The 52,568-nt window shown below is 48.0% G+C and overlaps 2 protein-coding genes across 2 annotated transcripts; one reads left to right on the top strand and one right to left on the bottom strand.

Moving 5' to 3' along the window:
* Window positions 1–22,028: 22,028 nt before the first annotated feature.
* MRPL45 (mitochondrial ribosomal protein L45) lies at window positions 22,029–32,204 on the top strand. The gene is made up of 8 exons (XM_028089937.2): window positions 22,029–22,221; window positions 23,123–23,300; window positions 24,123–24,240; window positions 27,156–27,254; window positions 29,236–29,284; window positions 30,754–30,903; window positions 31,354–31,527; window positions 31,724–32,204. The coding sequence occupies exons 1-8, from the start codon at window positions 22,087–22,089 to the stop codon at window positions 31,808–31,810; spliced, it is 990 nt and encodes a 329-aa protein (XP_027945738.1). The 5' UTR covers window positions 22,029–22,086; the 3' UTR covers window positions 31,811–32,204.
* Window positions 32,205–34,740: 2,536 nt separating this feature from the next.
* Window positions 34,741–51,591, bottom strand: GPR179 (G protein-coupled receptor 179). Its single transcript, XM_028089882.2, has 11 exons — window positions 50,530–51,591; window positions 49,154–49,262; window positions 46,933–47,020; window positions 46,282–46,517; window positions 45,414–45,482; window positions 44,946–45,055; window positions 44,369–44,604; window positions 44,022–44,160; window positions 43,246–43,351; window positions 42,569–42,715; window positions 34,741–41,180 (listed from the first exon to the last, which is right to left on the bottom strand). The coding sequence occupies exons 1-11, from the start codon at window positions 51,321–51,323 to the stop codon at window positions 36,042–36,044; spliced, it is 7,173 nt and encodes a 2,390-aa protein (XP_027945683.2). The 5' UTR covers window positions 51,324–51,591; the 3' UTR covers window positions 34,741–36,041.
* Window positions 51,592–52,568: the final 977 nt, after the last annotated feature.

Here is a 52,568-nt window from a genome sequence, read left to right as displayed (position 1 = left end):
CCTCACTCAATACCTGATGCCATGCCTACCAAAGAGATTAATAATCTCAACCTCTGTCCAACCCTAAATTAAGGGTGGTGTGAAGAAAAGAGACCCAAGACGTTAAGGCCTGCCAGTCTGGTGGAATCACATCTTGTGGAGTGAGACTTTAGAGAGTGATTTGCCTTGGAGTTTTAGCCACATATCTTAAATGAGTGAGGATGAGAAAAAATCTTCTGCTAACAGCCTCCCTACAGAATTTCATAGGAACCAAGATTAATAAACTCTTAAAAAGCATAGGGAGAGCTAGAAGTTGGCTTGTGGCCTGCTTATGCACAGGACTGAACTGAAAGTCATCTTGTCCCCAGTAAATGAGTAATGCCAGAGAGACAGTAAGGCATGCATCTAAGCCCCTTTCATTTTCAGATATTCTGTATTTTCTGGGAAAATAGTCTCAGTGTGGTGACTAGCCTATGGTGCCTTTTTTTTTCCCAAATAAAATCTATATGGTGACATCTCTGTATTGTGAATTGACTCAGGAAGAAGCCAAAGAGACAAAAAGCAATTCAAACTGCTCATATTCTTTCATCCTGGGAAGCCATACCAGCAGATTTCTAGATATGATCTATTTTAGCTCAAAGTGCAATCACACTGTATAAAATATACATTCACTGAGAATAAGACATAGCACAGATACCCTAGGGACCTGACATCAGGAATTAGGGCAGGCCAAAAAAAAAAAAAAAAGACAAAACTCTTTAGCTCTTTAGGCAACAAGGCACAATTCCAACATTCAAGAAAGATTTATGTTTTTCCTGCCCCAAACATACATTAACTATGAAGCAGAGACCACAGTTCTAGGAACTCTGCATCAAGAAACCCTGAACTCTTGATGTGCCCTCTCCCGATATGTCTTAGTGACAGGAGATGCCAAAATATGACATCTTTGTTTAGCCCTATGTACTTTTGCTAAAGTGATTCATGACTGTTGTATGTCAATTTAAGAGGACATCACTATATAGAGGGGTGGTAACAGGATCAAAGGAAATGAGAATGTGCAGGGCAGAAAAACAAGTCACTATCTCACAGAAAGTACTGTTCTTACTGTCTGAGGAGGTAAATCACTTTCTTTAATTTATAAGCCCCTTTTAATTTTTTCCAGGAATTGGAATACTGTGGGTTCTAGCCAGGTTAGATTCAGACTTGAAGTTTACAAATTACTTTCCTGAAAGCAGGCACAAGTTTCATTCTCCTAAACAGGGAAATAAAGTGGTAAAATCTGTAAGACCTTTGTTTTCCATGATTTCTCCCCCTTCATGGTAAAGGGACAGACAAACCCAGTAAACCAGGTTATGAACACTAAGATTCGAACCTAAATTTTAAGGATAGGCAAAGTAAGTTGGAGATGAGTTCCTTTTTGTTCTGTTCTTTTTTTTATTATTTGTAGATGGGGCTTCAAATAAAAGGGGATCAGAAACTGGCACAGGACGGAGATAGGTGCAGTAATATTTGCCCAAGGTTAACTGCAAAGCAGTGAATTTAAAGCCACGATGAGAAGCATCTCTGTCAGTCCTGTCTCCTTGCCAAATATCCTCACCGTCGTGTCAGAGGACAAGTGTTGAAATATGAGGGAGATCACATGTCCTAGATTTTACAGGACAGTCCTGATTTCACGTATTCTCTGCTGTTGTTATAGTCATGTAACTGTCCTAGAAATTCCAATATTCTGGCATTTGAGTTTAAAGAAAATGAAAGAATTGTGTGTCTGGGAGTCAAAGAGAAGAGGGCACATGATAGCTGGTGTCAAGCCCGGGGTAACAGGAAGGAGACGGAAAGATCTGATTGCTAGAAGAACCAGGCAGCTCAAATGAGGGTAACAGAATCCTGTGCTGCAGAGCATCAGCTGATGCTGAAAAGAATACTCTCTCCATGAGCGTTTAAAACAGACTCAGCAATATTGCTGTTTTCAACCCACCTCTGGAGTACTAGTACTCTAGCTTCCATCGGAAGCAGGCTTCCACCTTGGAAACATAATATATGAGACCTCTCTGACATAGTATAAGTCTTATAAAGCAAAACAGTGTAGGCAATCCTTTAGTGAAAGGGGTGCAAACATAACTTCCTTATTTTCACACAGCAATTTTGAAGGCTTCAAATTGCTTTACAAAGTCAGGTCTGTTCGTTCCTCACTAGGAAAAGCAAACCTAGCAAGAAAAATGAGTTCTCTGGGTTTACACATCTATATGGTTAATCCTAGGCTCTTAGCCCCTACACAAACAAACCTTAGAGACCCAATATCAAGTGTACGCTGTATTTGGTACAACTAATTCATTACCATTTTCAATAATTGGAAATACATTTAAAGTCTTTTCACAGTATTTTTCAGTGTGACAGAGAGAGTAGAAATCCAGGAGCACAAGAAGGGTTCAGTTTTTCTCCTTTCCCCGTAACTACTGTTAAACTTGTAATTCCGTGTAGTAACCCCAAAGGCACATTTGCCTCAGCCAGGTTGGGCCTCTTTTTTTTTTTTTTTTTAAGATTTTATTTATTTATTTGAGAGAGAGAGCATGAGGAGGCGCAGAGGGAGAGAGACAAGCAGATTCCTCACTGAGCAGGGAGCCCAACAAGGGGCTCAGTCCCAGAATCTTGGGATCATGACCTGAGCTGGTCAGATGCTCAACTAAGTGAGCCACCCAGGCGCCCCTAGGTTGGGCCTCTTGTTCTGCAGAGCAGTGGCGCTGCCCAGGGCTAGGGTTGCCAGATAAAGTGTAGGATGCCTAGTTAAATTTGATTTTCAGATAATGCATAGTTTTTTTAGTATAAATCTGTCTCGGATATTTCATGAGACATGCTCATACTAAAAATATGCAATATTTGAAGGGAATGCTTATACTAAAAACTATTCATTGTTTCATCTGAAAGTCAAATTTAATGGAACATCCTGTATTTTTATTTGCTAAATCTGGCAACCCCACCAAGCAGTCTACTTTCCGATTTTGAAGATGGCAGCCCATGGCTTTTGAACTGTTTGATTTTATAAAAAGGAATTTTAAAATAGCTTTGTGTGTTTGCAAAAATCTTTTTTCTTGAGAGTCGACTGGCATTCTGTCATGTTTAGTTTTTTAGGCTATGAAACCCCCAAAAGGACTGTCTGTCTCCCTTCTAATTTCCGTGTACCCTAAGGTATTGACCTTTGTGAAAACAGCATAGTTCATACCAATTGGCTCCATTAAAATCAACTTGTCTCTTCAAACATTTCAAATACTTTAAATACTTTTTCTGAGATTAAATACCCATGTTCAAAATAGGGTGGGAACTGTGCCATATTTTATAAGAGAAATTGCTTTGAGAGTGATGTTGGCAGGATTGTGTGGATTAGCAGCCAAACGCTGATCTACCGCACTGGGAAACCGGTGATGGTTTTTGAATTCTTTCTGTCACCACTGTTACTATCTTGATAGACTTTTAGTGTTTCCACTCACCTGCAAATGATGCAGGCAGACATTATAGATCTGGTTCTGCCACTGCTGTAGCTATCAAAGCTTAACCATTTTAATGGGGGAGTGAAGAATAAATATTCACAAGATTTTAATCAAGGAATATCCCAAGAGACTCTCACATTTTACCATAACCCAGGAAAAGGAAATCTTTTCTATAATTATTAATAATTTAGTTCCTTAGAAAAATCATCTCCGCTTGTTTATTAAACATTTATTGAGTGAGTGGGTGCTACTCTTGGTGCATATAAGCTTTTACTGAAGTATAATTTACATACACTAAAATGGGCAAATCTTAAACTTGCAGGTCAGTGCCTACTGACATTTGTAACCACTATGTAACCACCGCTCAAAATAAGATACAGGAGCTTTTCATCACCCAAGAAAGTTTCCTCATGGCCCTTTTCGGTCAATCCCCACCCCTACCCCCACTTCACCCAAGCAACTACTTTCTGTTTTCTATCACCGTAGATTTGTTTTGCCTATTATCCTTCACATCAGTGGAACCAGTCAGTATGTGTTTGGGGTGTGTGTGTGTGTGTGTGTGTGTGTGTGAGTGTGCACACACTTGTGGCTTCTTGTATACAATCTAATGTTTTTGATCTACACATGTTGTATGTATCAATGGTTCATTCCTTTATATTTCTGAGTAGTATTATAGGACTATAATTTATTTCTCCATTCTCTTATTGACCGACATTGGATTATTTCCAATTTGGGGCTATTATAACTAAGATTACCTATGAGCATTCTTGTACCATTTTTTTGGCTATATGTCTTCATTCTCTTGGGTACATACTTAAGAATGGAATTGCTGGGTCATAAGTTAGATGTGTATTTGACCTAAGAAGCTGCCAAACAATTCTCCAACATGATTGTACCATTTTATGCTCCCACCACCATTGTATGAGAGCACCAGGTTTTCCACATCTTCACCAACATTTGGTGTTGTCAGTCTTCAAAGCCCTTCTAGTTGATGTGAAATGGCATCTCCTTATGGTTTTAATTTGCATTTTCCTGATGATTACTGATGTTGAGCATTGTCATAGGTTGGGTTCCCTTGCAAGCAGACTCTGAGAGGGAGATTAGTCAGCAGGAGGTTTTTTTCAGGAGTGCACTTGGGCTCAACCCTTGTGGCATGGAAGACAAAAGCATGATTAGGAAGAGGAAGAGCTGAGCTGTGATGTAGTCTCAGAGGCTTCAGCTAACCCTACAGAGAGCACTGAAACTGGGATGACCCTTCAAAAATGTTTCAAGTTTGGGCAAGTGGCCGGGGCGATTAGTCATTGGATGCATGCCACTGTGTAAAGAAGGAGTGACCTTAGGCAGATCGGGGCTCTTCAACTGAGGCAATCAAGCATTGAGGTGGACTGATAGTTGAGGGCCGTCTTTTGGCAGTCTCTTTAACAGCTGAGGAATAAGTCCTTCATTCTCAAAGGAAAATCTGGGTGCTATATCATAGCATTTACCACAAGCACCCTTTCATGGCTTATTGGCCATTTATGTTTCTTTTTTTGTGAGGTGTCTATTTACGTCTTTTGCCCATTTTTTAGTTGGGTAGTTCATCTTTTTGTTGTTGATTCATAGGCATTCCTTATATTATCTGGGTATGAATCCTTGGTCAAGTATATATATTATGAATATTTTTTCCCAGTCTCTCATTCATCTACTGATTTACTTTTTTTAAAAAAGCTTTTATTTATCTATTTGAGAGAGAGAGAAAGAGCACGAGTGTGGGTTGGGGGGCAGAGGGAGAAGCAAACTCCCTGCTGAGCAGGGAGCCTGACACAGGGCTCAGTCCCAGGATCTGGAGATCTTGACCTGAGCTGAAGGCAGACACTCAATCGACAGCCACCCAGGTGCCCCATCTACTCATTTTCTTAATGGTATCTTTTGATGAGTAAACATTTTTAATTTTGATGAAGTCCAATTTTTCAATTTTTTTCTTTTATGGTTAGTGCTTTCAGTGTTCTGCCAAGAAATCTTTGCCTCTCTCAAGGTTGCAAAGATATTTTTCTGTATTTTTTCTAGAAACTGTGGTTCTTGTGCTATTCACTTTCAAAAACAAAGTTTAGGGCGCCTGGGTGGCTCAGTTGGTTAAGCGACTGCCTTCGGCTCAGGTCATGATCCTGGAGTCCCAGGATCGAGTCCCACATCGGGCTCCCTGCTCAGCAGGGAGTCTGCTTCTCCCTCTGATCTTCCTCTCTCTCATGCTCTCTACCATTCTCTCTCTCTCTCTCAATAAATAAATAAAAATCTTTAAAAAAAAAAACAACAAAGTTTATTGTTAAGGAGTTTCTGCATATAAGAGTATTTCTTGATCAATATAGTGAATTCAGAAATTTTAGATGAGCATTAAGAAGACAAAAATGGGGGCACCTGGCTGGCTCAGTTGGTAGAGCTTGTGACTCTTGATCTCAGGGTCTTAAGTTTGAGCCCCCACATTGGATGTAGAGATTACTTAAAAATAAAATCTTTTTTCTTAAAGATTTTATTTATTTATTTATTTATTTATTTATTTATTTATTTATGAGAGAGAGTGAACAAGCACAAGTGGTGGGAGGGAGAGGAAGAGGGAAAGAATCCCAAGCAGACTCCATGTGGAACGTGGAGCCCGATGCGGGTCTCGATCTCACAACCCTGAGACCATTACTTGAGCCAAAACCAAGAGTCAGCTGCTTAACCAACTGAGCCATCCAGGTGCCCCCAAAATCAATAAATCTTAAAAAAAAAAGACAAAATGAAACCAGATTACACTGATAAGACATAGCACTTCTCAAAAATCCTCTTTTCTCTCTCCTTTCTCTTAATACCTTATGCAGAGGTTGATTGTTTGAAACTTCTCTCAGCCGGCCCCTTTCCTCCTGCTTCTCCCTTCCCTTCCTTCCTTTTCCCATTATCTCTTCCTCCCCACCCCCAAAATGTTCTGAAAGGATTCCTGTCATATTTCTGTAAATATCTACCTTTTTCAATGTCAATTAAATTAAAGCTGTATCTAATTTTCTCCAGGACCCTCATTTTACTCATCTAACAGCAAAACATTCTTCTTGCCATGTAGGAGAGAGGAAAGTTGTGAAAACTCATCCCTACTATATTTTTCCTTACCTATAAAGCACCCCTATGAGCAAACATAGATAGATATATCTCCCCCACCCCAATGTGATTGTTTCTTTAGGCTAAATGTCTAGAGTAAAACCCTGAATCAAAGAGCATGAACGTTTGAAAAAGATTTTGTTTTTATTTTATTTTAAGTTTATTTATTTTTTGTGGTAATCTCTACACCCAACATGGGGCTTGACTCATGACCCCAAGATCAAGAGTCACATGCTCTCCCGACAGAGCCAGCCATGTGTCCCCAGAGCATGAACATTTTTTTAAAGATTTTATTTATTTATTTGTTTGTTTGAGAGAGAGAGAGTGAGAGAGTGGGGGGAGGGGCAGAGGGAGAGGGAGAGACTTGCAAGCAGACTCCATGCTGAGCGTGGAGCCCAATGCTGGGCTCCATCCCCACCAGGAGATCAAGACTTGAGTGGAAACCAAGAGTTGGACACTTAATGACTGAGCCAGCTGGGCGCCCCGAGGATGAACATTTTTAAGGCTCTTAATACACATTGCCCAAATGACCTCCAGAAATGTACTGATTTATACTCCTTTCAGCAATATATGAGAATATCTGCTTCCACAGCCCAGAGTGTTATTAGCTCTGTTTTCTTTTCATCTGTGCCACTTTGGTAGGTGAAAATGGTAGGTACTTCCTCACTCTTTATTTTGCATTTCTTTGAAATGCAGTTCAGGAAAGAATTTTTTTTTTCCTATTGGCCATTTTTATTGCTTTGGTGAATTGCTGTGCACTTATACTCTGTATTCTTTCACTTACACCCCCAAGTATCACATGAAGCAGATGTTACTATTCTCATTTTGGAAAACTGAGAAATGCGTGGATTAACTGACTTGCCTGGGATCTCAGTGGCTGGTGACTGGCAGAACCAGGGCAAGAACCCGAGTCGGCTTGACTTTGAACGGGCCCTCTTTTCTCCTCAGCTTCTTGTGATCTTTTTCTGTAAACTCTAGGGCTGATAGAATTCAACCCAAAGAATGGCTGGCACAAGAAAAGACTAGAGCTCGAGTTCCCATTTCGCCCTTCCCTAACACATGGTGCATAACTTGGCCCACTGAAGAGCACACGAGTTTCCATCACCTGTTTCATTTAAATATTAAAAACTTACTAACAGACATTATTTTCTCTCTTTTTTTTTAAGATTTTATTTACTTATTTATTTGAGAGAGCGAGAATGAGAGAGAGAGAGAGAGAGAGCACATGAGAGGGGGGAGGGTCAGAGGGAGAAGCAGACTCCCTGCTGAGCAGTGAGCCTGATGCAGGACTCGATCCCGGAACTCCAGGATCATGACCTGAGCCAAAGGCAGTCGCTTAACCAACTGAGCCACCCAGGCGCCCGTGACATTATTTTCTCTTGACGGTCATCAGAATCTTCTGGTTTTCCAGCAGTGCCACCCAAATTCTGTATCTGTCTCTAGGGCCTCTTAATGCCTTAGTTTCTTCATTTGTAAAATTAAGTGTTGGACTAGATCATCTTTAAAGTTCTTTCTAGGGAGGCCTGCGTGGCTCAGTCGGTTGGGCGTCTGCCTTCGGCTCCAGTCATGATCCCGGAATCTTGGGGTCAAGCCTCGCATCGGGCTCCCTGTTCATCTGAGAGTCTGCTTGTCTCTCTCCCTCTGCCCTGCTCATGGTCTCTCTCTCTCAGTCTCTCTCTCTCAAATAAACAAATAAAATTTTAAAGTTCTTTCTAGTTCTTTTTTTTCAAGATTTTATTTTTAAGTCATCTCTACGCCCAACGTGGGATGAACTCACAACCCCAAGATCAAGAGTTGCACTCTCCACCCACTGAGCCAACCAGGTGCCCCAAGTTCTTTCTAGTTCTTAAATTATATTTTTCTACTAATTTTCTGTAGAAAAAGTTAGTAATGCTCCCATCTATCAGCTTTAGTTAATGAGGGCTGTATCTAACAGTTTGTGAAGTCTAGGAAATTCCCCTTAATAATAGCATATAATGCAAGCATTGAGAAAACTTTGAAAGTTTCTTTCTGTGAACTATGATATACTCAATATCTAAATCCAAGTCAGGCGTGGGCGGATCAATGTCTAACATTGGATGTTTGTGTTTTATGTTTATATTATGATGTTCAAAATGCAAGTATAACTTTATATAATTTTAATATTTGTCAACTTGCTTTTATGAAAGTAAATCCTAGGGTGCCCGGGTGGCTCAGTTGGTTGGGCGACTGCCTTCAGCTCAGGTCATGATCCCGGAGTCCCGGGATTGAGTCCCGCATTGGGCTCCCTGCTCGGCAAGGAGCCTGGTTCTCCCTCTGACCCTCTCCCCTCTCATGTACTCTCTCTCTCTCATTCTCGCTCTCTCAAATAAATAAATCTTAAAAAAAAAAGAAAGTAAATCCTAAATTACTAAACAAAAAAGAAAAAAAAAGAATGCTTTTTCCTTTCTGACCTGCCTTGTTCTTCTCACTGTCCTTTCCTTTCCCCTTGATATGTTGCGTTATTTTCCAGAGGATGTTTCTCTCTCTCTTTGTCTCTCTGTTCCCTGGATTTGGATATTCGCCCCCCCACCCCAGTTTTGTTTCCATGGTCACATTCTGTGTTTCTACTTTTACCCTCTACCATTCCCTAGACCCTTTACCGTTCTCCTTGCTTTACTGTTCTTTACTATTCTCTATGTTCCTCTCTGTGGAAGCTACAAGATAGCCAGAAGGCCTGGGAACATAGCTAAAGCTTACTTTTAACAGCTTGAAACCCCTTGATTACTTCTTCTGGGGTATGTAGGTTTATTCAGTGAAAATGAAAGTCAAAGTCAAATTACAAAAGACAAGACGCCACAGACTCATTTCAGGCATTGATAGAAACTCAATTAGAGGGGCGCCTGGGTGGATCAGTCGTTAAGCGTCTGCCTTCAGCTCAGGTCATGATCCTGGGCTCCTGGGATCGAGCCCCGCATCGGGCTCCCTGCTCAGCAGGAAGCCTGCTTCTCCCTCTCCCACTCCCCCTGCTTGTGTTCCCTCTCTCGCTGTGTCTCTCTCTGTCAAATAAATAAAATCTTTAAAAAAAAATAAAAAAATAAAAAAAGAGCAAGATTAGAATTTCTTAATAAAAAAAAAGAAACTCAATTAGCACTGCGTGCACTGTGGACTGGCCAACACATTGAACTAAGCATTCCTAATGAGGGGCATTCTATTGACCATATGATGTAACGTGATTGAACATAGCATGTATTGTAATATCTGTAAGCCTTTTATTATGTATATTCGCCTATGTTTCCAGGTTTTATGGCTACTTGTAGTTCATCAATGGATGTTTTTTCCTTGCCCTTCATTATCCATATTTCTTCCTAAGTATGTTCTTCATTAGAACTGGCCCTTGTGGGGTGCCTGGGTGGCTCAGTCGTTAACTTGGGTCATGATCCCAGCGTCCTGGGATCAAGCCCCTCATTGGGCTCCCTGCTCCACGGGAAGCCTGCTTCTCCCTCTCCCACTCCCCCTGCTTGTGTTCCCTCTCTCGTCTGTCAAATAAATAAAATCTTAAAAAAAAAAAAGAACTGGCCCTTGTTTTAATGATTTAACTTTGCAAACAGAACCAAATGGTTAAGTGGAGTCTATTGAGAACCAGAAGTTGTAGAACAGTTCAGTTCTATTTTGGCCCTTCTGTGTGTCTGTCAAGGGCCAGAATTTCTGTCCCAATTAAGAGGAGGAAGTTACTCAAGAGAGGCCCCTTAGCCACACTCAGCATCCATTTAAAAAACTAGCATATTAGCCATGGCCTTTTTACTTATCTGAAACAGTCTGAGAAATTATTAAAAACAATAAAATATGTCTCTACAGAGTACTACTTCCTGAGGCCTTTAAATGTTTATCTGTCATTCTTTTCTTTCCTTTTTCACAATATTATTGAGAGACAAGAATTTATTATTCCCACAGCACAAAAGAGAAACTGGACGTACAGACAGGTTTTGAATTTCCAAAGCTTTCAGTCCGTTGGGCCAGATCTGAAACCAGAAACTGGGTCTCTCTGCTGGCTGAGTCTCTCGTCCCGAGCTTTTTATCTTCCTACAAGAAGCCGTCTGATTCGTGTAGAGGATGTGGCTTGCTTATTCATTGCTCTTGGGAAATGAACCTCTCTTCCTTCCCACCTTTTACCTCTTAAAAAAAAAAAAGCCAATAATACCCTCACTTTATTAAATAAGCAGGAGAAAAAATATAAAGAATCTATAGCGGCCTGCCATCTGGAATGGCTCAGGTGATAGCCAGACACCTAGAGACAGGGAAACGGAGATTTCACTGCAGTCACTGGAGATTTCAGTGATTCTTCCCACCACCAGCCGTCATCACAATTTCCAGAAAAACTGCCAAGAAAAAGCAGGAATTTGCATTTCATAGAACCCCCTCCCCCGTGCTGTTATGGACCTTGGAACTTTTCCCAACTGCCCTTTGCCCTCATGCCTTCATCCACCGCCGCCCCCCCCACCACCATTCCAGATAAACAGGCAAAGTATTTGACCTCACCTGCGTGTGAAGAACTCAGTACTCATGGAGGTGCCTCCCTCCTGCCAGAGATCCTTACGGAGACCCAGTTATTATTTCTTTCCCTAATCTAGGATATTTTCTTAAAATCAAAACTCCCAGGGACGAGCACCTTTGTCCCTACTGTATCTTTTTCCTCTTGTCCTCTCTCACTCCAAGCAATACACTCAGGTCCTTAGTACTGAGGTACTTATCACACTGTAGTAACTGGCAATGGAAGGGCTTATCGTCACCTCTAAATTATGTGACTCATTTATGTTGTACCCAAACACAGCACAGTGCCTGGCTCATTGCTGGGACTCAGTGAATGATTGTTGAATGGAACTTGCCTAAATTGGCCTTAGGCATCTCCTGAATATCACACTGTGCCGAGTTCCAGGGAAAATGAGACTCACTAAGCCAACTGCTCCCTTCCTGTCTGGAGAAACCCCACCCATAGAGCAGAACAGGGGCGGCCACACCTCTACAAAGGGAAAGAGCTTTCCTGATGTCCCCTTCTGCCGGCGATCCCACCCCCATACTTTTTCCTCTGCTGCAGGCTAAGTAAGGCAGTCCTCAAACTTGTTTTTTCCAGGCACTCCTGTGGGACAGAGCTGCTAATAGAACAGGCTGTGGGCTAGATAGGGATCAGGGTAAATACCGGAGCCTGAATTGTATCACGGGCATTGCTAAGAAAGGTCAGAATTTGATGAGGACCTAAGTAGGACTAATCTCCCAAGAGAGGTATCTAACTGTATGCAGGGGTTAAGAGCATGATCTCTATAGAGGTCTACCATCTAGGTTCAAACATTTTTTGCACTTTTTAAATGGTGTGACCTTAGAAAAGCTACTTAACTTCTCTATACCTCAATTTTCTCACCCATGAAGTAGGGATCATAATGGTACCTGCATCATAAGGTTGTTGAAAGGATTAAACAGGTTACTACATGTTAGTGCTCAGTATTGTTATGACTAAGGAGAATGGCTTTGGATGGTAACAAGTTTACCCTGTGAGGTTTGTGTGTGCAAATGCAGGGCTGGGCAGAGTTAAGTAGTGGAGTCTGGAGATAGCAGAATTACTTTGCACAAACAAATGAGAAGAACTTGGAGTTCAGGGTAGGGGAGCAGTCACAAGAGAGCGTAAGGAGGAGAAATGAGGGAGAAGGGAAAAATTAAAGGCAATTTCAAATTTTCACTAGTAGAATAGCAAGGTATCTTTTAAGAACAGTCATATTTAATTTGAAATTCCTGATGTTGCTGAGATCGAAACCACCACTAAAGTAAAATGGTGCAACTCCTTGGAGAGCCATTTGGTGCTATCAAAATTAAAATGTACATATCTTTTGATTCCAGGAATCTATCTTACCTTAGTACTTGCAAACAGATTCATGGCCTCTTTGTTTGTAATACCAAAAGCTTGGGAACCACCTAGGCCCCATCAACATAGTATATCTACACAATGGAATATTAGGTAGTTACTACGAAGATCGAGGCAAGGTTATAATACTATTCATGGAATAATACCCAAACTAAAAAAGACAGTTCTATTACAGGCAGAGGGGAAGCACCAAGGAGCCAATGGGAGGAGCCATGCCCAAGTCCAAGCTAGAGTCTATATTCTAGAGGAATATAGAGACTTTGTGTTTGGAGTGGCTGGTGGGGGTGATGAGGATTGGGAATAACAATACCTTGCGATGGTGGAATCACAAAGCCTCCCACAAGAGTTTCAAGAGTTTTGTGTAGGCAAGATCCCCAGGACAGCAGCTGGCAAATTAGCAAGAGGGAAGGTCTTTGATGATTCCTTTAACAAACAGCTGCTACATATGGTACTTGTGATTATCCATATAGAACTTTGTAGTTGTGTGGTGCCTGGGTGGGTTTGTTTTGCTTAATGGGCCAGGGGCAGATCAGGGAAAGGTAGTAAAGGAGCAGGAAGATGGGGCTAAGAAAATGAGGCAAGGGAGTTGTGGGTAGATAATCAGTTATGTAGATTTTTAACTAGCCTTTCAACTGGACTCAAAGGATATTGATGAAAAGATTGGTATCAACAAAGAGAGGCCTCACTGTCCCATTAAACATTTTTAAAAATCAATAACTTGCCTGATGATCTAGCTGGGAAAGATAATTAATAGAATGGATGATAGCAGTGATTTAAAGTCATCTTGACAGATTGGAACGAAGAACCAAAATCAACAAGATGAAATTTGACAGGGATCAAGTGAAGACTTACATTTAGGTTTAAAAAAAAAAAAAATCCAATTGTACAGGAAGTAGTGGTACTGGCTCGGCAGCATTTTATGTGAAAAAGGTTTAGGACTCACCAAACCCAATGCAGTCACAGCTTCATGGAAAAACACAATGTTCAATCAAGAGAGGTAACAGTCTCACCGTGTTTTGAATTGGCCGGTTCTGGGAACCCCATATTGAAAAAGACATCAATGAACTAGTATAAGCCCATTGAGAGAACAGATTGGAGAAGGATCCAGTAATTTTACCAGGGGAGGAAGAATTAGTGGAGTTGAGAGATATTAGATATGTGGATAAATAATAGCTGTCCTCAAATAGCTTACTTTGTCAAGTATAAAGCTAACAATAGGAAATTGACAATGTTCAATCATTTTAATCTGTAAAAATGGCAATTTCATGTGAATCAACCTAAGTAGAACAGGATGTAGTCTCATTTTATAATGTAGCAGAGAGCCAATGAGAGTCATTGGGTGAAAAGGAGAAGCAGATATAACATCAATATAGGAAGGCATTTGTCAGATGCTTGCGAGCAGAATGAGCTGCCTTGCCCTAGGTTTCCTGTCACTGAGAGAGCCCAGGTAGAGCTGGGAGACAGTCTACTGGGGACATGCAGAATTTTCTGTATTTAGTGGGAGACTTTTCCATGATCCAGCCTGAGTCTCCAACTTCTGCAGCTAGACACCACGGTATAGGGACAACGCACCAGATTCCTGAGTGCCCTGGCCATTCTGCATTCTGAGTCATCCACAGGGGAGAGCACAAAATTGGAGGGGGAGGCACATCAAAAACAAAGAATAAAAGGAAAATTCTGAGGCGGGACAGCCAGGACAGATAAGTACATGTGAAAGATACAAGAACGGGGAGGAAAATAAATCCTGGCTAAGGGTTAGGAAGGTGTGGTGCTGCTGGGCCAGGATTTTAGGCTTGCAGATCTGATATTCTTTTCAGAGTTTGGGGTTATAGCCCTGTAGCTTTCTTCTTCCCTCCCTATGGCTCACTCTCCCTTCCTCCCCTGTAGGCAGCCCTTATGGAAACTCTGAAACTCTTTTTCTCTTTTCTTCCAGATGGGGAGCTCTGGCAGAATGTTCTGGCCTGTGTGCAATGACTCCGTTCTGTCTGCCAAGGGATAGAGCTAAAATCTGCTTTCTTGGAAACCAGCTAATGTCTTTAGGAAGCATGACCTTAGTTAGGGAGAGATTGGGATCTTTGAATAAAGGGGAGGGTAAGAAAATAATGTTTAGCGTCCACTGGCACAGTGATTCACAAGTTTATTAGGATCTGAATACCAAAAAATGATTTAAAAATGGAATCTTCGGTCTTGAGATGTAACCTCACAAAGAAGACTATGTTGGTCTTCTCTGAATCTTAGATAACTCTAAAAGGGTTTTCAGCAATCTGTGGAGGAGGCAACAAATCTAGCTCACATTTCCACAGGACAGATATTGAAAGGGACACGTATGAAGCCCAGAAGCACATTACAATCCATTTCTTATTGAATCCTCAGGAATTTGGGGGTTATAAGAACTTTTGTAAAGTCCAGAAAGCCCAGAACATTGCTATAGGCCATTGGTAACCAGGCTGAGGGAAAGAGAATGGAATTTGGGGTGGGGTTAGGAAACCTGACTTCAGTCACTAGATAGGCCCCTGACTCACTATGTGATAATGACCAGTCACTTCCTGGCTCAGCGTTCCAGTCCCCTTCTCCCCAGCCCCTGTCGCTGTCCGAATAAAATAAAAGAATGCTTTTCTTCTTTCTTGAGAAAGCGAAGCATGATTGTTTCTATAAAAGCAATCTGGAAAATAGCCAATCCCTTAGTGTAACAACGTGAGATGATCTTTTTCATTTTATAAGCAGTGTAACCTCCTGGGTGGTACATAAAGCCATGAAGACCCTAAACCTCTTCTTTGTTTCTCGGATCCTCAGATGGGGATGAAATAAGTGGGTGGTCTGCTTTCTTCTTCTGTCTCTTCTGCTTTCTGGGATGACACGGTCCTGTTGCTAAGGAAGGCTTCTGGAGAGAGATTTGGGAGATAACTGGGTAACACCCAACTAGGTCAGGGAATGAGTCAGGGCTCAAGGACTCGATACCAACCTCTCCCACTCCTGCCAGGAAAGCTCTGGGGTGAGACAGATGAGAGAGTTGCTGAGGGGCGGGCCTTAGGCCGTCTGCCCTGAGGCCTCTGGCTTGCGGTTTCACCCTGGTTTGCCCTGTAGCTGTAACGTGTCTGCTGACACGCAAGCCCTGACAGGCCTTCCCTCCCCCTTTCCCAGACTTCTGCTCCGGCCCAGAAACAGATGGCACGTTCCACCCTAGAAGTGACTATGGGAGAAAAGAGAAGAAAAGGGAAGAACGGAACCAGGTGGAGAAGTGATGCTTCAGAAAACACAGGGCAAAATCAAGAGACTTTTGTCTCAGAGGTAAGCAGGAAGCAGAAACTAAACTCACCTCCACGGAAAGCGGGATAAGAAGGGGGCAGAAGGGTACTGTGGCTGGGCTGACACGGGGGTGGGGGGTGTAGGAAGAACAGGACTGAGGGCTAAACCTGAGGAGGATCCAGCAGCACCCTCCTGGAAACCCGCAAGCCTCCAAGCAAAATGGCAAACAGTGACATTTCTCGTTTGGAGGTACTCAGCTCTGACAAATCCATCTCTCTTTCTTCAACGCCATTTCCAGTTTGTGGCAACTCTTAGGACTCTCCTCCAGGGCGAGAGCAGTTTTAGTCACCTACTGTCTACCGGTCACATTTCCCTATATGAGTTCACTCAGGGCTCACAGCAGCCCGACGAGGTCAGTTCTATGATCCCCATTTCACAGATGGGTACACTGAGTTTGGAAGTAGTGGGTCCAGGTCTGTATCAGTTGCCAGAGCCCTCATGGATTCTGCTACCCCAAGCTGCCTTTGATTTGAAGTCAAATCAAATCAAAATGATGCCAAAGGAGTAGAGACTTCTTAAGCCTTCCAAGGAGCAGGCAGGAGCAGACCAGGAAAGGAACAATGAGCAGAGATCTCTAAATCTCTCAAAGGAGGTGTTTGAAAATCCTGGAAAGGTTAGTATCGCTAGGCCTCCCCGCTGCCTGAGATCCCAGTGCAGCCTTGGTACCCTCTAGTGGAAGTTTTCTGCATTCACGCAGCTTCCCTGGCTTCAACCCCAAACTGCTGGGAGGAAAGCCCTCATTCAGTTCCTGGAGAGCGTCCCAGAAGAATGGTCAGTGGGAAGATACATGTTTCTCTGTCAGGGTCCATGGGGGGCAGAGGAAAGACTACAGGCTGGAGGGGAGGGGTACTGAGCAGTCGGTTCACAAGGGGCTCTAAAGGGAGTCCTCGCTGGTATATAAATGAACTCAGGCCTTTACATTATTAATAGGAACTCAGTATACATCACATGGGACTTTGGCTTTTACGGCTCTAGAAGGATACTTTTTTTTTAATGGGCAAAATTAGTGATCAGAGGGGCGCCTGGGTGGCTCAGTCATTAAGTGTCTGCCTTCGGCTCGGGTCATGATCCCAGGGTCCTGGGATGGAGCTCCACATCAGGCTCCTTGCTCCGTGGGAAGCCTGTTCTCCCTCTCCCACTCCCCCTGCTTGTGTTCCTTCTCTCTCTGTGTCTCTCTCTCTGTCAAATAAATAAAATCTTAAAAAAAAAACATTAGTGATCAGAGACACAAAGTGACTTGCCTGAGGCCACAGGGGAAGTCAATGTCAGCAACATGGGACTACATCCTTGTCTCCTGCCTCCCAACCCAGAGCTCTTTTTCCTCTATCACGCTCCCCTATTTGTGGGTTGATTGATTTTAGCCATAAGTCGGTGTGCATATAAGGATGTGAGGTTGTATGTATAACCAGGGAATTGCTTTTGCCCACAATTTATTTCCTGCCTGCAATCTGTACACTTCGCATTCTTTTGTTCAACACATTTATAGAATGCCAGTTATTGCCAAACATTACCCTAGGCACTGCTTTTCAAGTTTATGGACCTTTTCGCAGGGTGCCCCAGCATAAGAGAATAGGCTCCCATCCTCCAGAACCCCATGCTTACAGCCCTCCAGGCAGCCCTCCTGGAGCGTCTTCCCCGGGTTTCCAATGCTAAGGTGTTAGATTTATTTCTGTCTCCCTCCTCCTGCAGAGGTAATCCCTGAGAATGGAAGTGGGTTAGAAACAGATTACTCTGATCCAAGGGCTTTGCCCTCTCCTCCCTGAATGTGGCACAGGGGAGGAGACGGGCAAGTCACAAATAGCCTGAAATTCCCTTTTAGGATTATTGCTTGATTTCGCCAGCTGGGGTGAAAGGGGAGCAAGATGAGGCAAGGGATTACTTCTAGACCGAGCTTGAAGAGCAGGCTACGTGTGCTTCTTTTTCTGGCTGAGCCCAATGAGCAATATCTCTTCCTCAATATACCTTTAGAAATAAGGAGTCTGAGGCAGGCAGAATAAGGTAATGGAAATGGCCTTTGTCCTCAGCAGCAGGGATGAGTGGAAGGATGGATGAGAAAGAACAGCTCCAGAAGAAAGGTAGGCAGCACGGAAATAAAGGGTCACTTGTGGGCAGAAATTACCTGCATTTCGGTGATCTTAGCCTTAACAGAGGTGAAAACTGCTGCTGAGGTCAAGAGAGCTAACACACAGGGCTTCCCCTGAGGATTTCCAGTTCATATCCAGGTTAAGGGACTTATGGTTTCATATTCTTGCTTTAGGTACACTGCACTGGGATGGACTCTGGGGGTACGGATGTTACCTGTGTCCAGAACAAAGAGTGGTTACACTTACCAGGACTCTGCTAGGCTCTGTGTGTACCTTCAGGACTATCATGAGGCTTGGGAGCAGTGGCCATAACTAACCAGAGTGGGAACTCATTTAATGAGTTATTAACAATTCTATGATTTAGGTATTTATTTATTCTATTATTATTTTTTTAAATTTTTTGTTATGTTAATCACCATATATTACATTATTAGTTTTTTTTTAAAGATTTATTTATTATTTATTTTGAGAGAGAGAGAGAGAGAGAGAGAGAGCACATGAGAGGAGGGAGGGCCAGAGGGAGAAGCAGGTTCCTCGCTGAGCGGGGAGCCCGATGCGGGACTCGATCCCAGGACTCCAGGATCATGACCTGAGCCGAAGGCAGTCGCTTAACCAACTGAGCCACCCAGGCGCCCACATTATTAGTTTTTGATGTAGTGTTCCATGATTCATTGTTTGTTCATAACACCCAGTGCTCCATGCAGAATGTGCCCTCTTTAATACCCATCACCAGGCTAACCCATCCCCCTACCCTCCTCCCCTCTAGAACCCTCAGTTTGTTTTTCAGAGTCCATCATCTCTCCTGGTTCGTCTCCCCCTCCGACTTACTCCCCTTCATTCTTCCTCTCCTGTTATCTTCTTCTTTTTCTTTTTTTTTAAATATGTTGCGTTATTTGTTTCAGAAGTACAGATCTGTGATTCAATATTATTATTATTTTTAAAGGTTTTATTTATTTGACAGAGAGAGAGAGAGAGAGAGAGAGAGCGCATGAGGTGGAGGAGGGGTAGACAGAGAAGCAGGCTTCCCTCTGAGCAGGGAGCCCGATGTGGGGCTCTGTCCCAGGACCCTGGGATCATGACCTGAGCCGAAGGCAGATGCTTAACCGACTGAGTCACCCAGGCACCCCTGTGATTTAGGTATTTAATTATTCCCTTTCTATACGTAAGAAAAAAGGGTGGAGCTAAGTTGTAAATTCAGGCACTATAGTGTTCTTAAGTACTATGTGAAAGCTATAGACGGTTAACTCTTGGAGTGACAGAGAAGATTTGCTAACAATTGTTAGCTAAAGATCAGTTGGGAACATAGTAAGTCAGAATTCTTGGTTTCTTCTGTCACCTTATCTTGAACAACTCACTTATTTTGCTTGTCATGCTTTCACTCAAGAGAGGGAAGTACAATATAAACACATGGCAAGCCCATTACTTGCTCCAATCCAAGTATCACATTGTTTACTGTAATCAATAAATATTATAATCAGAATCTTCCAGTTCTCCAGAAGGATTTTCTTCATTCAAATCAACTGTGCGTCTCCTAGAATGTAGGTCACCAGGCACAATTTCAGAAGTTCCAATCTCTGATGTCATCTGCCACTGGGAGGAGAAAAAAAATGCAAGTACATGTCCCACTGCTCAAGGGATATCCCATTCTCTTTGGCTCCATTGAGAAATTTCAATAGGAAAACAAGGGATTCCAGGAACCCCCTGTGTTTGAAGAAACAGGAAATCAACTTTGCTCTCTGCCTTATCATATTCCATCTGGGATTCTACTCATCCATCTATTGAATTAAATAAATATTTGAGTGTCTACTATGTCCAAGACTGTTTTTTGCAAGGCTGAGCTCCCAACTACCTTACTCCTTCCTCTAATTGCTCTTATTTTGCCTTTTCAGAAATGCAAACTACTAGGGTTGCAGGATTCAAAAATATCCTTTTGGTGTTTGGTGTTATTTCTCCAACAGCTCCCAGTTTTCCAGGGACTTAATGAGGTAGGAAGATAATATGAATTTTCCAAATGAGCAGCTATTTTAAAAAACCCGCTTATGATTCATCTCAGAATGAATTAACTGATATCAACTTCCCTTATTATTTCATCCAGGGTGATATAGAACAAGTTTGCATTCCCTGAGAAGCTGATCACAGGGGCCCCTGGCTGGCTCAGTCAGTGGAGCATGCGACTCTTGATCCCAGGGTTGTTAAGTTTGAGTCCTACGTTGGGTGTAGAGATTACTTTTTTTTTTTTTAAGATTTATTTATTTGACAGAGACACAGCGAGAGAGGGAACACAAGCAGGGAGAGTGGGAAAGGGAGAAGCAGGCTTCCCGCTGAGCAGGGAGGCCGATGTGGGGCTCGTTCCCAGGACCCTGGGACCATGACCTGAGCCGAAGGCAGACGCTTAACGACTGAGCCACCCAGGTACCCCTACTTTTTTTTTTAAGATTTTATTTATTTATTTGAGAGAGCACGCGCGCACGAGCAGGGGGAGCCGCAGGCAGAGGGAGAGGGAGAAGCAGGCTCCCCGCTGAACAGATGAACCCAACAACTGGGGCTGCATCCCAGGACCCTGGTATCATGACCTGAGCCGAAGGCAGACGCTTGCTTAACCAAATGAGCCACCCAGGTACGCCAGATGTAGACATTACTCAAAAATAAAATCTTAAAAAAAAAAAAAGAAAAAGAGAAAAGGAAAAAGGAAAAAGAAAGAAAAGTAAAATCTTAAAAAAAAAGAAACCGATCAGAGGGCAGACAGAAGTGATCTGGGATGTATTGGCTACCATGTAAAGCTAATATAAAACTCAACGATGGAGGAGATAATCTCGGATAGAGTATCTCAGTATTCTGTATTAATAACCACTCATCATGGAACGGAATTTCCTCACTTCAGTAGGGACACCAGTAAAAAAAAATTCACATTTTATTTTCTGGGGCATAGAGTCTGTTAAGAAATAATGAGCTATCTCTCATTTAAATGCTTAATAATATACATTCTTTTAACACATACATATAGCACCTAATTTCATGTCCCTATTTATGTGTCATGCTATAGGTTCAGTGCCGTGGCTAGAACTGTGGGGCTATTCTTACCCTTGAATAATTTACAGTATAATTGAGAAGCTGAGATTTAAGGCAATACAAGTGATCCTGAAACCCAAAAGTAATCTCTCTCCTTTGATAGTCGGGAGCATTTTATCTGGACTTTTGTTAACAGTTCTATTCCAGCCTGTAAACTCTTGTATGTGCATACCACAAGCTCTTAACTCACTGCAAAATAGGTAAGTGCTCAATAAACACTAATTGGCAGAATAAGATAAGAACCTACAGGTAAGTGTGGAAAGTGTTTGTCATTCAGCAATGATGACAGCATTGGATTTTCCAGGATGATCCCAACATCATAAATCCTTTAACAACCGAACGTGAAGCAGTCCAGCATAGTAATTAGAGCATGGTTTCTGGATTCAGTCAGCTTGGATTTGAATCCCAGTTCTGACAGTAATTAGCCGTTTGACCTTAAATAAATCACATGCTTGATTTCTCTGTGACCCAACCTCGTAGGTAAGAGTATTACTCTTGTTTGCGGTGAGGAGTGATTGAGTTAATATATGCAAAATGCTTAGAAAATTGCTTGGCACATAGTAAACATTTCTAAAGTATAAGCTATTATTTGTTACGATTAAACCCGTGCCTCTTTCCCAAAAGGACAAACAAGAAATGTTTTTGTTAGTCCATGTGTCTTTTGCTTCAAAAACACAGTATTATGTTTGTCCAATAAACACAGTAGGCATTAATCTCTTTAATTTGACAGTAAGAATTTTCTTCACACGGTTCAGATTGGGAAAAGTAGCAATGTTTAAGGTTACATAGCATATTGAGGTCAGATACAGATCCAGAAACCAGTCATTTTCGTTCTGTAATCAAAGTAGATCAAAGTAGGCACTGAAGAAAAACACTTGTCTCCGAAGGGCAGTACCTCTTCATTCTTTGGGGAATGCAAGCAAGGTGCAGCAACATCCCTATCTTGACAAGAACGCAGCAACTCCTTGCGGCCAGAAAGCCTCGAGCGCAGGCGCAGCTTGCGCTCCAGTGCTCTCTGGCGCGTGACAGCCGTGCGCTCCACCCCACCCCCAACGCCGCTAAATGCGCACGCGCGCAGTCCGTTCTCTATCCACCCCCACAACGCGCACGTGCGCGTTCGCGCCGCTCACACTTCGGCGGAGGGCGCGCGCCCCGGAAAATTCCACACCCGGGGAAGCTCCACCCTATGCGCCCTCTCTCGTGCCCTCGGCTCTTAAAGCCTAGTCCCCATCCCAGCGGCCTTTGCGGGACTAAAATGGCAGCCCCCGTGCCGCGGGGGTTGTTTTGTTTATCCAAAGCTCTAGGATGGTGGTCTCGTCAGGTGGGTAGGGGCCGGGTGGGTAGGATTCTAGGGGCTGGAGGAGGCCACAGAGTAGAGGGGAATACTCGCTTTGCAGCTGTCCTTGGTGGGCTTGGACGATACAAGTCGCACCTACTTACGGAAGAGTTTGAGGTAGACGGGACCCCGCTACTAAGCTAAGTGGCGGCGTGGGGAGAGCCCCGTAAAGACCACGAGGACGAGCAAATTCTCGGGGATGAAGTTTCTCCAGTGTGGTTTGGGTCTGTCTGGCGGGTTGGTATTAAAGGGGAAAGAAGTCATGGTTTGGAAGCTGGGCTCGCTTCCCCTTGGTTCTTAGCATGTTCTAAATTGAACAGTTGGAAAGGAGGGAGTTTTATACCGTCACTGTACTGACTGAGTAAAACTCACGGTCAGAGAGAAAAGAGGTCTGGCTCTTAAAGACGTTATTGATCTTTTGGGAGCTAGAATGACAGAATAAAGTTTAGTTAGGCTCCCAACAGAATGAGCAGGTTGTAATCCGAGTAAATATAAGGAAGATGCCAAGAAGAGGACTTTTCTTATGCTTTAATGATAGCATTGCTCTCTTTTCAGTGTTGGGTTGATGTTTAAGTTTCCCATGGGACTGAAGGTTCTTTGAAAGCAGAAGCCTTGCTTTAATCAACTCTGCATCCCTGGGACTTGGCATAGTCGTGTACTATGGAACGTACCAGAGGAAAGCCTTTAGTAAATGTTGAGTGGTGTTAGTAAAGGTTGCTTACAGGCTTCTAGTTAAGACACCCATGAGTGTTTCCCCACTGATACGTGGCTTTATAATTGTTCCTAAGTCATTCTTTGGATGTGCCCTTTCTGTCTTTGCTTAGAGTTTCTTCAAGGTAGATTTCTTTCCAGGTCCCCTTTATCCTAACCTTTTCCTGTCTTACAGCCAGTCCTGGTGACTCAGTCCACAGTTGTAGTTCCAGTGAGAACTAAGAAACGTTTCACACCTCCTACTTACAAACCCAAATACAAATCAGAAAAGGAGTTTATAGAATTTGCCCGGAAAGCAGGTCTGGTCATTCCTCCAGAACGTTTGGAACGTCCCCTACATCTGGCCTGTACAGGTGAGGCATGGTATTTCTGAGACCCTGACTGAATTTCCTCCTTTCAGAGATATTCTGGAAAATGGAATGATTTAAACCATGATTGACTGTATTTAACTAACTACAAAATCAGCTCAGCCCCAATAATGATTTACTTTGTGTTTACTATATTTAAAAGTTTTTTATTTTTATTAAAAGATTTTATTTATTAATTTAATTTACAGGGAGAGACAGCGAGAGAGGGAACACAAGCAGGGGTGGTGGGCGAGGAAGAAGCAGGTTTCCTGCCAAGCAGGGAGCCTGATGAGGGGCTCTATCCCAGGACCCTGGAACCATGACCTGAGCTGAAGGCAGTCGATTAACCAACTAAGCCACCCAGGCGCCCCTTATTTATTTATTTTAAATATAGAGAGCATGCATGCGCACATGAGTGGGAGGAGGGGCTTAAGGAAAGAATCTCAAGCAGACTCCCCACTGAGCTTGGAGCCCTACTTGTGGCTGGATCCCACAGTCCTGAACTGAAATTAAGACTCAGATGCTTAACTGACTAAGCCACCCAGGCGCCCCTCATGAGGTCATCTTTGATCTTGTTTACACACCTGTTCTTAGAAGGCAAGGGTGAAATTTCTCCATTTTGTACAAGAAGAAATTGAGGCTCTGAGAGAAGACTTAAATTATCTTATTCTGTTTATTTCTAATGTAACAGAGTTCCCTGTACGTGGAAGTCTACTTTATTAGTCCACTTTATACCATGGTACCTCTCAATTTTATATGACCTCAAGATGACTAGATGACTTTTTCCTCAATCTTTCAATGCCTACTTGTTTTCTTCTTTCACTACAGCTGGTATCTTTGACACCTACGTTCCTCCAGAAGGTGATGCTCGCTTGTCATCTCTTGCAAAGGAAGGATTGGCACAGAGAAGTGAGCGATTGAAGAAGAAGGTGGCATCACAATTGTCGTAGGTATCTGGGACAACTGGGAATCAAGAGAACACAAATTTCTTGTTGCTATTTTATTCCAGAGAGGCCGTCTTAGGTGAATTGGGTTGGACATAACTCCTTTGATAACTTGACAGTATATTTTTCTCTGTAATAGAGTTTAGTTAATGTAGAAGAATATGGGCTTTTTGATTCTTCGCCTCTCAGCCTTCATTGGTATTTTTGTCACATCAGAGAGGTGACTTAGAAGTTTGTAGAACACTTTCTTGATCACATATTTTAAAATTTTAAATAATAATAAAAGCATATTTATATGGGAAATACCTTAGAGTTTGAACTACGGAGAATAAAAAGCCAAAAAGGGTAAAAAAGACAGACCTGTTTTACGGAGCTAACTAGGTCTTAACTAAGGAGCAGAAACCAAAACCTTCTTAGTCTCTCTTTTAGTTGAAAGGATGGAAACATTTAGTATTTGTCACTCAGAGGTTCTTTGGGATTGTTTATAGTTTTCTGTGCAGAAGCATATTGAGTCTTTATTAATTCTTCATGTAGCCATAATTTATTTCTCTAAATACAGATCTTATCATAACACCTTTCCATTAAACCTCTTCTGTGGCTATTACTTGAAGAATAAAATCCAGACTTCAGTGGTATTCACAGCTTTTTGTAAATCTGGCTCTTGTCTTCCTTTCCACTGTCATCTTCTTCTTTTTTTTTTTTTTTAATGTTTTATTTATTCATGAGAGAGAGAGAGGCAGAGGCAGAGGCAGAGGGAGAAGCAGGCTTCCCACAGAGCAGGGAGCCCAATATGGGACTCGATCCCAGGACCCTGGCATCATGCCCTGAGCCAAAGGCAGACGCTTAACCATCTGAGCCACCCAGGCGCCCCTCCACTGTCATCTTCTTAGTCCACTTTTCTCATCCTAAATCAGCATTTCCAAACTAATTGCCAGTTCCTTGGCAGTGTTGTGCTGTGATTCTCTGTCTTTGTACATTCTTTCCTTTGCCTTGAAAATGTCTTTTTCCTCCTCCTTTACCTGATAACTCCAGTTCATTTCTCAAGAACCAGTTGTGCATCATGTCTGCTTTTAAGCCTTCCCTGACTCTTTCTGGAGCTGCCTTTACTGTAATTGTAACTGTGCACCTACACTTACTATTTCTTTTTTTTTTTTTAAGATTTTATTTATTTATTTGACAGAGAGAGACACAGCGAGAGAGGGAACACAAGCAGAGGGAGTGGGAGAGAGAGAAGCAGACTTCCCGCTGAGCAGGGAGCTCAATGTGGGGCTCGATCTCAGGACCCTGAAATCATGACCCGAGCCGAAGGCAGATGCTTAACGACTGAGCCACCCAGGCGCCCCTATGCTTACTATTTTTGATAACTGATTTCCTCTCATGTATTTCTCTCCGGGATTGTGAGCTCTTTGGTGGTAGGGTCCATGATGATGATGAACAAAAGCACATATGGTTTTATCATGGACTTATCATATACGGGAGGAAAACAGCCATTAAATACTTATTGCACACAATTAAATAATTACAGGTATGGTGAAGTATGAGTGCTTTGGGATCACATGACAGGGAAAGATAACTTGGTCTGGGAGTTCAGGGAAAGCTTCCCTGAGGAAATGACATTTAAAGCTGGAACCTAAAGGATTGCTTACAGTTAGCTAGGTAGAGGGGTGTCGTGAGGAATAGCATTCTAGGAAGACAACAGCACAAGGAAGGCTCTGAGATGGAAAGAATGCAGAGGGGGTGTCAGATTTTGTCACATGCTTTTTCTGTGTCTATTGAGATGATCATGTGATCATTGTCCTTTATTCTATTGATATATTGTGTTACATTAATGGATTTTTGAATGTTAAGCCAACCTTGCATTCCTGGGATAAATTTCATTTGGTTACGGTATTTCTCATTCTCCAATATATTTAACTCTTTGATTAGATCAGCATTCCCTGGTTACATTATTATAACTATGAAAAAATACTGTCAACAGCTGAGTCGTGCAGTACATTATCATGACTTTTCCTGCGTATTTTTTTTTTTTCTGGAGTTAAGTTGTGGTTTTTTTTTCCTCATTTGCTTACAGAACTTCTAGTTGTATAAATTTCTTCTCAGCACATTGAAAACATTAAGTATTTATTTCATCTTCAAGAAGAAATTCCTCTTGACCTTTCTTACTTGTTTCTGTCTGGACTGATTGCTCTTTAGGCCCACTGAACATCTTGGGATCTACTTCTGTCATCCTCCTGATAACTCCTTTTGTCTCGCTCTGCTGTTGTGTTCCCTGTTTCCTGGATTTTATGTCTGTCTTTCATGGTTTATGCTGTTATCTTGGTGGAGCAGCTTCCTGAGAAAGGGTGCATAGTAGATACATGAGATCATTCAAGTCTAAGAAATACTCTTTTACTCTCCCACTTCATTTATAATTTGCCCAGGTGTACAATTCTGAGCTAAAAATAATTTCCTTAATTAATAGCACTGCTCCATTGTTTTTCTAACTTCTAATGTTGCTAGAGTTAGAAGCCTGATGTCATTCTGATTCTTGAGCCTTTGTGTAAAACCTGTGTTTTATTCCTTAGTGCTTATAGGATGTTCTCTTTGATGCCAGAATTCTGAAATTTCACTATAAGAAGCCTTGGTCTTTCATTAGAATGATTGATGTGTGAGTTAGAAGGTTGAATTTACAGGACTTGGAACATTCAGAAAACAATTATTGAATAAGTGGACAGACATTAATGACAGTTAACGTAAGCTGTGAGTTATGGATATTATATGAAGTTTTTAGAAATGATTCTTGGGGTACCTGGCTGGGCTACTTGGTAGAGCATGCGACTCTTGATCTCCGGGTCGTGAGTTCAAGCCTCACGTTGGGCATAGAGCTTATTTAAAAAGTGAAAAAAGAAAGAAATGATTCTCATACTTAATTTTACAGAATCCGGAAGATAAGAGAACATGATCCGAATTTTAAAATAAAGGACTTCCCTGAAAAAGCTAAGGATATTTTTATTGAAGCTCATCTTTGTCTGAACAAGTAAGTGAATTCTATCTCATACCTGTTACGTTTTCGGCAGCTGTTACTCTAGGCAGATTTTTTTTTTCCTTTGGTTAAGAGTTCTAGAGTGACCTAGATAAGTCTAGGTGTGTGTTTGAGCCAGCCAGGCAGCCCCAGGTTCAGTTTTTAATGTTAATTTCTTATCTTAGGAATTCTGACGTCATATAGGTATCATAAATTCTGTGTCCACGTCTGAGTATAATGTGGGCTTAGGACTTTAATTTTTTTAGTCCCCCCCAACAGCCCTAGACAGAGAGAAGCTTTATCTCTCTACTATTTTTGTAGTCTTCCTTTGTTGCAGGTGCAGGACTTGAAGGTCACAGCTTTGTGCAGGGATCTCAATTCCAACTCCCTGCTCTTTGAGGGTTCAAGGATTTAGGAAGAGTGTTCCTAGCCATCAGATCCTATTTCTAGATCCGTTTAATCATCCCATATGCTGTCATGATGTCAGGTTGTGTTCTTTCTATTCTGGTTTTAGTTCTCTTTCCTTTTAGCATCTAGGAAATTTACCTTTCTTGTGAACTAGAGCATTTTAAAATGTATGTGTGTCTGTGTGTATTATATCCCGTCCAACATTTCTAGATGTTTATAGTGGGCGTAGTTTCACATGAGCTCAGTGCATTATGTTGCCAGAAATGGATGTCTTCCTTTTAATTTTTAAGTGTGAGTTCTATTGTAGATGGTAAGTGAATTCCTAGACAAGGGAACTTATTTCTGCTGAAGATCTCTAGGCTAGGACAGTGAGGAGGAAGAGTTCATTGAGAGGTGCCAGGCCTGGTGGTGGTTGTAGCTGTCATCAACACTCAGGTTAGTCCAGTCTGGTCTAGTCTAGAGCTACAGTGGGGGAAATGGCTTGGGGAAAATGACCTTTTCTGTTAGGAGTAGAGGTGCAAGGGAAGCACATGGACAGAATTAATCCCTTATCCACTCTGGGATTAGGGACAAGATTATTTGAAGGAACAAAGATTGAAACTTTCCAGGAGTTGTTAAACTGTGGGGAAAAGTCATGAATGTGTATGTGAAAGACACTAATTCATGCCTGATCTCAGGTTTATTTGAAACCCCTCAGCTAGGAACCTTCTAAAATCCTGTATGTTCAGGAGCTGGGGTTTGCTGTTTGTTTTCTTACTATTCCTACATAGGATCAGCCTGACTAAGTCACTCTGGTAGCAGCAAGGATTGGGGGAGGTGGGGGGTGGGGTGGAAGGAAAGGACCAGAAAAGAGAGCTGCTTATTTTTTGGCTAGGTTCACAGACAGTGTAAGATGTGGGACACCTGTGGGGTGCCTGGGTGGCTCAGTCGTTGAGCGTCTGCCTTCGGCTCAGGTCATGGTCCCAGGGTCCTGGGATCAAGCCCTGCATCGGGCTCCCTGCTCGGTGGGAAGCCTGCTTCTCCCTCTCCCACTCCCCCTGCTTGTGCTCCCTCTTTAGCTGTGTCTCTCTCTGTCAAATAAATAAATAAAATCTTTAAAAAAAAAAAAAAGATGTGGGACACCTAGCGGCTCAGTCGGTAGAGCATGCGACTCTTAATCTCAGGGTTGTGAGTTTGAGCCCCATGTTGGGTATAGAGATTATTAAAAAAAAAAAAAAAAGTGTAAAGTGCAAGGCCAATCCAGTTGGTATTGATGATATGTCTGAGGTAAGAGGAGATGAGATGAGGTTTTTGATTTTTTGTGTTGGATTTGTGAGGGTCTCTTGCCCTTCTTAAGGATGTATGGTAATTTCTGAGAAATTTGTTTCTGCTCTTGAGTTTCAAACATAATTTCACTCTGCAGTTAGATCTCAGCGTCTTTTAACCATGTTCATCTTTATGTGCTCAGGACTTCAGCATATTACTTGGCTTATTGTAGGCATGCAGAAAATGTTTGTAAGAAGAATTGTCCATTTTGAGGGCCATTTTCCACTTTCGGAAGGGGTATCATAAAGCAGGAGCCAGTGATCTATATCTTTTTCTTTTTTAGCTCAGACCATGACCGGCTTCATACCTTGGTAACTGAAAACTGTTTTCCGGTAGGTCCTCAACCTCCTTAGAACTGTGGGATGCCTGAATGGGCAGATTCCAGACATCACCTCTGGTTTCTTAAGAAGGATCAGTTTTGCAAGTACAGGAAGTTTAAGGCAAAAGCTGAGGTTCCTTTGTTTTTGGCTGAAAGGTCCTGACTTGACACGGACTTTGGTACGGGCCCTGCGTACAAGGAAGGAGAAAGTCCCACAGTAGGCAGCACTGAAACCTCAGGCTCTGGGGGCTGAGGTCAGGGTGCGGGCTGTATTAGGCAGCCCTCTGTGCACCTACAGTATGATAAAGGATCTAGCGAGCATTCAGGAGGCTTACATAGTGTGTTAACCAAGGTGCTAGGTACTTGGGGAGATGCCCCAATATGGGGACTTTGTGGTTCAAGAATAAGAACTTTAGGGATGCCTGGGTGGCTCAGTCAGTTAAGTATCTGCCTTCGGCTCAGGTCATGATCCCAGGGTCCTGGGATTGAGCCCCACATCGCGCTCCTTGCTCAGCGGGGAGCCTGCTTCTCCCTCTCCCGCTGCCTGCCGCTCCCCCTGCTTGTGTGCGTGTGTGCTCTCTTGCTGTCTCTGACAAATAAGTTAAAAAAAAAAAAAAAAGAATAAGAACTTTAGTTTCGGGGCACCTGGGTGGCTCAGTCGTTAAGCGTCTGCCTTCGGCTCAGGTCATGATCCCAGGGTCCTGGGATCGAGCCCCACATCAGGCTCCATGCTCCAAGCATGCAAGCCTGCTTCTCCCTCTCCCACTCCCCCTGCTTGTGTTCCTGCTCTCACTCTCTGTCAAATAAATAAATAAAATCTTAAAAAAAAAAACAAAAACTTTAGTTTCTATCAGCTCAGCCTCATCTCCCTGTGGTCACATATAACTGATCTGGTCCTCGCAGGCTAGCCTTTCTATCCCTGTAAAATCCCATTCTTCAGTGCTAGCCGGCGAGGGGGGATAAGACAACATATATGCAGTCAACAGATATACATGCAATAACTAGCAGGTTATGAAAGTATAAGGGAGGGGCGCCCGGCCGGCGTTGTTGGCAGAGCATGCAACTCTTGATCTCAGGTTGTAAGTTCAAGCCCCATGTTGGGTGCAGAGATTACTTAAAAAAAAAAAAAATCTTTAAAAAATAAAAAATATATTTAAAAAAGTATGAGGAGGGAGTAATGGTGTATTAGATAAGCTGACATTTTGGAGTGTGGTTTTCACTGATTTGGAGAAGGTTCCTTAAGAAGGTAGGTGGGTCTTGAGTTACTGATTTGGATGGAAAGGGTCATTTCGAGGTGGGCTTAAGCAATAGTTTGATCAAAACTCTGGAAAGAGAAATGGCAGGCACAGGAAAGCATTTGGTGGGATATGTTGTGTGATGTGGCTGTAGTATCACTGGAGGTGAGAACAGGTGTGGAAGGATGCACCAGCTTTCCTAAAGGGAAGGAAAACCCCAGTTGACCTTGTTCTCCTCTGCCTTCAGGACATGGTCTGGGACATCACCTATAAGACCGTCCGCTGGAGCTTCATAGAATCTTTAGAGCCACCACAGGTGGTTCAGGTTCGCTGTTCGAGTCTCCTGAACCAGGGCAACATATACGGCCAGGTCACTGTCCGCATGCACACCCGGCAGGTAGAGGCACCAGTCTGCTTTCCTCCTCGCTTTTCTTCACTCTCAGGTCAGGTACCTACCTCTGGAGTCCTGGGGACAGCTTCCCAAGACTGGGCTCTAAGGAAAGGTGGTTCACCATGGTCTTCTTCGCTCGGTCAGTGTGCCCTACCCAGTGCTAGATGTTAGCTCTGCTAAGACAGGTGTGAGGATGCTCTCTCCCACCCTTCCTGATCCTCCCTCTCCCACCTCTCCAGCTCTAGTCAAAAACCCTCCAAGAGAAAAGTGTCAGTAGTTGATCACTTAGTCTAGATCAGAATTCGGAAATAATTTGTCCTACTCATTAAAAGTTTTTGTTACGGTTGTTTTAAAAATGGTTGTGTGGCATAAAAAATAAAAACAAAGAAAAATAGAAACAAAACAAGAAAACCAACTCTGAATACTAACAGGCCAGATTTGCTTTCATCCTTGCAGACTCTGGCCATCTATGACCGGTTTGGCCGGCTGATGTACGGACAGGAAGATGTGCCCAGGGATGTCCTGGAGTATGTTGTGTTTGAAAAGCACCTGGTAAATCCCTACGGGAGCTGGAGAATGCATGGCAAGATCATTCCCCCATGGGCACCCCCTAAGCAGACCATCCTTAAGGTAAGTGTGATTTAGGAGAGCTGGGGCAGTGCTTATGCCATTTTAAGCCACTCCTGTTGGGCTCCACCTAGTGGAGAGAGGGGGTGGTGATGCAGCACCAGGGAAGGGGAATCCTCCATGGAGGAGGTGAGGGTGAATCTCTTCTGGGTAAGTCATGGCCTCAGATGGTAGGTAACTCAGCTTCCTGCTCTTTCAGACGGTGATGATCCCTGGGCCCCAGCTGAAACCCTGGGAAGACTATGAAGAGCCACAGGGAGAGGCCTGTAAGCCTCAGCTATCCTGATGGCAAAAATGACTCCTGGGTTGAAACATGTGATGAGGTGGCTGGACTCTGTGGAGTCTGGTAGCTGTGAAGTCCATCATCTCTCCATCATGCTATAGAAAGATCTACCTTTGTCCTTTCCTCTCCTGCTCAGGTGTTTCTAGCCATCTCCTCGGCAACCATGGCTGATGGCTGGTCCCAGGTGGGTGGGTAGCTGATATGCACATACATGAACCCACTTCTTCTTTCTTTTTAAATTGTATGTCTAGGTTCTGAGTCTCAATGGAAAGTATGTTTTGGATACCTGTTTTTTCTGCGGCAGAGACCATCAGGAGCAAACTGGCAGAATTTTCTTTTTAATTACAATGCAGGGATTAGAGTTTGAAATAAAACACTGTCAGGGTGTTGGACAAACTGTGGTGAGTTATGTACCTGTCCCCGGGCTTAGGCTAGAAGTAGACCAGAAGGCAGAAATGGAAGATGGGCTGAACTGTGAGTGATGTGGCTTCCAGGAAGTCCAGACGTGGGAAGAATAATTAGTGTTCATTGAAGATTTAAGGTTTTTTCTCATATACTGACTCACTTAATCAGCATTTGTACTTCATAGAAGAATGTAAATCCAAAGAAATCATTTATCCTTCAGCCTTTGGATTGTGTTCCTAATTATCAGCTGCATCCTGGTGTGGTCCCAGGAAGCATGGGAGGAGCTAGGGGCCATGGGGGAGGTGATACATTTGGGTATTCCATCTGTAAGACTTTGTTCCCTGATTTTTAGCACCTCTTGGAGATGGTGACTGTTCTTTCCAGTCCCCATTGGTAAGGCAAATGTACTAGAATATGAACCTGTTTTGAGTGAAGCAGCCTTGCCCCTCCTTGTTCCTGAGCTCTAGCTGGGCTGTCGGGAGGAAGATGTGGGACTTGACCTGCTTCTGTGTCCTGGGTGGTCTGAGGTATGACAAGGGAAATCACTCTGTACCAGCAGCAAGCTTGGCTTGTACTATAACTTTCATCAGCCCAGTGTGGGCTCCCCTTAAAAAACAGGACCTTAATTGTCATACTTTCTATTTTCCCAGCCTAGAATTTTCTTTCAATGAGTCTGTCACTTGGGGTCAGGATTAATCTGTTCTCACCTTATTCTGAGAGTAGAATCCAAAGAACGTAGAATCAGGTCAAGAATAACCTAACTCCTTGGAGTGCCTGGGTGTCTCAGTCAGTTGAGCATGCAACTCTCAATTTTGGCTCAGGTCATTATCTCAGGGTCCTGGGATGGAGCCCCAAGTTGGGTTCTGCACTCAACAGGGGAGTCTGCTTGTCTCTCTCCCTCCCCCTCTGCCCCTCCCCCCAATTATGCTCTCTCGCTCTTTCTCTCTCCCTAAAATAAGTTTATTAAAAAAGAAGAAGAGCCTAACTCCTCAGTCTTTCTGAAACTACCATCTCAGCAAAGCCTCCAACAGACCAGTCCTCACTGGGGAAAACTGATGTTTTTATAGCAGCTGCCGAATGCAGACTACGGGAACGAGATGTGTATGCCTAGGGGAGAGGCAGCACTGGTGGGTTAATCCAAAGCAGCCACTCTTAATCATACTACTTAAGTCTCAACCCTTTTGGCTTAAAATGTACATCATTTTGAGGCATTTCTGCTGAAGTGAGGTTTGGCCACATCCTATTTGCCTGAGCCCTGGATTAAGGCAAATTGAGAAGGCAAGTGCTTTCAGCAGGATCCACAGCTGGGGAGTATGGAGTAAGGGGAAGTAATCCAGGGAGGATAGGGAAGCAGAGAAATGAAAAGAGCACACTTACTGGGCACGTGACCGATTGAGCTCTGAATATGTAGAAACAGTGCTTCAGATGACTGTTTCCTCCCACTCCTCAAGGTCTGTGTCAGGGGTCTCTAGATGATCCTGAATGGCGGCTAAGCACTAGCGGCCACCAGGGCACCAGAGGATAAGTGCAATTTCCGTTTCCCCTTGGGATCAGATCCAGCAGAGCAGATGGCCCAGATGTAAAGGATTGGCTTGAAGGGCCGGGCAGAGACAGTCTGCAGTGCCAGCCACAGAGCTGGGGACTGGCTGAGAATTAGCCAGACCACCCCGAAGGCCTGAAGGCTGCAGTGTAGTTACCCTGGGCTTACTCTTGTTTCCCTACCTATCTGCTGTGCCCGTTTAAGAACATTGGAGAAAGAAAATCACCGTAATGAATAAGCTAGAACGAACTCTGGTGGTCAAGAAAAAGCATTCATTATTTTTCCCCCATGGTTTATTTCACAGCAGGGGATATAGGAACAACTTTTCTGTTCCCAGCTAGACCAGACCCAATGGACTTGTTCTGATGTGTGGTTAGCAAAATTATCATCGGCTTATAAGCAGTGAGGTTAACTAGCCAGAGCCCAGAGCAACAGTACACTTTAATTACTGCTCTGAACTCCCAGGGCAAGGGACCAGGTAAGTGGGAGGGGCTAGATATGGGAACAAGGGCATCGAGTCCCTGAAAGACTGGGTTTTTCCATTCCTTGTTTTGGAAATAGAGCATTTTGCTACTTTTTCTGGCAAAGTCCTGAAGCTGCCCAGGGTATTTATATGCAAACTCATTTTTTCCCCCACTGGGTGTTTGGTCTCCTTGTTTTGTCTTTTTCTTCCCTGTGAATGGCACCAGGATCTGCACAGTTAGAGGGTGGGCTTATTGCCATCTCCGGGGCCCCTGCCAAGCTCGGCCATGTTTAGTCTGTCTGTTTCCTCCCCTCACCTCACCCCTGCCAATGCCAGGACTTTGACCAGTGCTTTTCTCCTTCCTCATTTTCCTCTGATCGTATGCTCTCATTCTAGCACTGTTCTCTAGGACCACTTAAGCAAGAGTAGCCTGAACTGACTTGAGAGGATAGAGCTGAGCTAAGAAGAAGGTTTTATTTTAAACAGTTGTTTTTTTTTTTTAAGATTTTATTTATTTGACAGAGGGAGACACAGCGAGAGCAGGAACACAAGCAGGGGGAGTGGGAGAGGGAGAAGCAGGCTTCCCACGGAGCAGGGAGCCCCATGCGGGGCTCGATCCCAGGACCCTGGGATCATGACCTGAGCCGAAGGCAGACGCTTGACGACTGAGCCCCCCAGCGCCCCAAGAAGAAGGCTTTGTGTTTCCATGATGCACCTTCCCTTGCCCTCAGGCCTCAAACGTGCCTGGTAGCATTACTCTTTCTGAGGGCAGTTCTTGTGCCGGCTGTAAACAGGACCTGCTTGCTTTCTTGCTTCTTGGGAAGGCAACTGATGTGGGCCTCTTGTTACTGAGCAAGTGATTTGGAGCAGTTCTCACATCAGAACCAGAAACTCCCCTGGCTCCGATTGCACCGACAACAGAGAGGGGTCCCTTTGATGACAGCCCTGGGAGGCTGGGAGGAGAGCGAGCCAGTGAGATGAACTCTAGATGTAAGAGATGGGGCAGAGGTGGGGAAGAACCATCTGAAAAAGCTAGCAAGGGGCACATGCAGACGGAGAGGGAGTCTAGAAGGGAGGGCTCCCCCCGGGCCAGTGTACAGGACTTGGAGCCACTGCTTTTTCTTCTGTGCTCTCGGTCTCTGGTGTTGCTTTGGATGCCGGATGTTGATAAGGAAGTAGGAGTGCTTGATTGGCTGTATGTCAGCAGCCAAACAGGGCAGGTGTGAGATCAGTACGGCAGGAACTGGAGATCCAAAGTCAAGATGGCAAGGTCGTTAAGGCATTTTGGGCCCCTCTTCTGAGCCATTTAAATTTTTCGCCTGATTTATCTTTGAACTTGAATTAAGTGGCTTCACAAGCTGCCTATGGTGACCTTTACAGCCTTTCTCAGTCCCTAATATTGCCAATGCCTTGCATGGTTTCATTTCTCCTCAGAAAAGGGGGTTTCCGTATGAGAACATGTGGGCCGGGCCTGCTGACTTCCTTTCTTCCCTAACATTGGCTGCACAAGCGGGTGTCCAGACACAGCTTGTGTCCAGTCCTCTAGCTGGATGGGAGGGTTCCTTAGAAGCAGAGGGTCTGGCCTTTGTTCTCTGGAGCAGGAACAAAAGTGGGAAGTAAAGAGAGGGTGAGACTCTGTTGGGGTCTTCTGAGCCGCACCTGTCTTGTACAGTTTGTCTTCAGAATGAGTTGACTTCTGGCCTTGTTGGAGAGGGGAGGTGGCCCAGTGTCTCTGACTCAGCTCTTGTGGGAACATGTAGGACTTGGAAAGGACCTTGGCTCCTGAAAACCAGCCACCTGATGTTTCACCTCACGTGATGGAATTGTTACTCGCAGTCCCAGGGATAGACATTTGGAGGGGAGAGTTCCTCAGGTGGAGCTGTAGAAGCCCCTTCTCCTTGGTCTTCAGTTAAGGAGGAGGACTCCTGAGCCTCAGCTTCTTGGAGACTCGGCTCTGGGGCTGAGCTGGTCCTCCGCGCATGTCCTGAGGCTCCTTGGAGCTCTCTGACACCTTCTGGGGTAAAAGTACTGGCTGCCTTGCTCACCTCAGGGCGGGAGGTTTTGCTTTCTGGAAGGAAGCTACCTGGAGATCTGTGGACTAAAAGGCATGGTGGGTTCTCAGGGACTGTGGGGAGAAATATTTCTGTCTGAGTTGCTGTTAAAGCCAGAAGGCCGGATTCCTCAGATGGGGCTCCAGTTCCCTCCCAATCACAGATGTCTGCAATGATGCCCTTTATCCCATTCCCTTCTGGATCTGTGACTTCCCATTGACACAGCTCTGCCATCCTGCTGCCCACACTGCTTGCTCCCTGGGGACTGCCTATGGGTTGGCCAGCTTTGGAAGCGTCTGGCTGGGGCCAGGGCGCCCCCGAATCTGTGCCTTCCTGGGGGCAGACTGTCTCCTCTCTGCTGACTTTAGCTGCTTCTTTGGAAAAGTGTTCTTCAGTCCCTCCAGCCTTTTGAAGGATCATCTCTCCCTGCCCTTGGGACTTTCTGTCCACCTCTTGTTCCAGTTGCCCTTTCTCTGCGGCTTCTTTATTTACCTCCCAAGGGCAGATTTCCAGTTCTTTGGCAGATGGAGCCTCTTCTGCTTCCCACGGACACACTTCTGCCACCTTGGCCCCCACACTGCCTGCTTCCTCAGAACTGCCTTTGCCCCTGTCAGAAGCTCGCAGGGCTGGCTGTGGAGGCAGCCCCCCAGAGTCTTCACTCTCCCAGGGACACACTGCCTCATGTTTCCCATCTGCCCTCTCTGGCTTCTCCTGAACCACCACAGCTTTGGGCTCTGGTCTTCCTGGGACTCTCCCCTTCTCCTCTTGAGGTTGCCCTTTTCCATCTTGGCTTGCTGTCCCTTCATCAGGGACACTTTCAGTCACCTCCCAGGGGCAGATCTCAGCTTTGGCGCTGCTGTCAGGTTTAGGAGCATCCAAGGCAGGAGCATCCCATGGGCACACCTCAGCGAGCCTGCCCCCAACGTAGACCAGTGCCTGAGAGCCAGCTTTAGGTTGGTCACAGCCCTGACTGTCCGGGTGAGAGAAAGCGCCTGCCGGCGCCATGCTTTCCCATGGACAGATAGATTGTAGCTTGTTGCTTGCTTTCCCCCCATCTTCAATAGTGAATTTTGCTTTGGAAGATGGGGCTTTTTCTGGGATTTTGTGTTCTGGGAGGGAGCCCGTCTTTGGGTCTTGTGTCAGGCGCCCTTTCTCTGCTGCCTCATCCCTCACTTCCAAGGAGTGTCCCTCTGCTGCTTTGCTACTCGTGCTGAGGGGCGAGTCTGAGGCCTCAGGGCCCTGCGCAGAGGGTTCCCTCAAGTCCTTCTCCCAAGGACAAACAGCTTCCTGCTCTTGACTCCGTTTTGTCTCCCATTTTGATATGTCTTTTCCCAGGGAGGTGAGTCTCTCCTTTTCTAGAGTTTTCTCTCCCTGCTCTGCTGAGTCACTCCTCTCTTGTTCCGATCCCAGCCCAGTAGCTCCTTCATTCAGCTCCCAGGGACGAATCTTGGCTTTCTCACTGGTAGGCGCTTTGTCCACTTCCCAGGGACACACCTCAGCTGCCCTGCAGCCCATGCGGTCCAGTTCCTGGAATCCAGCTTTTGGTCTCTCTGTGCCCAGAGTGTCTGAATGCCAAGAAGAGCCGCCTGGATCCAAGCTTTCCCAGGGACAGGCCACCTCCCGCTCCCAGGCCGGCCTCTCTGGCTTCTCTGGAGCAGTAACAGCTGTCTTGCTGGGGCCAGGACATGCAGAAGCCTTTCCTGTGTCGTTTGGAAATTTCCTAATGGCCTCAACTCCCAAAGCCCCTTCCTGCCCTGCTCCAGCACCCACCTCCCAGGGACAGACCTCAGCCTTCTCAGCAGGCACGGTGTCGTCCGTGTCCCATGGACAGATCTCAGCAGTTTGGCTTCCCACACTGCCCGACACGTGGCAACTGGCTCTGGGTCCGTCTGTGTCTTGAGGACCTGGTTGTGGGGAGAAGCTGCCAGGGTCCCTGTTCTCCCAAGGACAGACTGCTTCCTGCTTTTGGATTTGTCCTGCGGGCTTTTCCCCAGCTGTGCCATCTTTGATCCCTGACATTCCAGGCGCTTTCTCCTTGTCCTTTTGAGATTCTCTTGCTTTTGCTGTCTGGCCCGATGTCCAGTCCTCCCTTATTCTTTCATTTACCTCCCAAGGACAGAGTTCTGCTCTGGCAGGTATTACTTGCTTCAGCTCTGGCCTGGGATCTTCCTGGGGACCTACCTGCGTTTCTCTGCTTCCTCCATTGCTAAGGAGTTGGCCACCAGCTTTGGCTGAGGAATTATCTAGACATGGGCTGGAGGACCCAGGGGCTGAGCTCTCCTGGGGACACACTGACTCCTGCTGTTGACCCCTTTTCTGCACCGCCTTCCCAGCTTGTTCTCCCATCTCTGCAAAGAGCCCTTGTCCGGAGGCTTTCCCCTTTTCCTGGAGAAATTCTCCCCCTGTCCCCTGACTCAGCATTGCCTTCCCAGCTACCTCATCACCCAGCTCCCAGGGACAGATCTCTGCTTTCCTGATAGGAGTATCTCCTGCCTCCCATGGACCCACCTCCGAGATGCTGCTGCCCAAACTCCCGGAGCCCCCAGGGGTTCCTGGGGCCGGGGTGGGGACTGCCGAGGGGCCCCGGAAATCTGTCCTCTCCCATGGACAAAAAGACTCCAAGTTTCCACTCAGTTTCTGTTCTTTCCAGAAGGTTGCTTTCTTGGAGGTTTCCTGCTTTTCCTGGGGAAGCTTCTTCACTCCTTCCTGGAATGGTTTCCCATTCTCTCCCTCGAATGCCTCCCAGGGACAGAGCTCTGCTTTGGCAGTGTCAGGTGTACAAACTTTTGTGCCTGTGGCTTCCCACTGATGCTTCTCCACCTCTCCAGCTTCTCTGCTGCCCACTGCCTCAGACCTGCCCTTGGTTCTGTCAGAATCTTGAGAGACTGACCGAGGGGACGGACTCCCGGGATCGGCACCCTCCCAGGGACACACGGCCTCCTGCCCCCTGACCAGCCTCTCTGGCTTTTTCCGGGCAACAGCCGCCACACTTTGGGGCTCTGACTTCTCCGAGGCTTTCCCTCTCTCTTGGGAGTCATCTAGAGCTTGTAACGTTCCCTTCTCGGGGCCCCCTTCGCTTGCCTCCCAGGGGCAGATCTGGGCCTTGTAGCCGTGGTCAGGCTGACTTGCTTCTGACTGGGTGACTTCCCTGGGACACATCTCTGCCATCCTGCGGTCAGCACCACCCAGGGGCTGGAGGCCAGCTTTGGGCAGTTCCCGCCATGCACCAGGGGCTTCTTTTGCTCGCTCAGCACTTTTGTCCCCAACTGTGCCTTGCCTGGCTTGTCTCAGTGTAGCAGACCCCCCTTTACTTGCTCTCTCTACTTTCCCCTCCCCTAGACTGTGGGATGTCCTCCTGCCTCTGTCGTCTTGTTCCCTGCTGCCCTCCCAGTGACAGACTTGAAGCATTCTGCTGGTGTGAGCATTCTGTTGGTTCTGGAGGGACTCATCATCACAGGGTGCAAGGGTGGCCTGCTTACTCACCACCGCCTTGGGCCAGCCTAGCCTGGGGGATCTGGGGCATGCCCCTACACCCTGTCCTGCAGCTCTGCCCTTCTCCTCTGTCTCAGGACTCCCTCCCTCGCTCTCCTTCTCTTTGTGAGTGCTCCGAGAACGGGTCAGAGCTTTGATGGCCAGGCCTAGACTGTGCATGGAACCCTGCTGCGTGGGGGTCTTGAGGCTGTGGGATTTAGAGAAGACCTTAGGCTTGTCCTCGTCGCCCTCATCAGCTCCCCCTTGGAGACGTCCGTCCTTTGTGACCACTGCACTCTCCGCGGTGCCCCCTTTCTCGACTGCAACAGAGAGAGCTCTCCAGAGCTTGGCCCGAGCTGGGGCAGGGGAGAGGCTGCTGTGCTCGGGCCCTGGGGGGCCTTCTTGAGCCACATTTCCTTTCTTGACTGGCAGTTCTGCATTCTCCCAGGGGCAGATGAAAGTGAGTAAACTGGGGCTTTGGGGGCATATGGGGACTAGTGCCAGGGCAGGGACTGGGGTCGGGGCTGGGGCTGGGGCTGGAGCTGGCATCGGGGCTGGAGCCAAGGTGGAGGTGGGAGACAGCCTCCTCGGCTCTCCCGGGCAGGCTCCTGACGGGGCCGTGATGGGCGTGGAGACCTGGTGCCGGACCGGTGGGTGAGGCAGCCTTCTCACAGCCTCCTGAAGCCTCCCGGCGGCAGCGGCAGCCATGTGGGAGCCGTCCACACCGCAGCTCTTGGCCGGGGAGGGCGGGGCTGACAGGGGGGCCCCTTGAGCTCGCTCCAGCCTCCTGGCCGACGACGGCCTCCTCCCCGGGCTCGCCAGGGCTGCCTCGGCCTTCTTTCTCTCCTCTCGCTCCTTGGCCTGCCGATAGGTCTCCTCCAGGTAGGCCTGGCTGGCCACGAGCAGGGCCTTTTCCCCGCAGCCTGCCACCACGCTGAGCGACTTCTGCAGGGACGCGGGCCGGGCCCGGGGGAGCCTCTCGCACACCGTCAGGTTGTGGGCGCTGGCCGACCGGAAGCCCAGGGTGGGGGGCCCGTCCACCGACTCCAGGCTCTCCCTGCTTTCCCTCGAGGCCTTCTTGGCCAGCTTCCTGCGCAGCAGCGAGTCGAGGAGCGGGGCGTCCTGCTCCCGGCGGTGGCCCCGGCGCTCGTGGTCATAGGTGCTGCGGGACTTGCGCAGGGCCGGGGGCTCCTCAGAGACCTGGAGGCTGGAGCTGAGGAGCCGGCGGCGCGAGGAGCCAGGCAGGCTGCCGCGGCTGGGGGAGCCCATGTCCCGGGAGTGCTGCCGGGCCAGGGCCTCCGGGAACTCGGCCAGGTACCTCATGAAGGAGTGGCCCAGGCCCCGGCGCCAGCTGCCCCGCTTCTTAGGCAGGTGCGGGTTGTTCGCAGCCATTTCCTTGGTCTTGTGGACCTCTAGCTGGGCGTAGAGCTTCTTCAGCTCGTCCTGAGGGGAGGGGGGCGTGAGGAGAGTGGAGCCCACTGTCAGGTAAGAGTGGGCTTTCCAGCCCCTGGCTGCCCTGCCTCCCCTTCTCCCGGCCATTATTTGGACCATTTTCTCTGGAGCATCTCTTTCCCACCAGGTTGTGTCCCTTCCCTGCTTGGAGAACTCTCAGAATCCACCTGTCTGCTCTGAGCCACATCCGCTCGGGTCTGAGGGTGCAGGGTGCACTCCTTTCCCTGTGATCTGTTGGGAGGCCACCCGCTGGAGGACGGGAAGCCTGGGTTCGAGGCTGCTGACCCAGCCTGTGTCTGAAGGCTATTTTCTTGAGCTCTCAGAGCCTCTGCTTCTATGAAGTAACAAGAGCTGGCTGCCTACTGTTAGCTTCCTTAGGAGGGTCACATGAGACTGGTGGTGTGAAAAGTGCCCTCTTCAGGTGCAAGTAAGGGAATGGGACTTTGAGAGTCTTCTACTTTGGATTTCTCCCCAGAGCCAGCATCAGCATCGGGAGAGAGACTGGGTTCTGCTCCACAAAGTAGGGGGTGCAGGGTGGCATTGCTGTGGCCGGCGCCTCCACACTCACTGGCCCCTCTGCTCGACTGGGGCCTCGGTTCAGCCTCTTCCCAGGGGGGCGGAGCCCAGAGGGAGAGGAGGACACGGGGGAAAGACAAACAGGCAGAGGCAGTTGGGACAAGGAGGGAATTGGAGATGTAAACAAGTCAGGTGGACAGGGAGGCCCCAGTGGAGGTGGAGGGAATGGACAAAATGGCTTCCTGAGGTTGTTCCCACACCGTAGGTTTTATCAAACAACAGGCTGAGACCGCCCGGTTTCCTTATTTCCTACCCACTGAGCTTCTGATCTGGGTTACATGACTATGCCACCCCTAAGCAGAAGAGGAAGGGTAAAGATACTCTCCTGATGTAAGACTCAGGAAAAACTTCCTTTCTCTAAGACTGCCGGGCCCGGGGAATGGATATCCGGCTGTGGAAATCTCTGGTAGCCACTAACCGCCTGAACTACACAGCCCCGTAGCTGGCCCTCCGGTCACCAACTGCCCAAGTGTGCTGCCCCTCATGATGCCCCTGCTGCTGGGAGTAGAGCTCCACCCACGGCTCTGACTCTCACTTGCCAAGTGGCTTGGGCCTCAGGGATCTGGGTTCTGGGCCTCTGGGGGTCTTTCCACTTAGGCGGTGTGTGACCTCATCTGAACCGAGTCAGGAGAGGCGGCTGAGGGCAATGGTGGAGAAGGGAGGGGGACAGGTCTTCGAGAGAGGGAAAGCGAGGGGCAGGGGAGGGGCCCTGCAGGGTACACAGCCCAGGCAGCAGGGCAGCAGTGATGCTGACCCAGTCCCTAAAGCAAGCATCCAAAGCAGGCAAGGAGGGCAGCACATACCCGAATGTCTCCGGGGTCCAGGCTGTGCTCACTCCAGGCTGAAGCGATGCTGCTCTCCAGGTAGGAGCCTGAGCGCTGCAGGTCCAGCTCGTCCTCGTACACCTCATCCACCATCTCCTCCCGGGGAGGAGCCCCCAGCTTCTGGAACTGATGGGGGGGGGTATGACGGGTCGGGGGGAGAGTCAGCTTGGCTCCCTCTTTACTCCTATTGCCACCTGCCCCGTGGAATCCATCTTTACTTTGGGAATCTTCAGCCCCTCTCTAATTTGCAATTCCAAGGGCACGAAGAGTTTTGCTCCCCATCATCCTCCCTGATTTTCTTTATCTCAGAGACTGGGGAGGGGGGGTCCTACGCAGCTGCCCCCACAATTCCTAGCCATGTCCTTCAGCTCCCCGACCTATGTCTCTGTAACTGCGTCCAAGTTGATTTTTTGGACCCCTCCAGCCCTAGCTTGGATTTCCTTTGCCCTGAGATGGGAGGCAGAGAGATACAGTAGCTTCCTCCCCACCCCCACCCCAAGCGGGCTCCTCACTCAGGCCCCTGTGGCTCAGCCCACTCACGCCAGGGTGTCGTCCTCACTCTGACTTGGAGAGGGCACTGTGGCGGCAGCAGATCCACGGTGCACCTTACAAAGGGGCTGGGGTCTGGCTCACAACCAGGAGGGGGAAGACCTCACCTTAGGAATGAAGATCAGAGCTAGTGTGGTGGTGACGGTGCTGTGGGTGTGGAGGAAGAAGAGGAGCAGGGTCCAGTCTGGGTGCAGGGAGGGAACCAGCACAAACCTGAGGGTGGGAGGGAGGGGACCGTTAGCTGTGGGTGGGAGTGGCCTCTTCCCCCTCACCTGTCTCACTGGCTCACCTCCCAGCCCCAGCCCTGATCTCTGTGGAGGTTCCGGGTGGGTTGAAAAGGGCCCTTTTCCTTCTTCTTGCTCTCTCTAGGACATAGGTCCTACCTCAAGGATCACATTAACCCCCACCTCCGAGAAGCCCTCCCAGACTACTCCTCTCTGGTCGCCTAGAGCACAAACCCGTGCTCCCCCAACTCTGTTATGGGCCGCCCTGTGGGTTGCTTCTGCCCCCACCACAGCGCCAAGTCCTTGTGAACACTTATAGCAGGCCTGCTGCCGGATGGGCTGAGGTGTGAGGTGGGGGGAAGGGCAGGGAGAATTGAGCATATGTGGGAAGGAGCATGGTGGAGGTGCTGGAGATGTGGCTTAGGAATAGGAGAAGAATTAGGCGTGGGCATGTTTCCTCTTTTGGGGTGCTGGGTGAGACATGGGGTGCAGGGAGGGCATCTGTGGGGAAGGGAGAGAGCTACAGATGGGGGGGGCTTCCTCGCCTTGCCAAGGCCCAGCCGTGTGTCGAGGATGGCTGTGGGATGGGGCTCTCGGGCCTGGGAGAGGCGAGTGTTGTGAGGTGGGGAGGAGTCGTGGGTCGAACGGCCTGCCCTCACCTGGCTGTGTGGAAGGCAGCAGAGAGCGGCAGCTCACTGTGCAGGGCGACTGCCATGTAGCGCAGCTCGCGGAGGGCCGAGGGTGCGGCTCGGGTGGCGTAGCAGAGGAAGCTGCCGCAGCCCAGGAGCAGCATCTCGGCTGTGGGAGAGCAGGGGGCAGAGAGCCGGGCACCAACTTAGCAGCCGTGCGGCCCCTTTCTGTGCCTGGTGTGCTGGGCGGTGGGGGGGGGGGGGTGCCTGGGCCAGGGGCACTGGGGACGAGGCAGGAGGGCCAGGTAGGTCAGGAGGACCCCCGGAGGTGCAGCGTGGAGGGCCAGAGGGAGGCGGGCTCAGCAGAAGCAGCTCACCCACAACCATGATGTAGTCCCAGCGGTCGTGATGGCAGAGGTAGAAGTGGCGGCCCATGGGAGTGTGGCCTCGGGTCACCAGGGGTGTGTGGCTGCCTCGTTCCAGGGCCCCCATGGTCCACACCACCAGGAAGCCCAGCACGAGCAGCAGGAGCAGCCCCAGCCGCTGCAGCAGCCGCCCAGTACTCAGGTGGGGGCCCCGCTGGGCCGAGCGAGACAGAAACACCTGGAGCACCCTACAAGGGTGTGGATGGTGGATGGATAGGGGCATGGGGGAGGACCAAGGAGGGGGGGTCCGGGTCTCTGGCCTCTGTCCATGGCTTCCTTCCCCTCCATGCCTGCCTGTCCTCCTGTCCTTCCCATGGTTTGCTGACTCCCTGCCCCCTAAAATGTTACATGCTGGGGAGGGCTATGGCGATAAGGGCAGGCCTGGGGCGGGGGGTGGGAGGGGGAGATGGTGGTACACCGGGGAGTAGAGCAGGTAAGGGTCTGGCTGGGAAGAACTCCACTCCATTCCAAATGAGCCGGGGCCGCCTGGAGTGAGCAGCACAAGAGCAAGGCCTGCCCCCGACCCTACCTATAAAGCTTGAGTATAATGGTGCCGTAGACAGTGGCAAAACCCAGCAACCGGACCCAACGGAGAGCGATGCAGCGGAATACACTGGGCTTGAAGTACAGGATGAAGACCTGGGAGAAGGGGGGGGACAAAAGTCGCTGTTCTCCGATACACTTCCTCTCTCTGATCTGCTGATCTTCCTAACAGTTTTGCCATAGAGGCGTTGTCACCTCCATTCCTCAGAGAGCAGAGGAAGTATCAGAGAGGTTAGGTCATTTGTCCTAAGTCACACAGTAGGCCAGGGAGCTCTTTTTAGCCTAGGCTCTTTGGCTCCAGAGCTCACCAGGCCAACCTGCCATTTGTAGATATGAGTACGGGGATTTTGAGGTCTCCGAATCTCCCTAAGAGGGCAGAAAGGAGGAAGGATTTTGGGGTTTGGAGGGTGCCAGGCGGGGATCAGGTGGGGCCAGTTTCTGGCCACAAACTCACAGGGAAGTAGAGCAGCAGGGATCCAAAAAGGATGGTTTCCAGCAGGACCACACCAGAGGTTCGGATCCTCTGTGAACCCAGGAAAGAGAGGTGGGTGAGCAGGGCAGTGGGAGGGCAGAGCCTGGGCGGCGGTGGGGGAGAATCTCAGGCCTGTTGTAGAGGTCGCTCGGTGGCCCTGGGCTAAGGCCTCACCCTGTAACATCAGCTCCTCCCTCTCCGTCCACAGCCACAGCCCCCACCCCCACCACAGGCTAAGACCAAGGTTGCACATAGCTCCTGTCCCCCAGCCCCAAGCCTCTCCCAGTCCCAGCTGGGGCCTGGCTGCAGACCTGGGCTGCGGTCACAAGCTGCTGGAGCTAGAAGGATCTCACACGTTCCCCCAAACTTTGCGTCAGACTGCTAACCCCTTCTCTGCCTGATAACCATTCAGTTGACCTTCAAGCCTGGCTCAAATGTTACGTTCTCCAGACAGGCTTTCCCAGACCATCTCAGGCAGGACAACTGGGTCCTTTCTCGGAGCTCCCCTGGCAACCAACACACTCTTCCATCCTCGCCTCTGTTTTGCTGTGTTGTCATTTTCTTTATATGCCTACTTCCTGTGTTCAACTGGGAGCTCCATGAGGGTCTAGATCACTTCTCCCCAGTGCCTACAGCGTTTTGAATCAAGTCCAATGCCTACACTTTACAGGTGAGGAAACATTTAAGGCAGTGGGGTCACTTGCCCAATGTCACCTGGTGGGTTAGATTAAGAATTAAGACCAGAGCCCTTTTCTTCTGAGTTCTAGTCTTAGGGAGTCTCTGGCCCCTACTTGATGCTAGGGACCCCATATAGGTAGGGCATGCGCAGGAGATGTGGGGCCTTCCTTGCCTTGCTCCGGCGGTAGCGGTAGGCGAGCAGCATGCTCAGGAAGACGGCCAACATGCAGCAGGTCTGGCAGGCCAGCACCGCCACCCGCAGCGCCGAGGCTTCCTCCACCAGGCACGGCCTGGCATCCACGCAGCTGGTGCAGTCCTCAGCACATGGCTGGCATTGCAGCAGCCCCCCAGAGCTGCTGTGAGGGGAGCCGAATGGCCCAGTAGGCTGGGCGGCACTCTCTTCCAACCCTATAAAGAACAAGATGGGTGCAAGGAGAGGGGCATGGCCGGGGCATTACCAGCATTTTCTCCCACTGGTCACCGTAGCCCTCTCCCTGCCCTCCGACGGTCTGTCACCACCGGGGTCGGGCTGGGAAGGGGGGAGAGTGAGGAAATGGATACTCTCAGGGGAGGACCGGGTAACAGGAAGAGGTGACGCCAGGCTAGGGCTCACTGCAGGCTCAACTTGCGTCAGACTGGCGCGTTGTGTATGGGCTCATTTTCAGAAGGCAGACACCCCACACTGGACCCTGCCTGCCTCGCTTGCCTCTTTCGACCTTCTACCCTCGTCCCGCAAGACCTCTCCCAGTGTCTCATTCCAGCTTTTTCTCCCCAGATGCCCCCTCCACCCAGCCCAGCCTGGCCCTCACCACAGTTAACATACCCCTGGAGCCGCTTGCCCCGTAGAAGCCAGGTTGGCAGCGGCAGAGGTAGTGGCCAAGGACAAAGCCCCGACTCTCCAGGGGGACACACTGCGGAGATGACAAACACGACAGGTATTTATATGGGGCTTTCCTCCTGGGAAGAGATGGAGGGTCCACGTACCTTCCTATCCACAGCACCTCCTCCATACGAGGGACCCCTGCCCCCCCGCCCAGAAGTCCTACCTAGTCCTTAGGAAGCCTTCCCTCTCTGGAAACCCTACTCTATCCCCGCCATTGCCTCTTTTCAGCAAAGAGTATGGGAAGAGATCACCCTTTTATTCTGAGTGGCAATGACAGGAGCCTCACAGGACCCATTTCCCAGTGCCCAGCTGTTGGTACAGCGAGGTACTGGGGGAGATGGAAGTGGGGAGAACTTGGAGTCCAATCATACCTGTGTGCCTACATCCTGCCTCAAGGGGTCCTCATCAGCCTCCCTCTTTGGCTCACAGGTGGGTTGAAAAGGCCCCCACAGAGGAGCAGCTCCCTACCAGGAGCCATCTGGCTTTGACACAGGACTGCTTTCCCCAGCCCTAATGCCAGGCTAATGCCAGGCTGGAGGGATGCCAAGGCCAGCTCTTTTTTTTCCAGCTCTGTCCATTGATGTTTGCCCAGCAGGGGACAGAGCAGACCTCAGGCAGGGGAGATGAGCACACGGATGAGGTCAGATCTGCTGTGGGCAGTGGTTAGGGACAGACCTAACAGTGGGACAAAGGAAGGGGTTCGCCCTGGGGGGTTCTACATTGAGCGCCTGACTTCACCTAGAAAAGTTACAGGGTGGTGCTTCTGAAATTGCGGCTCAGCTTCCCTTCTTGCCAGGAGCACTAGAACACGCTATGTTCCTGCCACCGTCTGCACAATCAGGCCAATGTGCACTGAGAGGTGATGTGGCTAGGTTTAATAATGCACTGAATAATGGGAGCCCTTCTCCATCCCTGGACTTAGAGTTCCAAAAACATGTGCCCCAAGGAGCCACAGATGCCCAAACCCGCCCCCCCTCCCAGCAGGCTGCAGGGCTCGCCTTGGCTTCGGTTCAGCTCAGGCACGACATGCGGTTAAGTGCAGCCATGGAGCGGATTAGTTCACTGCCCTCCCAGTTTCTCAGTCCTGGGCTTGCAGGATTACCAGCCATTGCTTTCCATTATCCAGATTCTCCTGCATCCATGGCTTTGAGTCTGCCGGCATCTGGCTTGGGTTCCATCACCTTTACCAATCCCAGAGCTCTTCAAGCTCCTTCTTGAAGACTACTCCCACACCCCAACCAACAATTACACTTAGAAACCAAGAGCTCTGTCGACATGGAGAATGTCGTCCAGGAGAAGGAAAGGGGATGATTAACAGGGGCTCAGGAAGTGGTCCTGGGGATGGATCCTAGAGCAGCCGGTACCAGAAGGGAGAGAAGGCAGGGAGGCATACTGAGATTTCAAAGGAATGAGGGTGGCTATCTCCAGTGGGGGATGGGGAGTGGGCTGTAAGTGTCCTCACTTTTTTTTTTTTAACGTAGGCTCTATGCCCAATGTGGGGCTTGAACTCAAGGCCCCCAGAGATCAAGAGTCACATGCTGTATGGACTGAACCATCTAGGCCCCCCTCACTTTTTTCCCCCAAGGTTCATATTTTTTATTAGTCATTCAACTTTAAGTGCCTATTATGTATCAAGCAGGAGGAGTTGGGAATTTCTCAGAAATGGCCATCAACATATCATTTCTGAATTTTCTTTTCTTTTAGTTTTTATTTTTTATTGGAATTTTTTTTGACAGTTTAAATGTCCTCACTTTTAAATAGCCTGTTATCTTGGGGCGCCTGGGTAGTTCAGTCGGTTAAGGGTCTGACTTCGCTCAGGTTATGATCTCTGGGTTGTGGGATGGGCTCCTTGCTCAGTGGGGAGTCTGCTTGTCCCTCTGCCCCTTCCTGCACCCCATGCGCGTGCACGCGCACACACACACACACTCTCTCTCTCTCTCTCTCTCAATCTCAAATAAATAAAATCGTTAAAAAATAAAAATTAAAAAATTAAAAGCCTGGTATCTCATTTCTGTCTCTCTCATTACTAGGGATTCCCCTGAAGCCCGGAGGTTGGTATGCTTTGGTCAGCTGCTCCTGGGAGCTGGGTGGGGGCAGGGATAGGAAAGGGGAAGGGAGGCAGGACCCGAGTGCCCCACCCCACCGTCCTCCTTATCCTTACCTGGGTGCTGTTGAGATCACACCGGTGTGTGTTAGAGTACCAGCCTGGCCCACTGGCACACTGATTGATGTCCACGCTCTGAAGATCTACGTCCATCTGCACCTGCCCCCTAGGGCAGTGAATTGGCAGTTAGGGGTGCAGTGAAGGATGCCAAGGTAGATATGTGCCCTCAGGCCAGGGAGCAATGCAAGCTTTGCAAGCTTTAGCAAAGGGGTTACAGTGTGTCAGGAGAGAGGGCACATCTGCATTCCATTTCTCCAGTGCTATTAATCCTCACTGTTTCTGTGGGCAACAAGTCTTCTTCCCTGTAGGTTGTTCCCCCGACATCCCTCAGCTTTTCAACATCCTAGCATTTCCTGTTTCTATCAATGGGTAGAGGGAGGGGGCATGTCAAGACATGTGGGAGCTGGGGTTCTGATGATCTGTCTGAAGGGAATTATCACACTTTTCCACTGCATGTATACACACACATACACGCACGCACGCACAGGCACAGAACTCAGCTATTAACCACCCCTCGCTCTGCCCAAACCAGATCTGAATTGATCACAGCAAAGGAACTATGGAATGGAGCTGCCTGGCCCCAGTGCTCCCAACGCTGGCTCTGGGCTGAGCAGGGAGAGCTGGCTAGGGGCCAGGTTGCTGGCTGGCAGGAGGGAAAGCCTGCTGGGAGCAATGAATGGGACACATAGCTGGACAAACAATGTTGATTGTTGAGTGCCTTGCAGTTCTGTGCCATTTGCTGCCTCCTTCCCACCAGGGCTCCCAATCACCTCTTTATTCTGGTTGAAGGAGGAAGTCAGTTATTTGAAGTGTACCAGTCAGGACAGGCAGGACTGGAACCTACTTGATGTAAGAATATAGCCACTGGGAGTGACCCTGGGGACCTGGCCAACTCCTAGACAGAAAGGACAATGAATGGTTCCAGGCTTCTCCCCGAGAACTTTTCTTCCCTTCAAGAAGCCTCCTTTTATAGTTCTAGATTGCTTGAGAACAGCAGGTTTGACTCCTGGAATGCCCACGAGACGTCTCGTGCATGGCCTGTCACTGTCATCCACACTGAGTGCTCTCCTGCCTTCTCCCCACTACCCAGACCTGGGGGCCAAGACCTATGCCTGTCTGTACACACACATATGACTATACCTGCATACGAGTGGATTGATTCATCCGCACCATGTGCACTCACACCTGTATGTGTTAACAGTTACAGATTTCCCAGAGTCAACTGCAAATATACGCAGCTGAATGCAAATACACACATTTGTGCCCCCAGATACATATGTGTGTGCCAAATGGCCCACGCACAGCTGGCTGGACTAGGGGCCCCCACCCCCGCATACCCACAAGTGCGTCAAAGACTGCACAAACCTACTTACCTGACCTCTGGGCTGAGGTCTGGCTTGAGTCCATAGAAGGTGGCAGAAAGTCTGATAAGCCAGCCAGGACGGAGCCGGCCCTCCTGGCATTCCAGGAAGGGAGGAGACAGCTTCACATGCTGCATGTCGCCCACATAGCCATCCCCCTGTGGCCACTTGGGGCTGCCGAGGCTCCCTAGGTCATTGGTCAGCACCCGCTTCTGTAGGGCAGAGGTGTCCGGGGCCCCGGTTGGGCTCTCCTCCTGTACTCTGCTCCCAGCCAAGTCCTGAAGGATGGTCTCCTCCCCCATCCGGGTGGCCTGCAGGGCCAGCGGCAGGTGGCTGGCCCCTGGTGGAGGGTCAAAGGTCAGAAAAGCCCGGTATGCCCTTGGGTCCCCCTCGGCCACGCTGCGGACCAGTGCCTGGTACCACTCCACATCCTCCTCCACACTGGACTCGCGGATGTCGTTGGCTTGTAGCAGCATGTTGAGGAAATTAGCGGCCTGGGCAAGGGAGCCCGCTGCCCTCCACAGGACTGGGGGGAGTCCTGGTCCGGCTCCTGTGCCATGGGCTTCGTAAGGCTCACTGCAATTAGCCCCCGACAGCTGTTGGGCATCTCCGGAGTAGAGAAAAGCCAGGGCTGCCTCGGCCCCCTCTGGGGGCACCCGCATGGGCACAGACCCCAGTTTGACTTGGGAGGACAGAGGTGGCAGAGAGCGGAGGGGCTGCGGAGCCCCCAGAGCCCAGCTGCCAAGGAAATAGCAACCCAGCAGCCCCCACACAGGGTGGGGCATGACCACTGCCCTGGGGCCCATCCTCAGGGCAGCTCTCAGGGACCCAGGGGTCCAGGCTGCCTGGGGGAATCTTGTGGCTCAGGAGAGCCCAGGCAGAAGCTGGCTGGCTCCACGCCTCCTATCCTCACTTTCTCTCTCCCTCTCTCGCTCTCTCTCTCTCTCACGTTGTGCTGTCTTGCCTGATTTTCCTTCTCTCTAACGTCATCAGCTGGCTTCTGGATGTAGGCATGAGGGCTCTGCCCCTCCTCTCTCAGTGTGACCCCCCATTGCAAACCCTCTTAATCCTGGCACCACCCCTCTTCCCTCCTCCTCTCATCGAGCATCTAGGCTCCCTTCCCCCACTCCCCACCCCACATCAGCTCCAGAGCGAGAGAAACAGGAAGGGGTTCTCTCCCTCCCTCCCTCCCTCTGCCCTTCGCTCCATTAGGAGAGATGGGCAAATCCAGGATGGGGTGTCATAGCAACCGCAGATGAGCTCGTGCCCCTCTCTCCACCCCTCTGTTCCACTCAGCCTCCTGGCAGCAGTTGCGCCAGGCATGATAAAGGGCCGAGCTGCAGCTTCTGGCAAGCTGCTCTGGCCGCCTGGACCACCCCCCCCCCCACCCTGAACACAGTGCTGCCGAACTGCAATTTGAGATTTGGGGTGGCGAAGGTGGGGAAGAGAGCCTAATATAACCACAGCCAGTCTCCATACAAACTGTGGCCGTTTATCAAGTGTTTCTTGTGTGCGTTATCTCAATGAATCCTTCCCACAAGCATTTGCGGAAGGTCAATATTATTATCCCCATTTCACAGATGCAGGCACTGAGGCTCAGAGACACACCCGAGATCACATAGCTCACTTTAAGTTGAGACTCAAACCCTGTTTGAGCTCTGACTCTCCACACTGGCCCCCATCGAACTCCCATGACCCTGTTATTCAAGCCTCATTACAGAGGTGTGAATCAAGGCCCCGAGAGGTAGAAGGACTCCCCCTAGGATCACACTGTCACTGTCGTTCATGACAGAGTGGGAGCCTCCAACAGGTCTTCACCTCCCCACCCAGGGGAGCCTGTCTGCTCCAGCACCACACAGTTAACAACCACAGCCAGTGGGGGGGGGGGGGGTGCACGCGTGCGCGCTTGTGTAATGGCGACAGGAAGAGAGTGAACAAAGTTTTGCTTCCGCTTCTTCCCCCTCACTTTGTCATCCTAAATCCTGTCTTCCTTTCTTCATGAAAAGGTGCCTAATCTCTCCTGCTCTTCCTGGTTTTCTTACTCCCACATC

The sequence above is a fragment of the Eumetopias jubatus genome, unplaced genomic scaffold, assembly GCF_037043125.1.
Source record: "Eumetopias jubatus isolate StellerSeaLion01/CBP00866 unplaced genomic scaffold, mEumJub1_p1.0 scaffold_10, whole genome shotgun sequence".
NCBI classification, from domain to species: domain Eukaryota; kingdom Metazoa; phylum Chordata; class Mammalia; order Carnivora; family Otariidae; genus Eumetopias; species Eumetopias jubatus.
This window is presented reverse-complemented; position numbering and strand designations above follow the sequence as displayed.

Bases quoted from the DNA above. Each gene is read 5' to 3' on its own strand.
- MRPL45 (XM_028089937.2), top strand. From the start codon at position 22,087: ATGCGCCCTCTCTCGTGCCCTCGGCTCTTAAAGCCTAGTCCCCATCCC. The intron at 23,301-24,122 runs GTGAGGCATGGT...CTTTCACTACAG, and splicing joins CCTACATCTGGCCTGTACAG to CTGGTATCTTTGACACCTAC. The intron at 31,528-31,723 runs GTAAGTGTGATT...CTGCTCTTTCAG, and splicing joins CTAAGCAGACCATCCTTAAG to ACGGTGATGATCCCTGGGCC.
- GPR179 (XM_028089882.2), bottom strand. From the start codon at position 51,323: ATGGGCCCCAGGGCAGTGGTCATGCCCCACCCTGTGTGGGGGCTGCTG. The intron at 45,056-45,413 runs GTGAGTTTGTGG...CCCTTCTCCCAG, and splicing joins CCCTGCTGCTCTACTTCCCT to GTCTTCATCCTGTACTTCAA. The intron at 42,716-43,245 runs GTGAGGTCTTCC...CCCCCCCATCAG, and splicing joins CTCTGATCTTCATTCCTAAG to TTCCAGAAGCTGGGGGCTCC.